The sequence below is a fragment of the Rhinichthys klamathensis genome, unplaced genomic scaffold (genome assembly GCF_029890125.1).
Source record: "Rhinichthys klamathensis goyatoka isolate OS25496 unplaced genomic scaffold, OSU_Roscu_1.1 h1tg000150l_1, whole genome shotgun sequence".
Classification (NCBI taxonomy): domain Eukaryota; kingdom Metazoa; phylum Chordata; class Actinopteri; order Cypriniformes; family Leuciscidae; genus Rhinichthys; species Rhinichthys klamathensis.
Window position 1 is genome coordinate 752,572 of NW_026606685.1, and position 72,089 is coordinate 824,660.

At 42.4% G+C, this 72,089-nt stretch overlaps 5 protein-coding genes across 5 annotated transcripts; all 5 read right to left on the reverse strand.

Annotated features, from left to right (window-relative positions):
• Window positions 1-1,760: 1,760 nt before the first annotated feature.
• On the reverse strand, window positions 1,761-2,768 carry LOC130090718 (G-protein coupled receptor 35-like). The gene is made up of 2 exons (XM_056258231.1): window positions 2,759-2,768; window positions 1,761-2,599 (listed from the first exon to the last, which is right to left on the reverse strand). The coding sequence occupies exons 1-2, from the start codon at window positions 2,766-2,768 to the stop codon at window positions 1,761-1,763; spliced, it is 849 nt and encodes a 282-aa protein (XP_056114206.1).
• A 17,428-nt stretch (window positions 2,769-20,196) lies between these two features.
• LOC130090719 (chemokine XC receptor 1-like) lies at window positions 20,197-21,036 on the reverse strand. Its single transcript, XM_056258232.1, has one exon. The coding sequence runs from the start codon at window positions 21,034-21,036 to the stop codon at window positions 20,197-20,199; it is 840 nt and encodes a 279-aa protein (XP_056114207.1).
• A 1,722-nt stretch (window positions 21,037-22,758) lies between these two features.
• LOC130090721 (G-protein coupled receptor 35-like) lies at window positions 22,759-23,607 on the reverse strand. Its single transcript, XM_056258233.1, has one exon. The coding sequence runs from the start codon at window positions 23,605-23,607 to the stop codon at window positions 22,759-22,761; it is 849 nt and encodes a 282-aa protein (XP_056114208.1).
• A 12,759-nt stretch (window positions 23,608-36,366) lies between these two features.
• LOC130090722 (G-protein coupled receptor 35-like) lies at window positions 36,367-37,197 on the reverse strand. The gene has a single exon (XM_056258234.1). The coding sequence runs from the start codon at window positions 37,195-37,197 to the stop codon at window positions 36,367-36,369; it is 831 nt and encodes a 276-aa protein (XP_056114209.1).
• A 24,045-nt stretch (window positions 37,198-61,242) lies between these two features.
• On the reverse strand, window positions 61,243-62,345 carry LOC130090723 (uracil nucleotide/cysteinyl leukotriene receptor-like). Its single transcript, XM_056258235.1, has 3 exons — window positions 61,717-62,345; window positions 61,402-61,450; window positions 61,243-61,296 (listed from the first exon to the last, which is right to left on the reverse strand). Exons 1-3 carry the CDS (start codon window positions 62,343-62,345, stop codon window positions 61,243-61,245), a joined length of 732 nt encoding a protein of 243 aa, XP_056114210.1.
• Window positions 62,346-72,089: the final 9,744 nt, after the last annotated feature.

The following is a 72,089-nucleotide window of genomic DNA, read 5'->3' on the forward strand; positions in this document are numbered from 1 at the left end:
TAGGGGAACCAGTCTCTCAAGACTGGCCTCTGGATTTGTTTGAACAGTCACTACGGCGCCCTGAAGCGGCGAACCGGCAGGGAACAACCGAACTGACCATTCTACGACCCTCCTCAGAGAGTTGTAGAGACCCTCTACGACCCTCCTCATCCTCGTATGGGGATGCTGACACCTCGGTGCCCTGAACGGCGAACCGGCAGGGAACAACCGAACTGGCAGGGCTGCGACCCTCCTCAGAGAGTCGCACCCCAGAGGGCGCAGAGGAAAAACGATTTCTCAAAACCGTCCCTGCCCCGGAGGAGCCCTCAGAAGCCTGATAGCCTCATTTTTTGCGACAGGACTTCTTGTCTAAGCTTTATTAGAGATGATGACAGTCCTCAGATCTTGCCTACCTCTAACTAGCTTAGTTCCTACGACCCTCCTCGGAGGATCGTTGAAAAAAGCAGGCACTTCGGCGCCCTGAAACGGCGAACCGGCAGGGAAACCGAACTGACTGCTCTTCTTTTTTCTTATTTGAAGGCTCGTTTGGGGACACTGACACCTTGGTGCCCTGAAACGGCGAACCGGCAGGGAAGACCGAACTGGCAGTGCTGCGACCCTCCTCAGAGAGTCGCACCCCAAAGGGCGCTGAGGAGAAACGATTTCTCAAAACCGTCCCTACCCCTGAGGGGACCACCCTTAGAAGCCTGATCGCCTCGGCGTCAGGGCTTCTTCTTTGTCCAAGCTATTTAGAGATAAAACAGTCCTCAGATCTTGCATGTCTCTAACTGGCTAGACTGCGACCGCCACCCAGGCACCCCTCAATTGCGGAGGAGCCCGAATGGCGACGCTCTGTTTTGCACTTTGTGCTGAGAGGAGCTTAATAGGCCAAGACTGCTCCCCAGCAGTCTCAGGAACATTAGATTGGTGAGGAAGAAACCTCTGGAACGCCACTGAATTGTTTATTTCTTAGTTTTCTTGAAAGTGGAGCGTCCAGAAGAACAGACATAATTATATCTTTATTTTCCTATATCTTTATGTCTTTATATAAAACTTATATATATATACATATATAACACTCTGCTGCCACCAGCAGGAAACCACCGAACTGGCAACAGAGGGACCCGCGCGGGGAACGCGAACCGAACCGTCCTCCTCGAAGAACGCCCGGCGGGAGCGGAGCGTCCTCACGGACAGCTTCTCGCAATGCTCACAGTCAGCTCCCTCGAGAACTGACTGTTGGCATGCTCCACTCCCAAACAGCAACAAAAAACTGATGTAGGTCCCCACCCGTGATGTAACGAGGACAGGGAACAACACAACGTCTATAATCTTGCTTGCTCGCCATAATGATAGATAGTGATATAAAATGGGCTTGACAAACAACAATAAATGACAAGGACAGAATAACAGAGAGCGCTTGCTGAAGACAACAGAAGCTGTCGCGGTCTGTTTTCAGGGGTGCTTTATAGTTTCCTGGTCTATGACGTCACCTATGATGTATCGGGCTTCCATTGGACTGATTTTACATGTGCTTCATGACGCAATCACGCAGAGCGTTCCCACCGCGTCTCAAACGCAGCTCGAGTTCCCTTGAAAGGGAACCATGTATAACAGCTAGAAAAGGCATATGCATACACGTAAAAAAAAAAAACTCAATGATTTTATGCAGTAGTCAGTCATTTTAAAGACACCAGAATAAGTAAAACAGTGAATGGCTGACTAAAATGTTCTGGAATCATAAACTGTGTAAATTCAGCTGGAACAAAAACAATGATTTTTTACTTTACATTGTTCACGTTACAATGGATCTCTTTAACAGGTTTCGTGGAAAACAGTGTCAGTTTTCCAACATGATTCAAAAAAAGAACCGGCTGAATAAAACCTCCCAGAATATAACAAAAGACAGAAGTAGCCCAAAGAGCCGGAAAATGCTGTTGTGTAAAAATTGCAGTGAATCCTGACATTATAAATGGAACATATATAACAGCCAAGCTAACAGTAGATATTAAAATGAGCTGAAATGCTTTTCTCTTTATGCTGTTTTTCTCCTCTTTCGTTCTCCCTCTCTCTCCTGGTCCTGACTGCTTCAGAGCTCTGAGAACAGCCACAAGACAAAACAACTGGATGGAGAGGAAGAGGAGGAACTGCAGTGAGAAGAACCATGTATATAACCTTGTGATAAGTGACTTCAAAATGAGCCAGCAGAATAAACATGAGCCACAAGTTATTATCCAGACAGTAGTAGAGCAGATCACTCTGTATCTGAGAGGTTTGTACTTCAGAAAGGTCACAGGATGAACCACTGCCAGGTAACGCTCAACACAGATCAGACACTGAAACAGAGGACGACCAGTGATGAAGAGTCCTTGCAAAATTAGTGACAGTGTCTTGAAACATGAAAACTGAATTGACAGCAGAATAAACAAACTTTTCAGACAAACACCAATCTCACAAAGTGAGAAATTGAGTTTGAGGAACACTGATGCAACTCCACTTGCTTCTGTGATGATGAGCCATAAAACATAGGAGTGTGTAGGAAGACCAAACAGAAAACTGATGCTGGACACACATATTCTGGTGATTAATTCATAGGAATCAGTTGTGGAGTTTGTAGATGCTTCAGGTGTGGTGAAGTTAACCTCACAAAATGATTAATTAGCGTATATTCTATTTGAAGAGAGAAACGTAAATGTATAGAAGCAATTAAGACTTCATTAAAAACAGTCAGAACATATACATATACTGTATATAAAAAATATACACAGAAGACAATCACATTCCTTCATTAAATTACTTTAAAATGATATATGATTCTATTCATCACTTTCTCACAATGTACTACTTAAAGCTGCAGTCCGTATCTTGTCCTCTTTGTCGCCATCTCTCTGTTCGAAATCTGTAACTGCAGGGATTCGCGGAATTATTATCTTTACGTGGGTTGTAAATCAGCATGAAACAGCGCGGATGAACACAGTGCTTTGAGGCGAGTGCTGCTGTCAGTCACCGCACTGTGTGGATATACTGTTGTCACCGGGTCGGGGGAGGAGTGGACGCCAGATGACCGGCCGTCCCAGCCCCCGACTCACGTACCACCGCGAGGAGCCAACACCACAGAGGACACAGAGGCAAAGTAATGTAGAAAAACACAGAATCTTTATTGGATAAATTAAGTAAAAACAACCTCAAGCCAACTGGAGGAAGGTGAGGTTTCAGCCGTATAACTGGTCCTTCTCAGGACTCGGGCAGGCAAGGGACAGGTAAGAATTATCAGCGGAACTGTTCCTCTCGGATTCACAGCAGAACTGTCTCTCTTGTTACAGGATTCGGATGACGAAGAGGAGTACGGAATCAGCCACAGAACTGGCCCTCTTCTCGGGGCTCAGACAGGCAGAGAACAGGTAAGAATTATCAGCGGAACTGTTTCTCTCGGAATTCACAGCAGAACTGTCTCTCTCTTCCCAGGATTCGGATGGACGGGGAAGAGTACGGAATCAGCCACAGAACTGGCTCTCTTCTCGGGGCTCAGACAGGCAGAGAACAGGTAAGAATTATCAGCGGAACTGTTTCTCTCGAATTCACAGCAGGCCTGTCTCTCTCTTCACAGGATTCGGATGACGAAGAGGAATACGGAATCAGCAACAGAGCTGGCTCCCTTCTCGGGGCTCAGACAGGTAGAGGACAGGTAAGAATTATCAGCAGAACTGTTTCGCTCGGATTCACAGCAGAACTGTCTCTCTCTTCACAGGATTCGGATGGACGGAGAGGAGTACGGAATCAGCAACAGAGCTGGCTCTCTTCTCAGGGCACAGGCAGGCAGAGAACCGGTAAGAGTTATCAGCGGAACTGTTTCTCTCGGATTCACAGCAGAACTGTTCCTCTCTTCACAGGATTCGGATGGACGGAGAGGAGTACGGAATCAGCAACAGAGCTGGCTCGCTTCCCAGGGCACCGGCGGACAGCGGACACAGGTGGGCGTGCAATAGTATAACGACTTTACTCACAGGATCCAGATGGATGGAAAGGAATAAGGATTCGACAGCAAGGCTGGCTCTCTTCACAAGGCCCGGGCAGACAGAGGGAAGATGAAGGTTCAACAGCAAAGTTGGCTCTATGCACAGGGCTCAGGCGGAGAGAGAGAGGATGAAGTTTCTACAGCGAAGCTGGCTCTATTCACAGGGCTCAGGCAAACAGAGAGAAGATGAGGTTTCCACAGCAAAGCTAGTTCCATTCACAGGGCTCAGACAGAGAGAAGATGAGGTTTCCACAGCAAAGCTAGTTCCATTCACAGGGCTCAGACAGAGAGAAGATGAGGTTTCCACAGCAAAGCTAGTTCCATTCACAGGGCTCAGAGAGAGAGAAGATGAGGATTCAACAGCGAAGCTGGTTCTACTCACAAGGCTCCGGCAGACAGAGAGAGAAGATGAGGATTCCACAGCAAAGCTAGCTCCATTCACAGGGCTCAGACAGAGAGAAGATGAGGTTTCCACAGCAAAGCTAGTTCCATTCACAGGGCTCAGACAGAGAGAAGATGAGGATTCAACAGCGAAGCTGGTTCTATGCACAGGGCTCAGGCGGAGAGAGAGAGAGAGGATGAAGTTTCTACAGCGAAGCTAGTTCCATTCACAGGGCTCAGAGAGAGAGAAGATGAGGATTCCACAGCAAAGCTAGCTCCATTCACAGGGCTCAGACAGAGAGAAGATGAGGTTTCCACAGCAAAGCTAGTTCCATTCACAGGGCTCAGACAGAGAGAAGATGAGGATTCAACAGCGAAGCTGGTTCTATGCACAGGGCTCAGGCGGAGAGAGAGAGAGAGGATGAAGTTTCTACAGCGAAGCTAGTTCCATTCACAGGGCTCAGAGAGAGAGAAGATGAAGATTCAACAGCGAAGCTGGTTCTACTCACAAGGCTCCGGCAGACAGAGAGAGAAGATGAGGATTCCACAGCAAAGCTAGCTCCATTCACAGGGCTCAGACAGAGAGAAGATGAGGTTTCCACAGCAAAGCTAGTTCCATTCACAGGGCTCAGACAGAGAGAAGATGAGGATTCAACAGCGAAGCTGGTTCTATGCACAGGGCTCAGGCGGAGAGAGAGAGGATGAAGTTTCTACAGCGAAGCTGGCTCTATTCACAGGGCTCAGGCAAACAGAGAGAAGATGAGGTTTCCACAGCAAAGCTAGTTCCATTCACAGGGCTCAGACAGAGAGAAGATGAGGTTTCCACAGCAAAGCTAGTTCCATTCACAGGGCTCAGACAGAGAGAAGATGAGGATTCAACAGCGAAGCTGGTTCTACTCACAAGGCTCCGGCAGACAGAGAGAGAAGATGAGGATTCCACAGCAAAGCTAGCTCCATTCACAGGGCTCAGACAGAGAGAAGATGAGGTTTCCACAGCAAAGCTAGTTCCATTCACAGGGCTCAGACAGAGAGAAGATGAGGATTCAACAGCGAAGCTGGTTCTATGCACAGGGCTCAGGCGGAGAGAGAGAGAGAGGATGAAGTTTCTACAGCGAAGCTAGTTCCATTCACAGGGCTCAGAGAGAGAGAAGATGAGGATTCCACAGCAAAGCTAGCTCCATTCACAGGGCTCAGACAGAGAGAAGATGAGGTTTCCACAGCAAAGCTAGTTCCATTCACAGGGCTCAGACAGAGAGAAGATGAGGATTCAACAGCGAAGCTGGTTCTATGCACAGGGCTCAGGCGGAGAGAGAGAGAGAGGATGAAGTTTCTACAGCGAAGCTAGTTCCATTCACAGGGCTCAGAGAGAGAGAAGATGAGGATTCAACAGCGAAGCTGGTTCTACTCACAAGGCTCCGGCAGACAGAGAGAGAAGATGAGGATTCCACAGCAAAGCTAGCTCCATTCACAGGGCTCAGACAGAGAGAAGATGAGGTTTCCACAGCAAAGCTAGTTCCATTCACAGGGCTCAGACAGAGAGAAGATGAGGATTCAACAGCGAAGCTGGTTCTATGCACAGGGCTCAGGCGGAGAGAGAGAGGATGAAGTTTCTACAGCGAAGCTGGCTCTATTCACAGGGCTCAGGCAAACAGAGAGAAGATGAGGTTTCCACAGCAAAGCTAGTTCCATTCACAGGGCTCAGACAGAGAGAAGATGAGGTTTCCACAGCAAAGCTAGTTCCATTCACAGGGCTCAGACAGAGAGAAGATGAGGATTCAACAGCGAAGCTGGTTCTACTCACAAGGCTCCGGCAGACAGAGAGAGAAGATGAGGATTCCACAGCAAAGCTAGCTCCATTCACAGGGCTCAGACAGAGAGAAGATGAGGTTTCCACAGCAAAGCTAGTTCCATTCACAGGGCTCAGACAGAGAAGATGGGGATTCAACAGCGAAGCTGGTTCTACTCACAAGGCTCCGGCAGACAGAGAGAGAAGATGAGGATTCCACAGCAAAGCTAGCTCCATTCACAGGGCTCAGACAGAGAGAAGATGAGGATTCCACAGCAAAGCTGGCTCTATTCACAGGGCTCAGACAGAGAGGAGATGAGGATTCCACAGCAAACTAACACTTCACAATGCCCCGTAACGATTAAAGAGGAGAAAAGGAGAATTTCACCACTAGATGACTTCTTCCAATGGTCTCCATCCAATGAGTCGCGGACGATGTCTCCACAGCCAGGACCGCTTCCCCAATGTCACTGCATTACACCTCCACTCGTGCTCAACTGCAACTCGCACAAATCTGCACACGTGTTTACATTAATGAACAACACTGCAAAGTCTCGTCACTCACAAACTAGGGCGGAGACAGGGGGTCTGGTCCACTGCACCTCTCACAATCTCTTGGACTTCTTCCAATGGAGCGTGGGACATTCAACTTCCTCCAAAAAGACAAAATTACACTTCATGCAGCCTCATCACATCCTCCAAACAGATTTCTCATATCACAGTCCAAACATCAACAGCACTTATCCTCTCATCACGTCCTCCACCAGATTTCTCATTTCTCAATCCAAACATCAACAGCACTTATCTCTTATCCACCACAGTTCTCCTCCCCGCATCTCCACATCTCCAGATTCACCCGAATATCTCCCGCCGCTATTCCTCTCTCCTTTCCTCCTTGTTGAAGATGAAATGTCCTTTTATCCTTCCCAACTGACAACGCGTCCCAATCGCGATCGCAATCATCCTCTCCCGCACCTGTTTTGTATCAACTAATCATCCTCCGTCTCTGCTCGGAGTTTTCCGGAACTGGAGTCTTCCGGGTCCCACACCGGAAATCCCTCCCCTCGGAAACCCGGCCGTGATTAAAAGGTTCCGCCTGCCTTTGTCACCCCGGTGACATCCCCCCCTGCCATTCGGGACTAGTCCCTAGGACCGGGAAACTTCGGCCCACTCGCCGTATCGCTGGGGTGGCCTCCCCTGGTTGTCCCTCTGGGAACGTCGAGGTGGGGATAAGGTGACTGCTCTTGCCGCCTCGATTTCGGGGCCCCTTGGGACCACGGCCCATCCCACTGATGGAGCTACTGGGGTCATAGACCGTTCAGGGGCCTCTTCCATCGGGGCCAAATAATTTGGGCAAGGACGAAGCAAATTCCGGTGGAGTACCCGCTCAGGGCCTAGCCTTCCTTCAGGGCGAACGGTATACACAGGTAGATCAGGCTTTTGTTGGCGTTCCACCACATACGGTACAGTCTCCCAACGGTCGCTGAGTTTGCCCTTCCCTGGGCGTCGATTGTCTCGCACCAATACTCGCTCTCCGGGCAGTAGGGGGGCTTCTCGAGCTGTCCGATCATACAACCGTTTATTTTTGGCTGCTGCTGCGCTCAGATGGTCCGTAACCCGACGGTAGGCGTAATGGAGCTGCCGATGATGACGACCCACCCAATCCGTCGTACTCTGAACTCCCTCCGTAGGCTTAGTCCCCAGCAACAGATCAACCGGTAACCGCATGTGTCTCCCAAACATCAAGAATGCCGGGGCATAACCTGTGGTGCTGTGTACACTGTTATTATAGGCTTGTACTAGGGCAGGGAGGCATTCCTCCCACTGACTCTGTTGGTCGGCTTCCAAGGTCCCGAGTAACCCCAACAGGGTCTGGTTGAACCTCTCGCACCCCCCGTTACCTTGGGGGTGATACGAGGTAGTGCGAGTCTTCCGGCACCCATAAAGGCGGCTCAGTTCTTGTATGACCCTAGCTTCAAAGTTCGGGCCCTGATCCGAGTGAAGAGTCTCGGGGCACCCGAAGGGCTGGATAATAGCTCGCCAGAGTACACCGGCAGTGGTAACAGCTGTTTGGTCTGGAGTAGGAATAGCCCATGCGTATTTTGTAAATAGATCAGTTACTACCAAGATGTTCTGGTACCGATCCGTGGGCCGACCCAGTGTTAAAAAGTCCATCCCCACGATGTGCAGAGGTGCTCTAGGGCACATGGGGACCAAGGGAGCTCTTGCCTCTTTCCTGGTCTTAAAAAGTACACACCGGGGGCAGCTTTGAACGAACACCCTGACCGTCGCCTCCATCCCTGTCCAGTGAAAATACCTCCTTAACAGGGATAATGTCCTTTCTTGTCCTTGGTGTCCTGTGTGCGTGTGGTAGGCTTCCAGCAGGGCCAAACGCTGTTCTTCTGGCACCACCACCTGGTATACCGCCTCCTGGGTTACTGGCTCTTGAATAAAACGACAGATCACCCCCTCTCTCAAACTGAGTCTCTTCCACTGCCCAGTGAGTTTCCTTACTGCCACGGTTTGAGTCTGCCTCTCTTCTACCCCAGGCCTAGAACCTTGTTGCAGGTAAGCATGCACCCTTGCCAGGTCAACATCCCTCTGCTGTAACTCTTTCCACCGGCCTGGGTCCCATCCCCAGCCAGTGGGTACTCCCTCCAACCGGGTTCCGGGGGCTTTCCACCACTCCCACTAACAGTCTTTCCCCCGGTTCAAAAGTAGGGGATACGGTTCGCCCACTCTCGTTAGGCACAGGGAGTAGGGACAGCGCATCCGCATTAGTATGCTCTCTACCTGGTCGATATTAAAGCTGGTAATCGTAATTGGCCAGCTGGGCCACCCAACGCTGCTCCACCGCTCCCAATCTGGCTGTCTGCAGATGAACCAGGGGGTTGTTATCGGTCACCACCATCACCTTCGCTCCCCATAAGTAGTCTTTAAATTTTTCCGTCATCGCCCACTTCATTGCCAGAAGTTCTATCTTGAAAGAGCTATAGTTGGAGGCATTCCGCTCGGCTGGATGGAGACTCCGGCTGGCATATGCAATAACTCTCTCCTCTCCCTGCTGTCGTTGTGCGAGTGCAGCTCCCAATCCTGCATTACTTGCGTCGGTGTATAGGATAAACGGCTGAGTAAAATCAGCATACGCCAGGATCGGGGCCTGAAGGAGTTCCCGCTTGAGTTTTTGGAAAGCCGATTCACACGCCGAGTCCCAGTCCACAGAGGGAGATCCCCGGGGTCGGGAGCGTCCGGTACCTTCGAGGAGTCGATTCAGGGGCTTGGCAATCCCCGAAAACCCCTTGATGAAACGTCGATAGTAGCCTACAAAGCCCAAGAAGGACCTTACTTGCCGGACAGTTTTTGGCACCTCCCAGCCCTGGACGGCAGACACTTTCTCCGGGTCAGGGGACACCCCTGCAGCGCTGACCCGATGGCCCAGAAACTGCACCTCACTCCTAAATAGCTGGCATTTATCCGGCCGCAACTTCAATCCATATTTTTCCATAGCCTGGAACACACGTTCCAGGTGGAGCAGATGGGAGGCGAAGTCTGGCGAGAATACTATGACGTCATCGAGGTAGACCAAGGTTGAATCAACTAACTGCCCCCCCAAGCATCGCTGCATTAGCCTCTGGAAAGTCGCAGGGGCATTGCACAGCCCAAACGGCATCCGCTCCCACTCAAAGAGCCCAAATGGAGTGGTGAAGGCAGTCTTCTCCCTATCCCTCTCGTCCACCTGCACCTGCCAGTACCCACTGGCCAGATCTAACGTGGAGTACCAAGCGGCCTGAGTCAGACTAGTGAGGGAATCCTCAATGCGTGGTAAGGGGAATGCGTCCTTCTTCGTCACGTCGTTCAACTTCCGATAATCAACACAAAATCTCCAGGCACCGGTCTTTTTCCGCACTAGCACAATTGGGGCCGCCCAAGGGCTACTACTCTCCCGTATGATTCCTCCATCCAGCATCCCCTTCAGCAGGGTGCGAACCTCTGAATAAAGCGTCGGGGGCACCGGCCGATACCGCTCTCTGCTTGGTGCCGCGTCGCCTGTAGGAATCTGATGTTTGACAATCCCCGTACACCCATAGTCTTCATCGTGGGTAGAGAACACATGTTGCCATTTCGCCAGAAAGTCTCGGAGTTGGAGTTGTTGTTCCTCTTCCAGGCCCTCTCCTTTTAAGGAATCTCCTGCCACATGATCCGGTATTCCACCTCTCTGGGGGTCATTCCTCGGCTCTACCGATCTAACAGCCACTTCCACTACCACAGAGCTCACTTGACGGAAGCAAACGTCTCTCTCTTCCCTCACCTGGTGGGAACGCACCGCGGTGACTCGGACCAGTCGTTGATGGCGGCGAAGGACGACAGGATACGGGTTAACGTTCCGTACCCGCACCGAGATCCGGCCCCGATGGACCACAGCCAGCCCTCGGGCCACTCCGATGGATTGGCAATCCCAATGTGGTTCGAGGAGGACCCAGTCATCCGCGCCATAAGACCTTGGAGGCAGCCGGGCCCATATCACTGCCTCGCTTCGTGCTGGAACTGTCAGGCCAAACCGGCAAATTACTCGCCCAATGCTTTCGCGATCCTCCTCGCGGTTAGCCGCCTGAATCCTACGGCAGTCAGCCAGAATACGCTCCCATTCCTGTCGCTCTGGGACCGAAGGGGCCTGGGCCGGCCGGTTTCGGAACAGCTTTTCCCAGCATTCCGAAATGACATTCATGCCAATCAATGCTCGATGTGAACCCAAGCAGCGGTCTCTAACGACAACAACTCCTTTTTGTCGTACGGGGACCCCTTGAACATGGAAGTCCACCATCACATAGCCGGTATAGGGAATATCCAGCCCATTTGCTCCTCTCAACACAAGTTGTGAGGACTCCGCCTCCTGAAGTCGTCGGTTTCTAAAGAGTTCCCTGGACAGGCTCTCGGAGAATAACGTGACTTGGGAACCGGTATCGACTAAACCTTCAATCTCCACCCCATTAACCTGAATCTTCACGGTTGGACAACGTGCAACCCAGTCGTCTCGGAGGATAGGCATAGAAAGGGGGTCATTTAAGGGGGTCCCGGCCACTTGACCCGCAGTGGCCGGCACAACTAAAAACCCCCTTGGGAACTGCGTCGGGAGCCACACTGACGGCTATAATGTCCTGATTCCCCGCAGCTGTTACAAATGGGCCTGCCCTGACCATCCCACTGGAACCTCGGATTAGCCGGTCGTCCAGGGCGCCGTCCGGGCTCTCGGCTCCCCTCGGAATAGGATCGATCCCGGCCACTGAGCTGTCCCCGGCGCAGTTCTTCTAGGAGGGTCCTAGATAGTTCAGCCATCTGTCCTTTGACGTCCTCCAACAGTTCTGCGCGCAACTTCTGTTTCCAATCTACGGTTGGAGTAGAGGCACCACCAACACCCATACACATCGGTGGGTCAGTTGCCTCACCCTGATCCATCTCCAACGCCAAGGCCTCCTGTCGGAGATCTTCAAAATTTAACGCTGGGTCTCGGCGGAGCTGGAGCTTTATACTCTGTCGAATAGGCCCGCCTCGGAGCCCCAAAACAAACTGATCTCGCAGTAAGGAATCTCCATCACCCAGACCATGATCGGGTCGCCCTTTCAATCGAACAAACTGCTCACGTAGCTTCAACGCATAAGCCCGTAAGGCTTGCCTAGGACCTTGTCGAAAGTTGAAGAACTGAGCCCGAAGGGCGGCCACGGGGATATTATCCCCATACAGTTCCGCCAAAAAGTCAAAGATGGCCTTGGCGGTGGCTCGTGCAGTGCTGGGTGCAGCAAGAACTTCCCTCTTTGCTTCTCCCTCCAGGGAGCCCAGAACAAACTGTGTCTTCTGTGCATCACTCAGCCCCTGGAGGCCAGCCAGGTATTCAGTTTGCGTCCTCCAGTCCTGGAGATGTAGTTCTGATCCCGGTCCTCCATAACGCTGGGCCCAAGGGGCTCCCATAAACACGGGCATGACCTGTGGTCTTGCAGCCACCATCTCTTCGTCGGCCATAGTGAACCTGTGGCCGCTTCAACTCGCGGTGGCAACAACCCTGCCGACTACGCCACTTTATGTCACCGGGTCGGGGGAGGAGTGGACGCCAGATGACCGGCCGTCCCAGCCCCCGACTCACGTACCACCGCGAGGAGCCAACACCACAGAGGACACAGAGGCAAAGTAATGTAGAAAAACACAGAATCTTTATTGAATAAATTAAGTAAAAACAACCTCAAGCCAACTGGAGGAAGGTGAGGTTTCAGCCGTATAACTGGTCCTTCTCAGGACTCGGGCAGGCAAGGAACAGGTAAGAATTATCAGCGGAACTGTTCCTCTCGGATTCACAGCAGAACTGTCTCTCTTGTTACAGGATTCGGATGACGAAGAGGAGTACGGAATCAGCCACAGAACTGGCCCTCTTCTCGGGGCTCAGACAGGCAGAGAACAGGTAAGAATTATCAGCGGAACTGTTCCTCTCGGATTCACAGCAGAACTGTCTCTCTTGTTACAGGATTCGGATGACGAAGAGGAGTACGGAATCAGCCACAGAACTGGCCCTCTTCTCGGGGCTCAGACAGGTAGAGGACAGGTAAGAATTATCAGCAGAACTGTTTCTCTCGGATTCACAGCGGAACTGTCTCTCTCTTCCCAGGATTCGGATGGACGGAGAGGAGTACGGAATCAGCCACAGAACTGGCTCTCTTCTCGGGGCTCAGACAGGTAGAGGACAGGTAAGAATTATCAGCAGAACTGTTTCTCTGGGATTCACAGCAGAACTGTCTCTCTCTTCACAGGATTCGGGTGGACGGAGAGGAATACGGAATCAGCACAGAGCTGGCTCCCTTCTCGGGGCTCAGACAGGTAGAGGACAGGTAAGAATTATCAGCAGAACTGTTTTGCTCGGATTCACAGCAGAACTGTCTCTCTCTTCACAGGATTCGGATGGACGGAGAGGAGTACGGAATCAGCAACAGAGCTGGCTCTCTTCTCAGGGCACAGGCAGGCAGAGAACCGGTAAGAGTTATCAGCGGAACTGTTTCTCTCGGATTCACAGCAGAACTGTTTCTCTTTTCACAGGATTCGGATGGACGGAGAGGAGTACGGAATCAGCAACAGAGCTGGCTCGCTTCCCAGGGCACCGGCGGACAGCGGACACAGGTGGGCGTGCAATAGTATAACGACTTTACTCACAGGATCCAGATGGATGGAAAGGAATAAGGATTCGACAGCAAGGCTGGCTCTCTTCACAAGGCCCGGGCAGACAGAGGGAAGATGAAGGTTCAACAGCAAAGTTGGCTCTATGCACAGGGCTCAGGCGGAGAGAGAGAGGATGAAGTTTCTACAGCGAAGCTGGCTCTATTCACAGGGCTCAGGCAAACAGAGAGAAGATGAGGTTTCCACAGCAAAGCTAGTTCCATTCACAGGGCTCAGACAGAGAGAAGATGAGGATTCAACAGCGAAGCTGGTTCTACTCAAAAGGCTCCGGCAGACAGAGAGAGAAGATGGGGATTCCACAGCAAAGCTAGCTCCATTCACAGGGCTCAGACAGAGAGAAGATGAGGTTTCCACAGTAAAGCTAGTTCCATTCACAGGGCTCAGACAGAGAGAAGATGAGGTTTCCACAGCAAAGCTAGTTCCATTCACAGGGCTCAGACAGAGAGAAGATGAGGATTCAACAGCGAAGCTGGTTCTACTCACAAGGCTCCGGCAGACAGAGAGAGAAGAGGAAGATTCCACAGCAAAGCTAGCTCCATTCACAGGGCTCAGACAGAGAGAAGATGAGGTTTCCACAGCAAAGCTAGTTCCATTCACAGGGCTCAGACAGAGAGAAGATGAGGATTCAACAGCGAAGCTGGTTCTATGCACAGGGCTCAGGCGGAGAGAGGGAGGATAAAGTTTCTACAGCGAAGCTGGCTCTATTCACAGGGCTCAGGCAAACAGAGAGAAGATGAGGTTTCCACAGCAAAGCTAGTTCCATTCACAGGGCTCAGACAGAGAGAAGATGAGGTTTCCACAGCAAAGCTAGTTCCATTCACAAGGCTCAGACAGAGAGAAGATGAGGACTCAACAGCGAAGCTGGTTCTACTCACAAGGCTCCGGCAGACAGAGAGAGAAGATGAGGATTCCACAGCAAAGCTAGCTCCATTCACAGGGCTCAGACAGAGAGAAGATGAGGTTTCCACAGCAAAGCTAGTTCCATTCACAGGGCTCAGACAGAGAAGATGAGGATTCAACAGCGAAGCTGGTTCTACTCACAAGGCTCCGGCAAACAGAGAGAGAAGATGAGGATTCCACAGCAAAGCTAGCTCCATTCACAGGGCTCAGACAGAGAGAAGATGAGGATTCCACAGCAAAGCTGGCTCTATTCACAGGGCTCAGACAGAGAGGAGATGAGGATTCCACAGCAAACTAACACTTCACAATGCCCCGTAACGATTAAAGAGGAGAAAAGGAGAATTTCACCACTAGATGACTTCTTCCAATGGTCTCCATCCATTGAGTCGCGGACGATGTCTCCACAGCCAGGACCACTTCCCCAATGTCACTGCATTACACCTCCACTCGTGCTCAACTGCAACTCGCACAAATCTGCACACGTGTTTACATTAATGAACAACACTGCAAAGTCTCGTCACTCACAAACTAGGGCGGAGACAGGGGGTCTGGTCCACTGCACCTCTCACAATCTCTTGGACTTCTTCCAATGGAGCCTCATCACATCCTCCAAACAGATTTCTCATATCACAGTCCAAACATCAACAGCACTTATCCTCTCATCACGTCCTCCACCAGATTTCTCATTTCTCAATCCAAACATCAACAGCACTTATCTCTTATCCACCACAGTTCTCCTCCCCGCATCTCCACATCTCCAGATTCACCCGAATATCTCCCGCCGCTATTCCTCTCTCCTTCCTTTCCTTTGTTTAAGATGAAATGTCCTTTTATCCTTCCCAACTGACAACGCGTCCCAATCGCGATCGCAATCATCCTCTCCCGCACCTGTTTTGTATCAACTAATCATCCTCCGTCTCTGCTCGGAGTTTTCCGGAACTGGAGTCTTCCGGGTCCCACACCGGAAATCCCTCCCCTCGGAAACCCGGCCGTGATTAAAAGGTTCCGCCTGCCTTTGTCACCCCGGTGACACTCGCATCAAGTTCAAGGCTTTGACGCTTGCTTACAGATTGACCACAGGTTCAGCTCCCTCCTACTTCCACTCACTACTACAAGTCTACATCCCTACCAGAAGCCTACGATCGGTCAATGAGCGACGGCTAGTAGTACCATCACAGCGGGGCACAAAATCACTCTCCAGATCATTCTCATTCACGGTTCCATGCTGGTGGAATGATCTCCCCACCCTCATCCGGAATGCAGAATCCCTGACAGCATTCAAAAGGAGCACTTAACATAAAAAAAAAAAAAAAAAAAAAATCCTTTCCTCTAAATCCTCGCTTGCCTGGCTTATGCTACTCCGAGCTATGTCTGAACTTTGTATTTTGAGCACTTCTTGCGTTGTTTTTGCCTCTTCACGATGACTCGCTTGGTTTAGTCCTCAGTTGTAAGTCGCTTTGGATAAAAGCGTCTGCTAAATGACTAAATGTAAATGTAAATGTAAGAGAGAAATATTAATTGTATTTTATTTTTATATGATGAATTCCCGAAACTATTTTCCTATGAAGTAAAATACTTTCGGTTTCATTTTGTATTAAATACTTATACGAGTGAGTCATGCAATGTTATTGTGGTTAGGAACTATCAATTAAGGTGTTTCGTTAAGTGGGACGCTTATCAGTGTTGCGCGCTATGCCTTTAGAGCAAGGGGGTAATCCATCAGCCGGAAACTGAAGCTTCCCTTGGGGGCCGCCATTGGAGCAGACCATCACCTGCTGTTAGCATTGACTCCCATTCATTTTGGCGTCACATTGACAGCGAATAACTTTACATCTGAGGCGTCCAAATACTCCATTTGCCCATTATTTATTTCTAAAGAAACACGACAATGTAAAAAAGGCTCCATTACTTTGTATCTTACGTTATGGCCCCGTCTAAGCCGTTTTTGTAAAAATAGGCTAACGATTGTGCCATAACCACGCAACTCTCTGTCGCACAGTAGAGAAATTACCGTATAGACAGGAGGAGAAGCTTGCGCGCAATTGGGGGGACGTGGAGGCATAAAGTCAAGGGAGAAGCCCATAGAGAGTCATAAAGTTGCTCCTGCTGCGAGCTCATGGACAGCTCCTACTCACGCTCTCTGTCTCTGCAAGATTCCGAAGGGAATGATTCAGATTCCTCTTTGCACAGCTACTAGAAGACTTACAATGGTCAGACAGGTTGCTCATGTCACATCTACGTCATCAAGCTCAGTTTGAGCCTGCGCAGTACGCTCAGCCATCAGGAAGGGAGTGCTTCTAATTGGCTTCACTTTTCTCCGTTGAAGTTTATGGGGTCGCTGTGACCATTTCTTTTACTGTCTATGCTTTAGAGAGTGCATGAGTTATGTCAGCTTCAGATAGCAGATGGATGCTGGCGAGGCAAGACACACTTGTTTTCTTCTCACTCTTCCCACTTAATATTGGTATGTTTAAAAGTGTTCATTCGGTTTAAGTTAATTTAAATATTAAGCACAATGTGTTACTGAATTGATTATACACTATGTTGTGTATTGTGAGTTTTATGTGACTTTTATCTGACGCACGTTAACTAACTAGTGATTCAATTTAACCAGTATAATGTGATCTAATTTATGGAATTTGGGTCTATAATGTACATTTGGATTGTGCTTTTGAACAAATGTATTCTATCTTCATTTCTCATATTCGGTAATACATTCTATTGTTCAACTTCCAACTATTACGCTGGCCTTGCGGTTCTATTAAGTATAATGTGAAGGTGCCTGATGTTTTGAGGGGATATTTGTTTGTCGATCTGTACAAACATTATACTTAAATGTTATTACTGATATGTTTGAAGAATACACATCCAGCCATTTTATTACTTACTTTATTTTTCCTTTAACAACAGTAATGGATTATTTTATTTAATGTGTAGGCTACTACATAATGTTAAACATGTATTCAATGGAGTTACATCAGCCTGAGATCGCAAATGGACGCTGGTGAGGCAAGTAGCACTTGTTTTCTTCTCACTCTTCCCACTTAATTTTGTGTATAACGTGGAAAGAGGTTGGCGCAAGAGTAATATTCTGATCAAGTTGTCCCATATGTTTCCAGGGTCAATAAATACAGTCGTTTTTGAAGCCATCCTGCTGTCTGCTGTGTGGAATTCCTTATGTACAGAACTCTAGACGACAACATCAATTAGTCAAAAGTCTTGTGGACACATATTTAGTATGTGTTTTGTGGCCTTATTTCAGAAACTTTAATTTTTAGTTTTTTCAATAACCATGCATACAAATTATTCTCTCAAAAATACAAACATATACATACATGTTGCTCACATATTATGGTAGCCTTGTTTGTGCTAAATAGAGTGTAATTACACCTTTGCCATTAATATGTTTATAAGCAACTGAAAAAAACACTTATGTCAGGGCATGTCAAAACATCTCAAGGACCCCAAAAACACCTTAGACCCCAGAGGGTTAAGGAAAATGACTCTGATCTTATACGCACAATCAAATCAAAGATCCTGGGGTATAGAGGAAAAATACCATGATTGTTTAAATTGTTTACAATTTGATTCTTTAAGAGTAAATTGTGGTTGAGCAAACCTGATTGTCCTCCACAAGAAAGTCTCCCTATACCACCCCTGCAAAGACCTATAGCTTCTTCAAAGCAGCACAAAGAAATGAGGGGCCACCAGATCCAATCTCACATCAAGAACAAGCTGTCAACCAGGAGCCTTACCAGTCTTACCTGTTCTCAAGCAACACTGGCAGTGAACATGACCCCTTAGTCAGGTAGAATACTACATGTATTTGCACAGGCCAGGAGATACCTTTACATTCCTGCAACCATCAGTTTCCCTTCTGGAAGGGTTTTAAGCACAGGGGGTAGTCTCTAGTTGTCATTCTGAAGTGAAGCCACAAAATGTTGATAGGCTATAGTGTTTCTTGCTAAAAAGGTCTAGTCTGGTATAATACATTTGAATGTTGTCAGTGTTTAATGGCAATTTTAGTATTTTTTTTTATTAAAATATTACTTTTTTATTGGATTTGTTTAAATTTGACTGAAGCAAATAGTATTATCTCTTATTTTAATGATATCTTGTTTGGTAACCTAATGTTCAGGGTTTGTAAATAAAAAGTTGAAAAGAATCATCTTTATGGTAAGCAAAAAAAATTGTGATACTCATTTTATCCAGAATCGTGCAGCTCTTCTCAAAGGCTAAATTCAGATAGCACACATACGTCTCCAAGATGTCTGTTAAAAAGCAGTTCATCTGGAAAGCATCTGCTGTGTACAAACATCTGATAAACATCTTTAAAAAGTCAGTTTTACATACATTCTAAATCCAAAACATCTTTAAAATCTAGATGTCTATGTAACATCTGACAGGAAATGTCTTAGAGAAGTATTGCATATGAGCAAACACTCTAAAAATACATCTTACAGATGAAAACATGCTCATCAAATTGACGTCTCTGATACGTGTGCTTTAAGTGTCCTTGTCAGTTTGGGAATTTTTTTTGTACAGCCTCACACAAACACTTTTGGTCAATCAATCAATGCAGAGAAACTTTTTATTTATTTATTATTGGTGCTACATGACTAGAGAAAACAGATAAAAGGGTTCCATTTTTGCCAAAACTTAAGAAAGTGCCGCCACTCTGTCGATCCAACTGTCCATGGGACGGAATGCAAAAATGCTGAAGTTCAATCTTTAGTTTTAACAAGCCCTGGAGCTGTCAAAAGTCCACAGGGTGACACAAAATAACACATTGTTCTTCATATTTTGTTGACAAATAAACAGCGATATCTGGGTGCAGGTAACAGAGTACACATTGTTCATTTACATAGCCTACAATATACAGACATTGTAATAGCTGGTTGACAATCCTTAAGACTATCTGCTCAGCATTTCTGCAACCATTAAGCCATTCAAAAAGAACAAAACTGCACAAACTTCTCTAGACAACAATCATTCATTACAAAATGTTCCCTGACATGAAAATAAAGTGCCCCTAAAAAAGCCTCAGTCTAAACCATAAACTAGCCCTAAACTATAACCAAACCAAAAGCACTTTCAACAAAAACGGCAAAACAGTGAACAAAACTAACCAACACTCAAAAACTGCTACATGTCAAAACAAGATTAAACAAACAAAAGCATGAAAGATGGGCAAAACTATTACAACAATTTTCTATTATCAATTACGCTATTATGAGAACTTTTTTATTATTATTAGTTTTAAGTTTAGTTATTAATTTACAAAACATCGACATTTCTTATAATTATTGCAATTCAACCAGTTCAATTTCAAAGTTAAATTTGTTTAAAAACTTAACAGGATCCAAAATTCACAAACGGCACATACACTGATGTAAAACACAGCTCAAACCTTGAACAGCATTCTTTTCAATATCAACCAACAATCCAACTGTGGCTGTCAATGACACCGTATAATAATACAGATACAATAAAACACATTCCACTCCATTTCAACATGACATTTAAATAATCGTCATTTGTAAAAAGCAAGAAGATTAATTGTAGCATCCTACCAATCGATCCTTTGCTTTGAGTGGCTTCATATTGAATCCAGAGCAAAGGTACAAATCCTATCCCAGTCTGAGCGCATTCGTAAAACCAAATACGATGTCCGTTAAAGTTACCAAGTGAACAATTCCATCTCAAAATGTTTAAAATTTTTGTATGTCTATTTTTTCCTCATCAAATACTCAAACAAATATTTTGCAATCCCCGCACCCCCAAAACCTCTATGATTTAGACCACTTCTATTATTGATTGTTATCAGGATGTGAAGAGAGTTTTAACCAGTGTAACAAAAAGTGTTTATAAAAAAATTGCCTACCCTACCTTTAATGCTAAATACTAAAGCACAATGTTTTTATGATGAACAGAGGCAGAACAGCTTTCCAGTTCGTTGCAAATAAAGAAAAGGCTGCAAAAAACCAGTCAACACATAACAAACAAAAGCAGGAAACCAATAGTCATTAATTTCCTGTTTAGTTAGAATGATATATAATCCTGTGATAGTAAATGGGACATTTTGGATAATCATATTCACTGTTGTTAATAGAATAAGAAAAAATGCTCTTTTCTTCATGTTTTTTTTTTCCTCTCTCTCTCTCCCTCTCTCTCCTGGTCCTGACTGCTTCAGAGCTCTGAGAACAGCCACAAGACAAAACAACTGGATGGAAAAGTAGAGGAGGAACACTGTTGAGAAAAACCATACATATGCCTCTCTGTTGACTGAGGCTGAAAAGATGCAGAATAAACAAGAACCAAGAGTGATTATCCAGACCGCAGTGCAGCAGATCACTCTATATCTGAGAGGTTTGTACTTCAGAAAGGTTACAGGATGAACCACTGCCAGGTAACGCTCAACACACATCAGACACTGAAACAGAGGACGGCCAGTGATGGAGAGTCCTTGCACAAAATCTGTTAGTATTTTGAAAAGTGAAGAAAAGTGTGACAGTAGACCAAACACCGCATTAATACTGTTACCAATCTCACAAACAGAGAGATTGAGGTTGAAGAACTCTGATGCGACTCCACTTCCCGTTCCTGTGACAATGAGCCATATAATATAGGAGTGTGTAGGAAGACCAAAAAGGAAGCAGATGCTGTATGCACACATTTCCAGACTCTCCAATAGTCTAATATCAGTTGTGGAGTTTGTGGATGCTGCAGGTGTGGTGAAGTTCCCTGTAGAGATATTCATCCTCTCATCTCAGGAAGTCACACATTATTTTTTAAATGATATTGCAACTGTGGCATACAGGAAGAGAGAAGGATAAAAGTATTTCAGAGTACTCGAGAGTTAACTGAAATGTAAAGGTTTCCAAAAAGTGTGTAATTCAACTCAATTCTAAAGAAACATTCCAAAATTTTAACATTTGGGTAATGCAAGTCACCACTGTGGGTCATTCAGCACTACAATACATATATGACTACCATAAGCGTAACAAAATCCAATATTACATCACTTGAACATGATCATGAAAAATACAGTTCCCTTTCGTATGGGAACTCCTCCGACGAGACGTCTCCGTTCCCTACTCAGGGAACGAGGGTTACCATACGTAACCGAGACGTTTTTCTTTTATAGCCTGTTTACATGATCCGATCAGTTCTATAAGTCATATAATGGCTCACACTTCTATTTTAAAATCTATCTAATAAGACAAGTCTCAGCCCTGTATTATTTAATATCTAAACCATATTATGTGTTCATAATCCTTATACAATATATTATAATTCCAGCAAAATGTTGACTATTATTGAATTGAAAACAACAAAATGAATCAAAAGTTAATCACCTGCAGAGTGAATGTCCAGTCTCTCTGGATGTGTATACATCTCTGTGCTGTGTTTTATAGACTGACTTCACAGACTGACTGACACAAGAACATATGTGCATAACTTCATCTGCTATGCATCACATGAAACACCAGATATGCAAATAGTAAAAGTAAAGTAAATAATAATAATAATAATAATAATAATAATAATAATAATAATGAAAAAGACAATTAAAAGTTTTATGAAAATTTAATTTTAATGCTTACTACACTTTATTTACATTCATGCAGTAAATGACAATTTTGACAACCATACAATGTGAGATAATGCCCTGAATAAAGGCAGGGACCAGTATGAAAAGTATCTAATCAATACACTCTTAAAAATAAGAAAAGTAATGGAAAGGTTCCATGGGTGATAAAGGTTCTTCATGGAACCATAGATACCAATAAAGAACATTCAACATCCATTGAAACTTTCCATTACACAAAAGGTTCTTTATAGTGTAAAAATGATTATTTCGATTTTTTAAATGTTCTTCACACTAAAAATGTGTTATTGTAAGAACTGTTTACTAAAAGTATTTGGGAAACCAAAAATGGCATCGCTGTGAAAACCCCCTTTGGAAACCTTTATTTCTCTTTGGAGAAAAACTTTTCTCTACAACCATGTTTTATGTTTTGGCATTTTATTAGACATGACTGGCTTATGTTGAATCAAGATTGAAGTCGTTTACCAAGTAATATTCAAATAACATTTATAAACTGACAATTTAGGCCTTTAAAATATTATTTATGTAAAAAAATCATCTCAAACAATATTCAAAAATCTAAAACTGGCCTCAGGTGCAACACATTTAACTCCTGCGATGCAAATTTTTAGAGTGATAAATGTGTGTGTGATGGGATTTCAAGTTTAAAAAAACAATCGCTTCTGTTAAATAGAAAAAAAAGGCAACACTGCTTTATCAGTGAAGAAGTGTATTGGAACAACAAATAACAACTATATAAAACAGATCTCTCTAAATGACATATGCTCACATTAACATGTTTTATTGTCATGGAAAAACAATTTCCTAATGTCCTAATTTTCCTGCCAAAGATATAAAAAATAAAATAAAAAGGTTTAGTAATTTAACTTATTATTGAACAATTGATGGAGAGCAAAGGCAGGAGAGTTTTCCAGTCCGGCGCAGGTAAAGAACAGGCTGAACAAAACCAGCCAGTATATAAAAAATAAAACCAAAAGAAAAAAGTTCCTTAATAAAGTGTTGCATCAGAATGAAACAGAATCCTGAGATAATAAATGGCATATAGATAATAATCATGCTCACAGTAGTAATTAAAATAAGATCAAATGCTCTTCTCTTCATGTGGTTTTCCTCCTCTCTCTCTCTCCCTCTCTCTCCTGGTCCTGACTGCTTCAGAGCTCTGAGAACAGCCACAAGACAAAACAACTGGACGGAGAAGAAGAGGAGGAACTGCAGTAAGAAGAACCATGGTAGCATATGACTGTTTTGTGAGATTTCAATAAAAAAACTATAGAAACAGGATCCAAGAGTGATTATCCAGGCCACAGTGCAGCAGATCACTCTATATCTGAGAGGTTTGTACTTCAGAAAGGTTACAGGATGAACCACTGCCAGGTAACGCTCAACACACATCAGACACTGAAACACAGGACGACCGGTGATGCCTAGCCCTAATAACAAATATGTTAATGTCTTAAGATGTGAAAACCAATCAAGTATACAGAACAAACAATTTAGACTGCTACCAAGCTCACAAACAGAGAGATTGAGGTTGAAAAACTCTGATGCAACTCCACTTCCTGTGATGATGAGCCATATAACATAGGAGTGTGTAGGAAGACCAAACAGCAAATTGATGCTGTACAGAAAAATGTCCAGTCTGTTCACTAACCAAAAGGACTGAGTTGTGGAGTTTGTAGATGCCTCAGATGTGGTGAAGTTCCCTGTAGAATTATTCATCGCCTCTGTCTTTGTCTTCTCAGTTCAGTAACACAAGAAATAAGTATTAAAAAAAATCTGGCAACTGTGATCAACAGGAAGAGAGAAGTAGAACTGTAATTCAGACTGTATGAAAAAAGTTTGAAGGTTTTCAAACAGAGTGTAATTCCATTTCATTATAAATAATAGGAACAATTCAATATTAAATGTCTAACAGTCACACGTCGTTTTAATGCAAGTCACTTTCATACACCTAATTCTGCACTACACAACACCTAAATAACCGAATTGCAATCCAATATTAAATGACTTAATAACATGCAATTATTATTTTAATTAAAAAAAGGTAGTGTTTTACTCTAGGTTTCTAATACGATTAAAGTCCCCTTAAATATTTCCCCTTAAAAAAATTAACAAGTAGATCTCAACAATCACCTGAAGGGGTGGATGCTCAGTCTCTCTGGATCTGTAAATCTGTGCTGTTTTGTAGACTAACTTCAAAATAACAGCTGTCATGTGCATGAACCAGATATGAAAATATTACCAGATATGGAAATATTTTAAGTAAACATGAACTAGAAGAAGATGGATAGCCTTATGAGTAAACATAGGGGGGGAAAAATACATCTTAGTTCTAAGTAGAAAGTTGCATGTTGAATGCTTACAAGACCTCAATTATATTAATGCAAAAAACAGCACATGTGTGGGACCATCTTTAAAAGTGCACTGTGTAACTTTCGACTCTCTAGCGGTTATGAAACAAAACGTACTCGGTTACTAACGTAACCTCGGTTCTCTCTAGAGAGGGAACGAGTACTGCGTAATAGCTTACGCTAGGGGAAAAACTCTTTTCCACGAGATATTGAAGCCAAAAATTATCCTTAATTTTTTTATTAATGTAAAACGCTTTGCAGCAGCAAGCAGACATAGGCGAAACAGCTCGCGCGCCTATTGGTTGCTCTGCAGCAAATGCAGCAGCCTATCGAGAGAGACTCTGCGTGACGTAATGACCAATGGGGGCAATTCGCGCCCATATCTTCACGTCCCGCCAGAAGGGGCGTGGTCTCACCCTATAAATATGCTCGTTAGGCTGGTACAAGCTGGTTTTTATCGCTGAAGCGAACCAGAGCGTATTCCAAGCACGGCAAGATACGTAGTACTCGTTCCCTCTCTAGAGAGAACCGAGGTTACGTTAGTAACCGAGTACGTTCTCTTACGAGAGTATCTCTCGTACTGCGTAATAGCTTACGCTAGGGGAACACAATGCAACACGCCGTGCGTACAGGGATCCAACACCAAAGTCCCGGGGGCCGAAGCCCAGGGCTCATGTAGTGCATAATCACCAAAAACTCACATAGAGTGGAGGAAGAGAGGCTGGAAGCGTCATTCCCTATAAAAAAGCACCCAGCGGGGCTATCATATGACAATAAAACGCGCAGCCAGGGTGAAAGCTTTCAGCCTGATCTGGGTGGCCATACGTGTGTCAACACTCATGGGGCTGCAGTAAACTCAGCATCTGGGCCGCACAGCGGGGCAGATAGCACTGAATTTTAGACCGCCAAAAGCTTAGCTTGTAAGGCGGGTACCTCCAGGTTATAGTATTTTATAAATGTAGACGGCGAGGCCCAGCCCGCGGCCGTACAGATATCTTGCAGGGAAACCCCGCTCGACCACGCCCACGAAGAGGCCACGCCTCTCGTGGAGTGCGCTCTGACACCCAAGGGGCACTGTAGGCCCTTCGCAGAGTAAGCGAGCGCAATGGCATCCACTATCCATCTGGATAGGCTCTGTTTTGAGGCGGCGAGTCCCTTGGAACGCCCGCCAAACAAAACAAAAAGCTGCTCCGTCTGTCTGAAAACAGACGAGTGTGACACATAAGCTCTCAATGCCCTGACGGGGCAAAGGAGACTCGCATCTTCCTCCTCACTGAGAACCGGAAGGGCCGACAGGGAAATTACCTGGGCCCTGAACGGTGTATTGAGGGATTTCGGGACATACCCGTGCTTTGGTTTGAGAATGACCTTCGAGTCATTAGGCCCAAACTCCATACACGACGCGCTTACTGAAAGCGCCTGTAAGTCCCCTATGCGCTTCACTGAAGCGAGAGCCATGAGAAACACTGTTTTGAACGACAGGTGTTTCATGTCCACCAGCTGGATTGGCTCGAACGGGGCGCCTTTCATGGCCTCCAGGACCGTGGAAAGGTCCCACGTCGGGACTGAAGGGGGCCTGGGAGGGTTTAGCCTCCGAGCTCCCCTAAGGAAACGCACGACTAAGTCGTTTTTCCCCAGCGACTGGCCAGACACCGGTTTTGCAAACGTAGCTATGGCCGCCACATATACTTTGAGCGTGGATGGGGTCCTGCCCTTATCCAGTAGCTCTTGAAGGAAGGAAAGCACTTCCGAAACCCCACATTCCACAGGTGAAAAGCTCTGGGCTTGACACCATGCAGATAAAACAGACCATTTCGAGGAGTAGAGCCGCCTGGTAGACGGAGCTCTAGCCTGCGCGATCGTGTTTAACACTCCTTCTGGGAGGCTAGGGGGTACCCGTTGATGGCCCATGCGTGCAGGGACCACAACTCCGGGCGAGGGTGCCAAATCGAGCCCTCCGCCTGAGAGAGGAGGTCTCTCCTCAATGGTACAGGCCATGGGGCAGTGCTGGTCAGCTGCATCAGGGCAGGGAACCACGTCTGGTTTGTCCAGAGCGGAGCTACGAGCAGCACTGGGCATCCGTTCTCCCTGATTCGTTCCAACACCTGAGGCAGGAGCGAGACAGGAGGAAAAGCATATAGGGGGCAGCGGGGCCAAACATGAGCCAGCGCGTCCTTGCTTTTCGAGAAAAACTCCGGGCAATGAGCGTTTTCGTGGGACGCGAATAGGTCCACCTGTGCTCTGCCGAACGTTTTCCACAGCAGCTGGACCATCTGCGGGTGCAGCGTCCATTCCCCTGCTGGAACATTGTTCCTGGACAGTCTGTCTGGTCCCACATTCAGGTGACCAGGCACGTGCGCTGCTCTCAGTGAGAGCAAGTTGTGCTGAGCCCAGACCAGGAGGCGTTCCGTCAGCCTGTGAAGGTTTCGTGACCTGACGCCGCCCTGGCGATTTATGTATGCCACCACTGACATGTTGTCCGACCGGACCAAGACGTGGTGGCCTGTTACCTGGGGACAAAAACGCCATAGCGCTTTGTCGACTGCTATCATCTCCAAGCAGTTTATGTGAAGGAGCTTTTCCCGTTCTGACCACAGGCCAGCTAGCGGTCTGCCCTCGAGCAGCGCTCCCCACCCCGAGGTGGAGGCGTCCGTAGACACCACCTTCACACTGGAAGCGGTCCCCAGACTCACACCTGACTGATACCAGTCGGTTATTTTCCAAGGTTCCAGAGCTGAAACACACTGAAGGTCGACCCTGAGGCGAAACAGACCCGCTGTCCATGCCCTGGGTGGAACCCGCGCTTTCAGCCACATCTGCAGTGGGCGCATGCGGAGCAAGCCCAACTGGAGTACAGAGGCTGCTGAGGCCATCAGCCCCAGCATTTTCTGAAACCTTTTGAGCGGAACTATCGCGCCGTGGCGGAAGGATTTCGCGCCGCGCTGAATATTTAGCCCGCGCTCTGGTGACAGGCGTGCTGTCATGGACAGCGAGTCCAACACGGTTCCCAGAAAGGAAATTTTCTGACTGGGAGACAGTGAGCTCTTCGCCCAATTGACTGTGAGGCCCAGCTCCTCGAGGTGCTCGAGTAATGCGGCCCTGTGTTCCATGAGCTCCGATCGTGATCGAGCTAGAATCAGCCAATCGTCCAAGTAGTTCAGGACTCGCATGCCCTGAAGTCTCAGGGGTGCGAGCGCCGCGTCCATGCACTTCGTAAATGTACGAGGTGCTAGGGACAGGCCGAACGGCAGGACTGTGTATTGATATGCCTGGCCCTCGAAGGCGAATCTCAAGAATCGCCTGTGATGGGACGCTATTTGTATTTGGAAATAGGCGTCTTTCAGATCTATCGACAGAAACCAGTCCCCGTGGCGCACTTGCGCGAGGATTTTCCTGGTCGTAAGCATTCTGAACTGGCGTTTCACAAGCACTCTGTTCAGCTGTCGTAGATCTAAAATGGGTCTGAGACCCCCATCCTTTTTCGGTACCAGAAAATATCTGCTGTATAGGCCCCCTTCGCTCTGAGCCTGAGATAAAGGTTCTATAGCCCCTTTGCTCAGTAGTTTCGCTATCTCGGCACGAAGTAGATGAGACACTTCGTTTTTCACCGTAGTTTCGACACGCGCCGTATAACGGCGCGGGCGTCGAGCGAATTGTAGCGGTTAGCCTCTCTTTATAGTGTTCAGCACCCATTCTGATACCCCGGGAAGCTTTGACCACGCATCTGCGTGAATAGCTAGAGGCAGAATGAAATCCGGGCTCCGGCCGCGACAAAACGGCAGCTCGAGAGCCCGGGCATACTGGGAACACAACACCGTATTTACAGCGTTCGAGGCGGGTGGCGCGCTGATCACAGCGGGCGGCCTGGCCGCGCTCAGCTTTTTTATGGCAGATTGTGCAGAAAAAGCGAGCGGGGGAGATCCCGTAGGAATCGGCGTGTCTGTGAGAAAATGTGGGCGCGGGGCTGCGGGCACATTTATTACACTGAAAACATTGTCGGTCATGGCCGACTGAATGTGTGTTGGTTTCGTTTTTACAGAAACCAAGGGACACGCAGCATGTAGTGTGAGCGGGCATGGTGACATGGGCGCGTTTACTACATTGTTTGCACAATCGACCTGAGTCGATTTTATTTGTGCTAGCCCTGCACCGTGGCGGGCTGTGTCTGGGTGTGGGAATGGGCACTGGGTGGGCATTCTTACAACACTCATAACACCATCGGCCGTGGCCGGATTGTTTGTGCGAGCCCTGCATTTTTGCGGGCTGTGTTTGTGTGTAGAAATGAGCCCTGGGTTGTAGGCATTTTCAATACACTCATAACCAGAAAATACACCATTTATGTGATTTATCTGGGTCGCCGTGGGAACAGCATTTGTGTGCAGGCAAGCGGGCATGGTACTGGCTTGCTTACTGCAAAATACACTGGAACAGTCACATTTTCTGGAACTGAACGAGCGAAAATTTCAGTGGAAGTCTGGCCACGGCGAGACTGAAACACCGTCGATTTCCAAGGAGGCTAGGAAGACTTGTGTTGGTTTCGTTTTACAGAAACCGTGGTAGTGTTTGTGGGCACTGGGTTGTGGGCACATTCACTACATTTAATGCACAATTGACATGCGTCGATTTCATTTGTGCGAGCCCTGTACCGTGGCGGGCTGTGTTTGTGTGTAGAAATGAACACTGGGCTGTGAGCATTTTATTACACTTATAACACCATCGGCTGTGGCCGGAAAACCAGAAATACAATGATTACATGATTTTTCTGGGTCGCCATGGAAACGGCCTTTATGTGCAGGCAAGCGGGCCGTGGTACCAGCTTGTTTACTGCAAAATACACTGGAACAGTCGCATTTTCTGGAACTGAACGAGCGAAAAGTTTCGGTGGAAGTCTGGCCGCGGCGAGACTAAATTTTTATCTGCTGCGAGAGCCGGGATCGAACACGGGTCTCTCGCGTGAAAGCTTCAGGTTCCGCCACTGGGCCACAGGGAGAACTACACTGGCGCAAGCAGATAAGAGAGCATCATCACAGTTTTGTGTGTGTCGGCGTTTGTATGCAGGTGTGCAACAGGCTCATTGCTGCAATAATGACATTTTCAGCCGCTCAAACTAGGAGCTGAGAAATGTTTGAGAAATGGAGATTAGTCCGGCCTCGGCGGGGACTAAAACACACTCTTTTCTCATTTGCCGGTGACGCACGCCCATGGGGGGCGGGGTAGATTTCGTATAACGTAAAGAAAGCTAGCCGCGGTTTTTAGGGCTCGCGGTCTTGATGCTGGCCCGTTTCCTTGACGACTCGCGGACAGAAGGCGGAGGTCCACAGAGCTCGCCTGTTGCGCGGCGGTTGCGCGGGCGCCTCCCAATCGAGGCCGATGCTTCCCACGGCCTGAGAGAGCAGACGAGAGTAGACTATGTCTAAAATAAAAAAACTTTCATAATAGGCTTACCAAAGGGAATCAGGGTAAGACAAAAACACATTTTGATACAATTATGTTAAAGGGTTAGTTCACCTAAAAATAAAAACCCTCATGTCGTTCCAAACACGTGAGACTTTCGTTCATCTTCGGAACACAAAGAAAGATCTTCTTGATGAAATCAGAGAGCTTTCTGTCCCTCCATTGACAGCTACGCAACAACCATTTTCAATCCCAAGAAAGGTAGTAATCTATGTGACTCCAGTGGTTTAACCTCAATTTTATGAAGTGACGCGAGTGCATTGTTTGCGAAAAAAAAAAAAAAACCCACAATTTATCACTTTATTTACAAAATATGCATGCGTTCACGCATAAACTGCTCTTGAGTCAACACAACACGCATGCATCGTGGTGCTCTCATGAACGATTTATATTTTGTAAAAAAAGAAAAGAAAAGGAAAAAAAAGGTAAATTATGTGTTTTTTTTCACAAACAAAATACTGCTATGCAAATGTGCCCTCACACATGATACAGTTAATCGGAATGCATGCATAATAAGATATTCAAGGATTTTATACATTATTAAATCAGTGGAATATTGTTAATATTGACATGTTTTGGTGTGAAAATCCGGATATAACTAAAAGAAAAGAGTTCCTTAATAAACTGCAGAATCAAAATGAAAGTGAATCCTATGAGTGGCACATATATAATAGTAATGCTCACAGTAGTTATTCGAATGAGTTGAAACACTCTTCTCTTTATGTGGTTTTCCTCCTTTCTCTGCTCTGGCAACCTGGTCTGACTGGATTTTTTTTTTTTTAGCAAAACTCCAAACATGTACCTAAATGCCAGAATCAACACTAGTGGCTGTAAATCACTAACAATGTCCTTTTCAAACAAATTCTCAATTGAACAAACTTTTCTTCTTATTGCTTGCACAATAAACCTCTAAAACACTATTATATAGTTCATTTGTTTGTTTGAAACACATCAACAACACCATATAAGGTTTTTCTGATGCAGTAAATTGCTCAGTCTCTACATGTTTAATTCAGGATATATACAAGTTATACAACTGATAATTTGTTATTCAATGGCAAAACAGTTAGGATTTCAATTATTGACTCTATAGTGCAGGCTGGATAAATCAATCTGGTAACAGCATGGTAAATGTTGTTTTTTACTGTGCTTCTACTACAAATACAACTTTGGAAATAATTGTACTACTTTGAACCTGATATGAATATGATTAATTGATTGAATGTCAATAGCAGGTCATGTGACAGCTTGTGTTTAATCACCCCAGTTTAGTAAGGTGTTTTGAAATAGAAAGCAATGAAATGCAAAGCCTCCATGGAGATGACAGATATAATGCAGTGACTGAATATGAGAGAGATAATCTGATTAATATCGTCAAACAGAAAAGACATTATAACAAACATAAGGACAGCGTATTTACGACTACTTACCAACATATGGCACACGTGAACTGATGGCAAATACCGCGATGTGATCGGAATGAGACTTCTTTAGTGCGATTTCCTACTGATAAAATTTGCGTCCGTTGTTGACGCCACAGGTTTCCCATTGAAAGCAATGGAGTTTCCAATTCGTCCATATGACGCAGAGGGGCGTCTTCATTGTGACACCGGGGGCGCTTGACCATGCTTCAGTGTTTGACGCCTTGGGAGTGAGAATGGTTTGGTATTTTAGTATTAGAGAGATTCCCCATTAACTCGATATTGTTTGACATAATTATTTAAAAGTTTTAGCATAGCTGACCCATTTGTCATTTTAGATTTCAGAAAGGTGCTCGCAAGTGCCCACTTTGCTGCCGATATGCGCCCTGGATGCACACTTTTGCCAAGTCCGAAATGAAGCAAGCTCTGCAGCAGACTTCTACCTAACATTCAAAGCAGAATTAAGTCACGAAACTGTGGACTTGGAGGAAGATTGTGAGAGCTTAGGGTTCCATTTGGGACAGGGCCCTAGAAGCAACGTAATATTGTGTAAAAAACAAGTTGCCACAATCACATTTTTGAAAGCTTATAAAATAGTATCTACATAAATAAATAAATAAACGATTTAATAATCATCTTTTGTGATAAAATGTTACTAAAAGGTCAAGTTGATTCGCTTGTGTACTAATGAATAAGGCCCTACACACTCTTAAAAATAAAGGTTCCACATATCTATACTATTAGATATAATACTAGGCTTTTATGGGCTCCCCAAAGGAAAAATTCCATTAATTTTTCAAAGACTCTTTATGGAACCATAGATGCCAATAATGAACATTTAAATATTTATCTACCTGTAAATTTATATATCTCTAACCTTAATACTAATGGCCCTATCATAAACCTGGCGCAATGCAGCGCCAGGCACTACGCAAGTGTTTTTTGCTAGTTTCAGCCCAACGCAGTTATCATTTTTCACGTCCTGCGCCAGGTTGTTTAAATAGAAAATGCATTTGTTCCCATCTGTGCGCCCATGGGCGTGCTGGTCTGAAAACGAGGTGTGTTCAAGCGCATTGTTAGCGCATTGCTATTTTGAGGCAACTGAAATAGACAACTGAAATTTTCATTGATCAACTGAAACCTGGTCTAAAGTAATAATAATAATAATAATAATAATTTGTTACATTTATATAGCGCTTTTTCTGGGACCTCAAAGCGCTTCACATATGGAAGGGGGAATCTCCTCAACCACCACCAATGTGCAGCATCCACCTGGATGATGCGACGGCAGCCATATTGCGCCAGACCGCCCACCAAACACCAGCTTACTGGTGGAGAGGAGACAGAGTGATGAAGCCAATTAGTATATAGAAGTCACTGGCTCAATTTTCTTTTCTATTTTTAAGAGCATGTTAGTAATTTGCACCTATAGGCGGGGCCAACACCTGTGTACACTCTGCTTATTACACACACAGGGGTAGCAGCACACAAACATGCCAATTTTTAAAAATAAAAGGATTACAATGTGAAAGATTATAATTGTATACACGAGCAGATCCGTTTGCGCTCTGGAGACGCGCTCAATCTTTCTACTATCAAATTCCGCAATGTAAATAGCAATCCGCCATGGCATGAGCGCAACTCGCTTTCAAAGGGAATGGGAGATGAAACTTGGCACAACCCTTTTAGACCATGCGCCACCCATTTTTCCCGTCGTTAAACTAGCAAAAGTGGATTGGACTTGCCCTAAGTTGCACTTGTGTCGTGTGCTTTGGACCATGCGCTTAGATCATTAAAATTTGGCCCTAAGGCTTTATTTTTTTTTATTTTTTTTTATTTAACCTTTCTTTAACCAGGAAAGTCCCATTGAGGTTAAAAACCTCTTTTTCAAGGGAGTCCTGGCCAAGAGGCAGCAAAAACACAATCAATTACATTTATAAAGGTTTATACAACACAAATAATTAAAAACATTTACAATTTAAACAGGTCATTTCAGGTTCTCTCAATCTGGACTTAAAAGCATTTAAGGAAATAAGTTCAGATAATTTCAAGTCTTTTTGCAAAAAATTCCATGCAGAAGGAGCGGAGTAAACAAAAGCCCTTTTTCCCAGTTCTGTACGGGCAAATGGAACAGAGAGCAGCAAGTGATCATTTGATCGCAATGAATAAGAACCAGCACTTCTCCATGTGATTAAACTACTAATGTAGGATGGCAACAGACCAAGCATGGCCTTATAGATAAAAATATGCCAATGCCCTGATCTCCTGTTGGACAGCGATGGCCATCCCACTCTGGAATATAATTCACAATGATGGGTCAAATTTTTACAATTCGTAATAAATCTCAGAGACGCATGATAAACAGTGTCAATCTTATGCAGACATTGTACTGAAGCAGTCCTATATACCAGGTCACTATAATCTATGACAGATAAAAATGTTGCAGAGATTAGCTGCTTTTTTGCTTTAAAAGAAAAACAAAATTTATTTCGAAAGAAAAAAGACAGCTTAAGTTTGAGTTTCTTCACAAGGTTATCTATATGAGGTTTAAAAGTGAGAGCATCATCAAGCCAAATGCCAAGGTATTTATAAGAATGAACCATCTCTATGACACTTCCAGTCAAAGTGAACACAGAAGGAGGAACTTGAGAAACCTTCTTAGTATTACTAAACAGCATCAGTTTGGTCTTATCAGCATTGAGAACCAGTTTAAGCTGCATAAGCGTGTGTTGAACCACATCAAAAGCTTTCTGCAAAGACGCAACCGCTTTAGTAGGGGACGATCCAAAACAATAAATAATCGTGTCATCAGCATAGAAATGCATATTAGCATCCAACACATTGTGGCCCAGTTCATTAATATACATAATAAACAAGAGAGGACCCAATATTGAGCCTTGTGGAACATAGACCATCACATTTAATACACTGAGTCCTGTCACTCAGATAATTCATGAACCAGGAAACTGCACAATCAGACAATCCCAGACAAAGTAGCCTATGCTTTAAAACAGCATGGTCCACTGTGTCAAAAGCTTTCGACAGATCAAGAAAAAGTGATGCACAGAATTGCTTTCTATCAAGGGCGACAAGTATGTCATTAATTACTTTTGTAACAGCAGTGATGGTACTGTGCTTTTTCCTGAAGCCTGATTGTAGTTTAGAAAGAAGTTCATTTGAGTATAAAAACTCTTTTATTTGGTCTGAAACAAGGGATTCTAAAATTTTTGACAAAACACATAGATTAGATATAGGCCGATAATTAGTTAAAACTGCTGGATCACCTCCTTTAAACAAAGGAATAACATAAGCTGACTTCCAAACTGATGGTATGTCATTGTTTTGAATTGACAAATTAAAAAGAATTGTAAGGGGCTCAGCAACAAAATCAGCCGCCTTTTTCAAAAAATAAGGCTCTATTAAATCTGGTCCAGGAGGTTTTCTGTGATCTAACGCTTTAAGAGCTCCATGCACCTGCTGCACAGTAAAAGAAACAAAATTAAAAGGCTCTCCAGAAAACACTGGGGTGTATGTGCATGGAGTGACAGCGATTACTCCTGTTGACTCGGACAGAGAACCAACTGATACAAAATGCTCATTAAAGCAATTTAAAACATCAACTCTGTCGTAGACTGGGAGAGAGTTTTTTAAGACAAATTTTGGGAGGGCTTCATTATTTTTATTCACAGACAGAGACTTGATAACTTTCCAAAATTTCTGTGGATTATTGAGATTTTCACTTGTGACTGATAAATAATATTCTGATTTAGCCTTTTTAATAAGAGAGGTACATTTATTTCTTAGTTGTCTGAAAATGGACCAGTCAGTGGCAGAATCACCATTTCTAGCTTTAGCCCAAGCCACATTTCGCTGATGGATAATGTCTGACAACTCCGGAGAAAACCAAGGGTTTTCCCGTCCCTTCACTCTGTGCTTTGTCCAAGGAGCATGTTTATTTACAATTTTCTCAAAATTTTCCTTAAAAAGTGTCCAGGCAAGTTCAACATCAGGCAACAGGCCTAGCTGTCCCCAGTTAATCAAAGATAAATCATGATGATAGGCTTGTTCATTAAAATTTTTCAAATTCCTCTTTCTAATAATTTGTGATTTACATTTGGGTATTTTACCGCCTCTCAAAGTAGCAATAACACAATGATCACTCAGATCATTACAAAAGACACCCATAGATAAAAATTTATGAGGGACATTTGTTAGAATCAAGTCAATTAAAGTAGATTTGTCAGGATTTTTGAGATTAGGCCTTGTAGGTACATTTACCAACTGGCTAAGACTGATAGAATCACAGAAAGATTTAAAATCATCAGAAACAACATTTAGCCAGTCCCAATTTAAGTCCCCGGCCAATAAAAGTTCACTATAGTTTAATCTGGACAAAAGAAGCTTTAAAGATGATAAAGCCTCCCTGGAGGCCGATGGAGGTCTATAACACCCCACAACAGTTATTGAAAGGGACTTAAATATTTCAACATTCAAGGCCAAAAACTCCATTTGCCCACAGAGAGACTCAGACAAAACAACTGATGCACCAAATTTTGACTTAACATAGATAGCTACACCACCACCTTTCTTCGGCCTGTCACTGCGAAAAACATTATACCCATGTACTTTTATATCTTCATTAGTAATTGATTTCTTCAACCATGTTTCCGAAATTATCGCTATGTCTGCATCTGTAGATTCAATCCAAATTCTAACCATGTCCATTTTGGGTAGTAAACTGCGAACATTTAGATGAACAAATTTAAGTCCAGGCATTGATTTAAAATCAGCATTTATTTAAGGCTCACATCAGTCTTCTTAAACAGCCTTCATAAATCAAAAACTGGCCTGCAGGTGCTACACATTTAACACCTATGCAACTTTATATATCTAACATTTTTCAAATGAAAGATGGGCTGGTATTTCAGGTCAAATTAAATAATCTGTGACGATCCTTGAATTGGTAAACACTTATATAAACTTTATTGAATAAACACAAATATAGAGTTATTCTGAAGGTAGAATGAGACTATACAATCCTTGACTATAATTAAATTATTGTGGTGGAGAATCTCTCTAAATAAACCATTAAATGACACAGGTTCACATTAGCATGTGTCTGAAAATTAATTTGAAATTATACAGTAATTTCCAGTAATTTAAGTAAACAAAAAACAACAACCACAGTAATTGTGCCAAATAATGCTATTCAAAAAAGAAAATTTGCAGTAAATTAACTTAGTACAAATATATTAACCAAATGTTTTATGGAAAAGGCAGGAGAGTTTTCCAGTGCGGTGCAGATAAAGAACAGGCTGAACAAAACCTGCCAGAATAAAACATAACAAACCAAAAGAAAAAAGGCCCACAATAAACAGTTGTGTCAGAACAAAAGAGAATCCTGCGAAAATCAATGGAATATATGTAGTGGACATGGTCACAGTAGTTATTAGAATGACATGAAACGCTCTTCTCTTCATGGGGTTTTCCTCCTCTCTCTCTCTCCCTCTCTCTCCTGGTCCTGACTGCTTCAGAGCTCTGAGAACAGCCACAAGACAAAACAACTGGACAGAGAGGAAGAGCAGGAACTGAATAAAGTAGAAGTATATGTAAATATAAAAATTAACTTGGCTTGTTGTAAACATGCAGACCAAACAGGAGCCAAGAATAATTATCCAGGCCGCAGTGCAGCAGATCACTCTATATCTGAGAGGTTTGTACTTCAGAAAGGTTACAGGATGAACCACTGCCAGGTAACGCTCAACACACATCAGACACTGAAACAGAGGACGACCAGTGATGAATAGTCCTATTAAAAAACATGCTAATATTGTGGGACGTGAAAGCCCAGTAAAAAAAGAAATTACAACCAACAAAGAGTACAGACAGATACCAATTTCACAAACAGAGAGTTTGAGGAGGAAAAACTCTGATGCAACTCCATTTCCTGTTCCTGTGATGATGAGCCATATAACATAGGAGTGTGTAGGAAAACCAAACAAGACATTGATTAAGTACACACAAACGTCCAGCCTAGATATTGCTGATGCTTCAGTTGTGAAGTTCACTGTAGAATTATTCATCATCTTCTTGTTTATCTCTCAGTCCAAAAGCTCACAAAAATGTTAAAGACCCCCTGTGGTGGAAATCAAGTTTTAAATGTTATTTATATGTATATGTGCTGTTTTGAATATGTTTTAAGACAAACCATGTGCAAATTCATAAGTCAACACCATTGTTTAGTAACCAACGCCAACACATTCTGCATATTTACATGAAACTGTCAGTCTATGTTATGTTATTATGTTAAAAAAAATATACTTGGGCTACAAGCCAATCGTTTACAACACAGATGTCGCTAATAACTGCTATCTCGAATGACAGCATTAGCTTAGCTCATCGGCTCGTTAACATAAAAAAACTTGGTTAGCTTAGCTATTAATAGTTTACCTCAGTAACATGTTAAGATTATTATCCATATGTATAACTAAACAAATTAAGTTTGCAAACGTTATCCAAAATCCTGTTAACATTCAGAGTGCGAGCAGATGAACATTACCAATAACCTGATATTAAGTATCCAGTGGTAGCCTACCTTCAGAAAGTTTAATCTTTTCCCTTAAGTAAAATCTCCTAAATTTTGGAGGAAAAACTTCAATTGGACAAGCCTATCAGTGACCTCTCTCTTTCTTTCTCTCTCTCTCTCTCTCTCTGTGCGTCAATTATGTCATGTTTGTTTGTTTTTTTGATCAATTGATTAGATGACAAAACACAATGTAAATATTAAGAATTTCCATTCAAATTTACTTAGGCTATTAGGGCTATGTATTTCATCACAATCATTACATAGAAACGACAAGTAACACACTGAATTAAAAGACATTTAAAGTAGAAAGACTGAAATAGTATTTTCTTGTAAAACATACTAATGCATTCTTTGTTTTATTTACAACTTTTTAAAAAATGACATTGCCTGCTTGGGATAAAATACAGGAAAAAAATTACATAAAACACAAATAAATGAATAATAATTCAAATCAATATTTCAAACACATTTTTTGCATTTATTTGGTAAGTATATTCATGCAAAATTTACCTGGATTTATATATTTAGCTGATTTAGGAAGATATGCTAATATAACAAATATTTGCATACTGTCCTGGAAAATTATTTTGTTTTGCTTTAATATTGATGATCAGTTGGATAGTAAAATGGTACTGTCCAACTGAAATGTACTGCAAAAAAAAAAAAAAAAAAAAAAAAAAAAAAAAAAAATCAAGTTAAAGAGAACTTTATCACCTGAAGAGTGAATGTCCAACCACTTACACTTAGGGGCTTCCTTTGTGGAATCAGAATTTGACATCAGCTCTTACACCAATTCAAAATAATCCAGATTTTCCTCCTGGTACTGGTGACTCTGGGTTTAACCTCTGGAATTCTTTGGATATTGTGAGGCTAAAAGATATATTAGATGTATTTTTCTATATGTAGCTGCTGTTGTGCGTTTCTAGATCCTTTCTGCATTTCCTCAATGTTATAAAATTTTAGAGCACTAAAAGGCTAGAGTAGGCGCCCTCATGGAGAATGGGGCGGGGGCGCCGTGAGCGCTGATCGAGCAGGTACGAGTAGTGAGTTGTCGTCGAAAAAGATGCATGAAACAAAATGCTGGGGGGCTAAAAATAGAAAAAGAAAGAGGGAAAAGGAGATGGCATGTCAATTGATGTGACAGCAGCTAAATAAGTCAATGGTGAAAGCCAACAGGTAGGATTTAAAGTGTGACATCCAGGCATCTATCTGGCCATCGGGACTACCGGGAGATTCCCGGTGGGCCGACGTGCTTTTTCGGCCGATACATCTCATACTTTTTTCTTTTTTTTTTTTGGTCTTAACGGCCCATAAAACTCGTACATCAGCGGCCCTTTTTTTTTTTTTTTGCTTAGTTGGCGGCGCTTGGTTAGTGCCGGTGTAATGCATTGGTCAAAAAAAAAAAGTTTTTTTTTCTGACACACCTGAAACATGTCATCATGTGGTAATCTCTTTCAAGTCTATATAAATTAGTACAAAACTAATTATTGCCAGGATACAGGGACGGAGACAGAGGTAGTGAATCCAAACAATGTTTTATTTAAATGATATAAGTGCAAAGGTAAGTAAGCAGTTCAGAAGTGGATTCGGTGCAGATTACTGAATGCGGGGAAGATCACAGGTGAGCAGATCCTCTTCAGGTTAGTTTCTGTCACACAATCTCAGTTCGGTAATACTTGTCTTTTCTCTTTTCAGATGCGATCACTATTAAGTGAGACTCAGGAGGAATTCAGGATACTCAAAGGAATACTGGATCTCAGGACACTTGGATTCAGGCAAGGATTCTGGAGACATCAGAACAAGGATACAGAGGTTAGTATTTCACAGGTAAGTATACGTTACTTTGCGGGTACTGGATGCATCAGAGACTTGAGAGTGACAAGGGTAATGGTCTGTTCTTGTTGGAGACTTGACAAAGACTGATTGTGAGATGAGTGTATTTATAGAGCTGACTGATGATTGTTAACAGGTGCAGGTGATTAGTATTCCGGTGAGAGTGAACGCTGAGTGGTGGATTGAGCTGAGCTTGATTGATTCCTGACAATTATGAAAGTTTCCTTTATTTTTCAGTGCATTTGTTTTAGGCTATATAGCTATTACTATCATGGGATTAATATTATAACTATTATTATGTAGTAGTGTAGTGTAGACAGATACTGTAACTAAAAGAGGTTTGAATTTTTCTTTAATTTGCTCCCTGAATATGGGTTGGAGCTTTTAATTTTGAACTCTCAAAGTGCACCAGACTGATGAATTTAACATTAAAGAACACAACATTTTCTTACGGGGGGCATGCCGCCGAACCCCCCTCTGAGGGACAGAGGTCCACCTACCACAGGTTTACCTAAAATCCTGTGAGAAACACTGGTATTTCTGTTCTAATTGAGCTTACAGTATATATATATTTTTTAGGGGGGTTCATCACTGTGGAGTCTATAGTTCAATTGTATTAATAAATTACAATTTTGTACTTATTTTATCTGTTAGCTCTCACTCGTTCCTACTCACTCATTACATGGCACACTTATCTATATGTTTTTTGTTTTTATTTTATTTATTTTTTTGCAAAAAATTGTTGCTGCATACCCCTCTGACACTGGGTAGTTGCACCCCTGGTCTTTTGAACAGTTAAATTGAATCTGCCAAGATATCATTTGTTCAGGTACTTGCAGCTAAGAGACTTTATTGGCAAAATACCACTTTGTATACTGATAATTCTAGGACTGAAATTGAGAAAATACTACTAGAAGACACGAAAAAAAAACAAAAAAAAAAACAACTCATATTTATGTTACATTGAGTTTGACTCTCCCAGGAGACACAGAAGATCTTAGACAGATGTGGGAAAATGATTTTGTAATCCACATTTGAGATTAATATCTCCAGAGAGGATTAGGATTTAGTCTGGGATCATGTTAAAAGAATATCAGTGAGTGTTACGGCCTTGGCCTGTTTATGGTCGCTCTCCTGCCCATCCTCCTCTCTTTCAGGCCCAATTGCTGGCACCTGGAAGCTGATGTTTAAATAGGAACTCCTCAGCTGCATTGCTTCTCTTACTGCTCTGGTCTGGGGGATAAAGGCTTGAACGCTGCTCTGTTGGCCTGTCAGGGTCCACGCCTCGCCCGGGACGCCAGGACTTCACACAGATGCACATTTTAGTTTATTTAAGTTTATGTATTTTATTTTTACACTCAACACTTGCACCCACACACACACAACATATCTATACACGCCCTACACTACTGATACTGACACTCACACTCCATTGTTGGTTCTGTTGTTTAAATTTGTGTTAGGTACACAATAAACTTATGATTTGCACTGTTTGCTCGTGGCATGGTCTCCTATCTTTAGTTATGGCCCTGAGTCTGTCATAACAGTGTTACAGAGCACGTGCTATTCAATTCAAAATAATACTTTGGCTACATATCACACCTTATATAAGATATAAAATGGACCCAAAACTTTCCCCCAACTGCTCAAAATGCAAAATATCAGTTGGTAATTATATTCACTGTATCTGGACTTGTCACAGAATTTCAGTTGATTTGGAAGAAAATTGCAGACCACATTGGCAATATTATTGGAATGATAATTGATGTTGATCCTTGTTCATTTATTCTAGGTCTGCCTATCGTGGGTGCGAAGTCGCGGGGGTACGCGGAGAGTTCTTTGTACTCGAGAGCTATCTCGCGCCTGGTTTGGCATCTTCAATAAGGCTGGTGCTGCACTGCACACTGGCAGTGTTACAGGCATACCAGACTGACCTGTTGAAGGATTTGAGTGTGGGCAGTACGATTGATGAGGAAGCGTTCTCTGAGCTTCGTCGAGCCACAGATCTGTCTCTCCGTGCGACTAAGCAAATGGCCCGTGCCATCGGCCGTTCAATATCGGCTTTGGTCAGCACGGAGAGGCACCTGTGGTTTAATCTGACAGGAATTAAAGAGAAAGGAGAAGGAAGAGAAAGATTGTGTGTTTCTGTTAGATCCCCGTGTTTCACCATCTGGCCTGTTTGGCGACTTCGTTAATACTGTCGTCACTAAGTTCAGAGAGGTTAAGAAGCACGAGGAAGCATTCGTTCAGTTCCTTCCTCGCTGCACTCAAGGGGAGGGGCCATCGGCCACCCAACCTCTCCCCGGTCCTTCAAAAGCCAGGGAGGTGAAAAAGCAGAGCGTGGCGAGCTGCGCTCCCCCTCGTAAGGACAGGCTCATCGCGCCCAGCAACCTCCCAAGCCAGACCTCAGGACTATTATTAATAGAAAGAGGAAATCCTGATGGTCTGGTGCCCAGTCTGGTGGGGGTAGCCCTTCGCGGGACGGGGCGCATACAAAATCTGACCGCCCCTCCACATTACCCATACGAAACCTCTCCATCCCCGCTGCCTCTGGTGCTTCGGGGGGCAGCGGTTTCCAGCGAAATGTTAGAACCGTTGTTTCCTGCTGTCATCCAGGACACCGAACATCTAACATCCCCTCAAAAGGAAGTGTTAAAATTGATACCACTCTCAGAGAGTCTGGCAGCGTGGAAACTTCTGTGGATGTAGGTTTAGTCTTGCAATTTACACTATATACAAAATATACGATATATTTGATCATAATATGCATAAATAAAAACGCTTGATAAAGAATTATATAGGCTATATATATATATATATATATATATATATATATATATATATATATATATATATATAATTATTCTTTTAAATTACTTACTAAAGTAATACTGGATTTAGAGGGCAGCAGACCCAAAACAGCAACTATGGCAAATATACCAGGGCACTACATATAAGGCTCTTGAAGACCCGTAAAAGCAAGTAACTTCAAAATACATTTAAATGTCTCAAAAACAGTAGAAAATAATCAGATGGCTTCCAGACTCACTGGATGGTATCACTGTCAAATTCAAAGGCACAGGAATAATTATTTCATAATGTCTCCGAAAGCAGTGATAGAGCTGTTGGTGGGAGTTAGCTGTTCTGAGCTGTTTCTGACCTGCTCTTTGCTTTTGTTGATCTGTGCTGAGCTGCTGTTGGTGGTACAGACCCATATAAAGCTGTTATCACTGCATTTGTCCTCTTCTGAGATCTTGTCGCTGCTAACCTGTGCTGAGCTCCTGCCACTGCCCTCTGAATGGACTGTGCTTGCCTTGGAGGCCCTCTTTACCTGCACACTAGACAATGCCATGTTTTGGTTTCAATATTTTTATTTTTAAATAAATACACATAATGAAATGAAATATACACTACCATTCAGAAGTTGAGATCGGTACAATTTTTTAAATGTTTTTAAAAGTCTCTTCTGCTCAAATCTGCATTGATTTGATAAAAAAAAAAAAAAAGTAATATTGTAAAATATTGTTTTCTATGTGAATATATAGTAAAATGTGTGATCAACACTGAATTTTCAGCATCATTACTCCAGTCTTCAGTGTCACATGATCCGTCAGAAATCACTCTAATATGATGATCTGATGATCAACAAACATTTATGTAATAAACATTTATTTTATTTTTCAGGATTTTTTGATCAATAGAAAGTTCAAAAGAACAGTTTCTATTTGAAATAGAATCTTTTATTACATTATAAATGTCTTTACTGTCACTTTTGATCAATTTAATTCAACCATACTGAATAAAAGTATTAATTTCTTTTCCAACATTTTTTAAAAATACATTCTTACTGACCACAAGCTTTTAAATGGTAGTGTATAATGTTACAAAAGTTTATATTTCAGATCTGAAGGATCATGTGATGAAAACTGGAGAAACGATGGTGAAAATTCAGCTTTGATCACAGAAATAAATTATATTTTATTGTATTATTATTTTAAATTGTAATAATATTTCATAAAATTACTGTTTTTACTGTATTTTGCATCAAATCAATGCAGGCTTGGTGAGCAGAAGAGACTCTTGAACTTTTGAACAGTAGTGTACATCCAACAGAATGATTCTAGCTTTTTTTTTACCAATGTAGTTTTTATCCTAAAAACAACTGGATGATTAATGTGGATTATGTGACACTGTGATAATAATGTTTGTTCCAAAAGACTTGATTAAATGGATGAAACTTGTTTATTCGATATTAAACATATAGATCGTGACAAAACAGGCTGTCAGTCTGTGTGTTGGTGGGGATTTTTCAACTATTTCAGCACATGTGATTTTTACATAGTTACGTCCAGTAGGTGGCGGAAAAGCACTGTTATGAGTGAGTAAGTCAGTTCTATTCAACGACCATTTCAGTGAAAAAGGCTGCTTTATTCAGAAACAAACAATGCCATGGAAATCAATGTCAATTATTGCTATTTCAAGAGTGAATCCCGCATAAATGCGTATGTAATTCCCAAAACTTTGTGTTTAACGTTACGTGCCCATTGGTCCTGGCTGGCAGCATGAAAAACAAGTTTTATACAAATTCTGAATGGAAATTAGAAAGCATAGAAAGCACACAACGATCGCTCCCTTTACTAAAAAGCTGTTATCCATCTCCGCTGAGATCTCTAGCACTCCCGTAGAACCAGGACTATTAATAATGAAAAAAATAGTAACTTAAGCCTAAATGTTTCCAATTTACGCAAGGAATACAAAAGCCCCGATATGGTGTGGGTAAATATAAAGTAGAAAGATATATAGAGAGAGAGACAATTACCCCTCAAAAAAGTCGGTAAGAAGCTTTCTCTTCCCGACCTAGAGTGGAGGTTTATTTTTCTCCATTTTTTAAAAGTTAAAATTAGCTTCAACTGAGCGGCGCCAATCAAACAGTCCTGTCAGTCAACGATGTCATGCGCACAGCACTCTTTAGATGTGGGGAGGGGCGTTTACATTTTAAAGAGACATGGCAACTAGCCAACTTTAAAAAAATTATTGTAAATAATCAATTTACGAAATTTACCATATCCATTGCATGCATTTAATCAGATTTGTTATTATTATTTTTTACTAAAATAAAAATATCTGAGGGACCCCCCCTAATTCTATTTTTTACTTCTTATGGGGGGTCCCTAATACCTTACGGGGGTCCGCAGGGACGTGCACAGACATTTTGAGGGGCAGGGGCTCAAGTGAAAAAAAGGGCACTTCTCATAATTACGTGTTTTTTTTTTTTACTTTTTTTAAACAAAAAAGTATATATATTAACTCAACTCTGACTTTTAAAAAAAAATAATTAAAAAAGGTAAATTAATTTTATCTTCCTCAAACTCACACAATTGTTTCACGCATGACTGTATCATCATCATCAAATAAAACCTTCAAAATTCACAATTAGATGGGAGTTTGTTTTAAGCCTGAAACACACCAAGCCGACGGTCGGCCGTCGGGCAGTTTTTGTGCGTCGGCCGACTGAGTTTCCTCGGTGTGTTCCGCACGGTTCCGTGCCGTCGGCTGAAATTGGTCCTCGTCGGCTTTGTTTCGGCCGATTCGACATGTTGAATCGCCGTCGGGCCGTCGGTGAAAGAGGGAACTCTGATTGGCTGTTCAGCTTAGTGAAAGAGTCATGCACGAGAATAATAGCAAAACAGCGTGCAAATAAAGCCTAGTTCACACTACATGATTTTAAAACGTCGGGCTGAACTGTACGGTTCACACTACATGACTTGCTCTCTGTGAAATCAGGAGTGTTCAAGTTGTTGAGCTGTTCACACCACACGACACAACGTGATTGATCCGCAACAGGAGGTAACGCACTACACGAGTTGACAACAACTCTGTCACCCAACGATTCTATCTTGTCTACAAACCACGTTTTGTCACAAAAAATCACGCGATAAAACGAGCCGGAAATGACGCGAAACAGCACGCGCGCTAATACCCAGCGAAGAAGACGAAGACCCATGTCTTGCTCTGATTGGCTGTAGCTCATGACATCACTGAGGTTGAGTCGGGCGACAGCTCTGGATATCTAGCATGCTAGATATTTTTCTGGGCTCGGCGACGCGTCTGCGAGGCGTCAGCGAGCGTCTTTGATGCGTTGTTGGCTCTTTCATACTAACAGATTGGCGAGCGTCCATCGTCCGCTAATCCCCCGCGATTTGCACGCGATAACACCCTGACCTGTCGGCGAGCTCAACGATTTGCAAATCGGGCTTAAATCGGGCTTATAATCCTGTAGTGTGAACTAGGCTTAAAGAGCATATTGCAGGTTAAAAAAAAAATCTAAATTAATATATAACCTTGTATGAAAATACCATATGAAAAGGTAATGCAGGATTTAAAATGTTTTAAAACGACATAAGGGCACAAATTTAGTAGATAAAGTGAGCGTTTCTTTGACTGCTCGTAAAAACCGGTTTTTTTTCAACATCGCGTCATTTTACGTCACCAGAGGGAGGGAGCCTCAGCAGCGCAGATAGGTTTGTATTCAGTACAGGCGGGTAAATTTGCTTTTTTATACTCAGAATGACAATTTGGAATGTAAAGAACAACATATTATACAGTTATTTGTTTTATTAGGAAAATGCCATATACATAAAAAGAATTGGGCTTTTTTTCACGTTTTATAAATGACTTCACATTATATGTACATCTTTTGGAACAAACAAAAACAAAAAAACAATGAAAACATGTAATGCTTTGAAAGCACTGGATTTTATTCAAAACTTTTTTTGTATTTTTTATTTCCTGGCAGCTAATGTTAATGTGATATTGTGAATATGTACCTCTTGTTCTTGTGGCATCGAATTTAAAAAAAAAGTCAGTAAGAGCGGTCGTGAATCAGTGTTTTCGGTAGTTTTTGTATTTTAATTTATCATCGTCATCATGGTAAATTATTGTGTTTGTGGAGGTTGCAAAAACTCCGGCCTGTCAGGACATCGAGTCCACAGGTTTCCTAACAAGGGGACGGTGCTGTATATCTTTCGTGCCTGTGTGCGGTTTGTGCAGCTAGAGACAGGATTTCTCTTCCGCATCGGCTTCGAAAAACGCGATCGTGTGTACACCAGATCTGAGGAACAAAAACGTGTATATCAGGAATAAAAATATCTATCTGTCTCTCGATGAGAAACCGCTAAGTTATATCACGTAACGTGTCTGGACGGATATAATGAGCATGACATACGCGCCTGATCAAAGCTTATAGTTTATTCTGTTATTGGTAAATTCCAATACTCCTATGACCAATAATAGCTTTGCTATTAACTGATATACGATGGTAATAATCGATATACACCTCACATTTTACCAAACAGAATGAACAATGCACTATTAACTCTATTACACTATTAATTAAAACTCACAGTGAACAGCATTAAATATAAAAACACATATGCCTTACCTTTTTGTTGCAGTGCAGTTTTTATTGCAGTGGTATAATGTTTTGCCGACAGCACACTACAGTCCTCATTTTTTTATTGCTGCTTCCATTCTCCTGATTGCTATTATTTAATTTCTTCGTTAAAAAAACATCCAGGGAAGATTGAATAGGCCTGTTCTTTTAATGTTTACTCAGTATCTGACAGCAAGGCTAATCAAAAATACGCGCGATTAAGTGATGCAATAAACTGCGGCTGCGCACACTCACTCCACACAAGATTTTTTAATAATAATACTTTTGCAATAATTTGTGTCTCCTCTGACCGTTGTTCTGTCTAACATTAATCCTGGCCTGTCCCTGCTCTCTCGGCAGCATAGCAGGCTCATAATTGTAAGGCTGTCGTCCGTGGTCTGTCACGAGTAAGTCCGAAATGTCATTGCGATCCATTGTTTTCCTGTTGTTTGAATGGTTTGAATCGACCGCTCTCCCGCCCGTTACGTCACGCCCGTCACGCCCATTTTCAGATGCGGAAGTAAAATTCTCTCACAAAAACGACTCCAGAAGCCAATAACGTATTTATAAGTATATTTTAACGAAAATCTAATTACTACATTGTTTTTCTATACATTGACTCGTTGGGTCCTCTAACCTGCAATATGCCCTTTAAGTCAAAACTCTACAGATAGAAGGCTGTTCTTATGTTACATCATCTTACCTGGGTGTTCCTTGGCGAATATTTAAATATTAACACGAGCGGAGTGGAATAAAGAAAGTGTTTAGCAGGATTGATATTTAAAACGGTAAGCACGCACTGCTTTTTTTATGGTTTGTGTATCTGCAGCCGACAGCGTCGGTTTCCCCTTTTTGAATGACGAATATAGAGAATATATCTGCAGAAATAGACAGTTGTCTCATTTACACGCAGGCGCAGAACGCGCATTCTAGCTGACAGTCGGCTGTAGTTCTCTCGGTGTGTTCAAGTGCAGCTTTTTACCCCGACGAGAGGCAACGAGAGGCGACAACACAGTTGGCTTTCATCGGTGCTAGTTCGTCGGCGTCGGCTTGGTGTGTTCCAGGCTTTAAACCTACTATCCTCCATCTTAATTTGCATCTGTAGCAGGGGTGTCACTAGGATTTTCATTTTAGGGGGGCTAAGCCCCCAATGAGGGTATATATATATATATATATATATTTTTTTTTAAATAAAAAAAAGGTAACACTAGTTTAGGATCTAATGCTCACTATTAATCAGTTTCATTACCATGGAAAGTCAGGGTTTTATAATCACTGTGGTCCCAAATGTGAAGTACGGAAGAGGGTTCGGTGTTTCCCCGAGAAACTTTTGATTTCTCTGATCTACATATGTGCATTTTAAGATGTTTTAAAGGCCAAAAAAATTGGATAACAGCTTTAAAACCATGTCATTTTTCTCTCCTCATCATCATCACACTCTTTTTCTCTTTGTTTTTATCTTGCCCTGTCTCTTCCCCTCCTAAAGCTGAGCTTTGGCTGATATAGGCTTTTCATTTTTTGTCTGTCATTGAAGAAAGTAAACATAGGGTCAACTGATAGGTTGATTTTGCCTATGAATCCTTTTCTCAGACGCGTTTATTTACTGAAAGCTACTAAAGGTAATTAAGTTAATTAAATGCATTCACACTATGTAGGCTACACATTTATTATTGATCTTATGCCTAATACAGGGCCGTAGACAGGGCTTTATAATCAAAGAGGTCCTAAATTTGAGGTTGGTAGGGGGTTCAAATTTTTTATTTGTCTGATATGTGCATTTCAAGACGTTTGAAGACCCTAAAAAGGGATAAGAAATAGCTTTAAAACCATGTCAGTGGGCAGTAGATTATTTGTCAATACCTGCTCTCTTCTCATCTCCATCACGCTTTCTTTTTTTCTCAGTCTCTTCATCACTTTCTCTTCCCCTCCTAAAGCTGAGCTTTTTTTTAATTTACCAAAGGCTACAATTTGTATTATATTCTCAATATGTACACATTCATTATTAATCTTGTCACCGGTGACAAGGGAAGCGGAACCAATGTCAGCGGGAAGTGTGTTCCCCCCAGAACAATAATAGTGAAACACCGTGCTGGTTTGCTTGGGGTGCTTCTCAATATCCCTCCTCGTCTCCTCGCTCCTCCGTCCTCCATCCTATGACCCGGAAACCGATCGAGCTCAGCCATCTTGAAGGACATCTCAATTCTCTAATTGCACCGCGAGGAGGCGAGGATCGAGGAGTGAGGAGGCTTCCAGAGGAGCTATGAGCGAGGATACACAGGTGTACCCTTTGCGGAAGAGTTTTATCGACTAAACATGACGCACGTATCAATTCTCCTCCCCCATCACATCTGTCACAATCTTTTGAATTTATACTTTACTTTTGTAGTTTACATAAACCACACAACTCACATATTTCAACAAGGTATCTTGCTTTATTATTATTTATAATTAATTTCTTAAATAAACAAACTTTAACAACATAAGGGCAGATCCTTTGAGCGCTGCTGATGACGCACTGAAGTGACGCTCGAGTGATCAAGTATTCCAATGTATAAAAAAGCTTTCATTCAATTCCTCCGTCCTCATATTTTTTCCTTGCAGCCTTCCCTCGCGTCCTACAGGGGGTGGAGCTGAGACGCGAGGAAAGGAAGCGAGGAAAGGAAACGAGGATGCACAAATGAGAAATGAGAAGCACCCTTGTTGTCAGTTGCAATGACAGCAGCAGCTGATTAGCTAAGCGGTACCAGGTGCGGGTGTTTGGTGTGGGGATCTGTGATTGGGAAACACGGCCCAGAGAAGCAGTTAAAAGGAAAAGGAAAAGGCATTCGAGTGTGGTACTTCCCCGGGAGAGATCGATTCCTTTGGCAGTGGCTTGGGTTTGCTGGGATCTTTGGAGCGGCTGTGAGGACCTGACTGGAAAGGGGTGCAACGGTGATTAAGGGAGTGCAAGCTGGAACGTGAAGTGAGTGAATTGTGGAGATTGAGTCAAGATTGGAGAATGTCATCACTCGAGGGAGAAAGATAAGTAATGAAACACCGGATCTGTGTGAATGCATGTCTTGCACTGAATTGGATAAGAAATTGTGAAGTGTATTGACCACAAATATAATTACCACTAAGAGTGTGAACTGATTCATCTTGAAAACCTGATATCTTCTGAGTGTGAGTGTTGAAGACGCTGTTCCATGCGGTGCAAAATCCTCTGCATCTCATCAGCTTCTGAGTGTTGAATCAGCGCAACAGTGGAGGGATTGAACATTGGGTGAGTGCTGGCCTTATTGCACTAAGATTTGAGAGTGGATTGCGGTGCCTGAATTGAATTGTCACACAGTATTGGACTTGACGTGAAGTTGCAGTGTGTGGATGTACATGTTTATTTAACCGCCAGTGTTCTCCAGTTCACATTCTCGCCAGTGTTTGCGGAACGAAGCCCTCAGGTTGGATGTGTATGTTCCACTTCGGCCACCAGGTCCTATGATATGGGAGAGGAGTGTGATTGTCCTGTCTATCTAAATAGAACTCTGCCACCGCCTTCGTGTTGCCTGTTCGGAGTAGAGACACACCCCAGCCTTCATGTTGCCGTGGGAACAACCCAGTCCAGCCGTAAGCCTAAATTCCCCATTCTACGAAAGGATCATGTTCGTTCTTGTGTCAAAGGCTTTGTCTATTTAAATAGAAGATTCTTCTGCCTCGGCCTTCTTGTGTGCTGCCTGTCCCGAGGATAGACACATCCCAGCAGCAGCGCTGCTTGCTCCGAACCAGCCGTAAGTCCATACTTCACTGAAATAGATTTGAACCTGCACACTTGTCTCTGTCTTGGATTATACAGGGTACCCTTGTCTCTGGCTGGAGCCGTCAAGGGCAGAAAGGCACCCGGAGGACCTCACACCTGCTGCTCAGTGACGCCACGGGGGAGAGCACCCTGCACGGAGGAGACTTGCCTACCCGACTACCTACTTGATCGGCAGCGAGTCCCCCTTCTGGACTCCATCGCCCCCTGTGCCGATCATCTGCCGAATAGCTGACGCTTGGAAGAAACTTACCTGCTACCCACCTGTCCTGTGGAGAGAGTCCCCTCCTGGCCCGTGGTCCCGGCCCTGGTCTGCCCGGACCGTTGTCCGCCTGTATTACGCCGAAAAGAGCCTCCTTACCACGTTACTTACCTGCACGCCAGACGGGCGTTCGGCTCCCTCCTCCTCGGTGGCTGCCAGTAACCCGGCCCCCCGCAGTGAACCCCTCGGCCTCCTCCTCCCTGGAAAGAGAGACGAAGCCCGTATTAAGACTTTTAATTCTTGCTTTTATTCAAATAAAGATTGTTACTTTTAGAAAGTCTTCTTGTCTGTCTGGTCTCTGGTACGCTCCTCGAGGTGGTCCTGGGTTTTGAGGGGTGGGCGCAGTCTGGCTTGGCCCCCCCCGACCTGTGACAATCTTGTGCCTAACATGATGAAAACGGCTTTGTTAATGTGTCTTGTCCCCTCACAATGACAGTAAACTAATTATTACATGAGTCACGTTACATAGGCCTATTTTCAGTTCAAAATGGCGAAATTAGACAACTATATTAGTTTGCCTGATTATTTTTAGTCATTCGTTTAACATTTATGACCTAAAAAAAAGTCAAATATGAAATGTTAAGTTTAGCTACTTATCTCGCACTTGACCGTCCACGTCGAGTTGCACTGTTAAAATGGTTAAAATTTGCGCGCAGCAGCGTCTGTGAACATAAAGCCCGCCTACTTTGATTTGATTGGTCATCTCAAATATTCTGACATTGACGAGCAGTGACAGACCAATGAGGCTCAGATGAACACACACCCTGTCCTCTGTTTCTGACGTGCTCTCTGCTCTGCGCCGCTGCGGAATGAAGATGAAGAACGCGCTGAATCCAAGGGGGTAATCCATCGACCGGAAGTTGAAGCTGGCCGGGTGCTGCCATGTTGTAGCAGAACTTCACTTGACTTGCGTTAGCATTTCCATTGACTCCTATTCATTTTGGCGTCACTTTGACAGCGAATAACTTTACATCTGAGGCGTTTAAAGACTCCATTTGGCCATTATTTATTTCTAAAGAAACACGACAATGTATAAAGGGCTCCATTACCTTCTATGTTACATTATGGCCCCGTAGAAACAGATCTTGTAAAAATAGGCTAACGATTGCGTCATAACCACTCGACTCTCTGTCGCGCTGTACAGAAATTACCGTACAGACAGGAGGAGAAGCTCTCAGGCAATCGGGGGAACGTCCCGTCAAGGGAGAAGCCCATAGATAATGAGTCCATAAAAGCAACGGAATTCTTACTCCTGCTCACTCACGCCAAATAACTCTTTGCTCAAGTTCCCCGTCTCTGCAAGATTAACGTTGGCAATTTTCACGCACAGCTACTAGAAGATTAACGTCTGTCAGACAGGTTGCTCACGTCATTGAGCTTAGTTTGAGTCGGTTTGAGTCTGCGCGTCAGGAACGGAAGTGCTCAAAAATCGCTAAAAATGGGCTTCAACTGAGTTCCAATGAGATGGCTCTGTCCACTTCTTATACTGTCTATGGCTGAATCTGATAATAACAAGACTGAAGCGAACACGAATTTGTGTAGCCTACATTAATCACAAATTTTTAGGGGGGCTAGGCAGAAGTTGGGCCTAGCGACGACCAACAATAATATATATTATTTAAAAAAAAAATTAAAAAGCACCTCAGAAAAAAGGGCACTTTCTCTCCAGGAATAAAAAGGGCAGGTGCTCAAGCCCCCTTTGATGTCTATGTGTGCACGTGCCTGGGGTCCCGGATCCCCCCAGCCCCCCCTCAATTCGAGCACTGACAAGAGCTACAAACTCTCCTGATCAAAGAGGCCATAGAACATGTTCCTCTTCCAGAGAGAGAGTCGGGCTATTACAGTAGATACTTCCTGGTTCCCAAGAAGGATGGGGGGGTACGTCCAATCTTAGATATTTGAGGCTTAAACCGTACAGTCAAAGCGCTCAAGTTCAAGATGTTAACTGTCGAGACGGTCGTGTCGCAAATTCAACATCACGATTGGTTCGTCACGATCGAAGAGCGCATATTTTCACATAGAAATATTGCCACAACACAGGAAGTTACACAAAATGCATGGATGCAGCACTGGCTCCATTACGATTCCAGGGCATTCGCATTTTGAATTACATCGACGATTGGTTAATACTAGCACAACACAGATCAGACACTGAAACAGAGGACAACCAGTTATGGCAAATCCTATTAAAAAATATGTTATGTTTGTTAGACTTGAAAGCCAAGGAATATAATTAAGTGCAGAAAACAATGAGTTCAGACAGTTAACAATCTCACAAACAGAGAGATTGAGGTTGAAGAATCTTGATGCGACTCCACTTCCTGTTCCTGTGATGATGAGCCATATAACATATGAGTGTGTAGGAAGACCAAACAGAAAATTGATGCTGTGTACAACATGCCTCACACTGGCCAGTAGCCCACTGGACTGGAGGATGGAGTTTGTAGAAACAGCAGATGTGAAGTTCACTCCGCGCAGAAGACCACCAAACAAATGTTTAATTTCTAGATCAAGATCTATAGGGACAAAAAGAAAGGGTGTTATGTAAAATTAACCATTTGGTTCAGGGCCAGCCAGTTGAGGAGAATATGTGTTGTTTATTATATGGGGATGTAGGGCCATGATCTGGGAGACAGTTTTGAAAATTAGACCTAATGGACTTTTTTTGTGATCTTCCATTGAAAATTTGTCTCAACCAAACAGTAACCAAAAGCAGTTTAAAGATGCTTTTTTACATAAAAAAAAAAAAAAGAAAACTTCAGGCCTTATGCCTCCATCTCCATGATGTCATTTCTAAATTTGTTTCACAAATTAGTATTGTTATTTCTGATCAAAAGCAACTTAATAGGCTTAAATTTCACCTTTTCGGTCCAGAACAGCCCAAAAATTTGAAGTTTTCCTTCCTTCATTTAATTATAATTTTACGTCAAATCCTCAAAATGTGTTTCGGCCAACGTCTCTAGGCTATATTTTCGGGCGCTAGAGAGCCCGAACAAGATGGCAGCATAGCGTGATGGCTCCCTAAAACCTCGCACATGAAACAACCCCAGACCTTTGCAAACCTGGGGGCTGTTCCATAAATGAAGCTTAGAAAAGCGGGGATTAAACTCCAAAACCGGACTTGAATGAGCCTAACAAATAAGTTGGGGCTAAAGTGGTTCCATAAAAGGTAATTGAAGTTCACGCAATCTCACTAATTTGATCCAGGTTTATCTAGTCTAGATAATTGCGTGTGCACGCGTTTCTGAAGAAGCCCTAGATGTCGATCGTGGATCAAATCGATTTACCATCAAACAGCATATATTTTGTGCTGTTTTATGCGTTTGTGACATGTTTTTTTCCCCCCTCAGTGCAAAAATTACATTTTACAGATATATTCTCCATCTGTAAATGTTAGAAAGTCGTGCAAATGTATCCATTTTGCTGCTAATCTTCATATTGAACGAGCGCTGCTGCGCGCATGCGCGCCAAATAGGAGCGCAATAATTCTGACTAAAATATACATTTTGCTTGGAAAATTAATATTCGATATTTTATAACACTAGAAATATCTTCTAATTATAATAATTTCTCTTTAGGATGTTGGATAAGTTGCAGTGAACTTCTAGCTCATTACACTCATATATTTTATACTTCTAATAAAAAAAAGAAATTGAACAGAAGTAGCCTAATTCAGGGAAGATTTTTTTTTAAGAAACTAAATATATAAAGATACAAAATATAGTTTTGGGTATAGGACCTATGCAACTTTATAAAGATGATATATACTTATTTAGAATGCTGAGAATTACAGCTTTTTATGCAATAATTTTTTTGAGAAAGCAAGAATCCCCAGTTTTAAATGAGTGGTTAGATTTAGTTTCTAAAGTACATTATGGAGAGGATAACATTAAATTAAGAACAAATGTATACATTTTGAAAAGATATGTGCAACTCTAAAATCAAAGAATATTGCATAAAATAAAGGAATATATATTGGCCTACATTAACTACATTTTTATGTAACCTTCCCTTTTATTTCTAGTTATTTGTTATTTTATTTATTTACTTATTTAATATTGAATATTTGATATTTAAATAATATTACTTGAATAACTATTAGGAATTATGTGTCATTCATTATAAGAGTTTGATATATGTGAATGTTATATTTTTATTAATATTTATTTGTTGTTTTATTTATATGTATGTGTTGGTATTATCACAAAAGAAAAAAAGTAGAAGGAAAAATAATGAATATTTATTGGGGGAAAATATGATGTCTTTAAAGGAACTGTCCATTTGTATAATTGTGTTAAATGTGTTTGAATTGAAAGACATAATAAAGTACATAATATATATATATATAAGAGACAGTGTAGAGAAAGAATTCTCTGATAACCGAGGCACTCCTTAATTAAAATGTCTTTATTACAAAAATGACATGTCCTAAACGGACAACTTTAAAACGCCTTATATTATTATTTCCTTTATTTATCCAGGAGAATCACACTGAGATATCACTATCTCTTCTTCCAGAGAGACCTGGTCAAGACGGCAGCACATTAAGTTTCACACAGAATCACAGTATAACAATTCCACATTTAACATATTTCTGAACAAAGCAGATAAAATCGAATCAAAAAAGACAATTACAAGTCTCCTTCAAAGCAGTATGCAAGAGACGTTTAAAAGTGGTCAGAGTTGGAAGTGCATCTAAATTAAGTACATTTTGCAACTCATTCCAAGCCCAAGGAGCATAAAAGGAAAAAGCACCTTTACCAGATTCTGACAATACCCTTGGGACTTTTAGCCGAATATAAGAGCCAGACCTGGTAACTATTTGTATAATAAATTAAAAGACTTGATATATAAGAAGGTATAATTTACCTAAAAGAGCTTTTACAATAAATAAATACATATGTAGCTTTCTCCTTTGATGCAAAGATGACCAAGCTAAAGTATCATACAAAATACAATGATGCGTCCGTGACTCTGCACCAGCAACAAAGCGTAAAGCAGCATGATACACAGTGTCTAATTTCCTAAGTAGTGAAGTAGCTGCGTGCATGTATAAAAGATCACCGTAATCAATAACAGATAAGAATGTACTCTCTACTATTTTCTTTCGGGCCTCATATGGAAAACAATTCTTTAAGCAATAGAAGAAACCTAATCTTGGCCTAAGCTTCTTCAACAACCTATCGATATGTATGTCAAATGCTAATCTTTCATCCAACCATACGCCTAGGTACTTGTAGGAACTAACTCTTTCTAAAAGTGTACCATTTAAAGTTTTAATTGACATTTCAGTTACCTTAGAACGACCTCGACTAAAAATTATGTATTTTGTCTTTTTTGAGTTTAAGACTAATTTTAACTGCGACAATGAGCGCTGCAGTACTTGAAAAGCATTCTGCAATTGCTGCAAAGCTTGATTTAAAGAAGATGCTGTTGTGTAAATAATTGTATCGTCTGCATATAAGTGTAATTTAGCTGAATCTATTCCATGACCTAAATCATTGCTAAAAATAGAAAATAAAAGAGGGGCTAAAACAGAACCTTGAGGAACCCCGATATTTACTTGAAGGAAAGGTGAATTATAATTTTCCACTGACACGCACTGAGTGCGTTCTGTGAGGTAGTTTTCAAACCAATTTAGAGCCGCTTCACTAAGGCCTATAAGCTTGAGTCTCTGTAACAGTAATTTGTGATCTACAGAATCGAAAGCCTTTGATAGATCAACGAATAGCGCAGCACATGACTTTTTTTTCTCTAAAGAGGTTATAATATCATTTGAGATTAACATAGCTGCTGTAATGGTAGAATGTCCTGTTCTAAAGCCTGACTGATAATTGTGAAGCATGTTATTAACCGACAGAAATAGTTTTAATTGGTCATTTATCAGCAGAGAAGGACAGAGTACAGAGCTTTGTTACTTGAGTAAAAGTACAGACACCCCTTGCTAAATTTTACTCAAGTACAAATAAAAGTACTACAGTCAGATGTCTACTTAAGTAAAAGTACTAAAGTACTTGTTTTTAAAAGTACTTGAGTATCAAGAGTACAAGAGTAGATTTTCTAAATATTGCATTACTAGTCTACTGCCACAGTGCTTACATTTATGCACAGAAACGTCCTACATGGAGTTATGAAAAATGGTAATGTTAATACCTTGGAGAATGTAAAAGAAATTGAAAGTAAAATCAAGTCATTTTCATCTTTTTACCATGTTGCTTTATTTAATTAAATTTTTGGTGGGTCCCATCTTTAAATGCAGGGACAACACACACACACACACACACACACACACGCACACACACACATCACATCACATGTAAGGGTGGCGCTGCCAATAAAGCACCTAAAAGCTGTCACAAAGAACCGGCAAAAGGAATGATTATGAATATGTAAAATATAGCAAGGAGATATTTTAATTGTTTATTAATAAACACTTGTTAATAAACAAGAGTTTTCTTTGTTAGTGTTGGCTAAGATGAAGTTGACGATGCCGACTCGCGATCTTCAGTAGTGAACGCGCCAGAGAGAAATGCACATTTCATACGGATGACATAAGCAGAGAGCAGTCTGTCGTCTGTTTTCTTTCGTTTTGAATTGTTCTGTTTATAAGACATGTCTGTGAGGCGAGTATAATCTTACTCTGAGTTTCGGTTCATTATGAGACGCGCTCCAGTTCACGCGCCGGCGCGTCCGTTTCTTATCTATTGTCTGCTATATTTACTTCTTATTTATTAAACCCAGGCAATTGGTTGATGAAACATTGATTAAAATTAAGATACAATTAATGCAAAACGAAATTCAGGTTACAGAAAGGTTTTGTGTTTTCTGTTTGATGTCTCTGTGAAAGTTTTAAAGCATCTTTTATGCCGCTTTCAGAGTGCTTGCGTCCGTAACGGAGAACACATCCATAACATTGTTTTTTCCTCATGCGAACACGAAAAATAAAATAAAACAAAATGAATATTTTATGTACTGTGGAGACTGAGCGCCAACCCTTCTTCATTCGCTGGGTAGTAGCCTACTTTGGTTTGCGCAGTGTAATTCACATAATCAGTAAAAATATATTTTGCCTCCGTAAGTTTTTTTTTTTTTTTTTTTTAAGCAATCAGAAATCCCTCGTGGCTACGCCACTGCCACATTTGAACCTGACTGTGTTAAACACACCGCATACTCAAGAACATCACAGCAAATGCTTAGCTTACATTAATGTGTAATATAAAATCTGACCATGGAGTTGACTTTGGCGGAAAGCTGAAGGTGATTGCTGATAGGCTGTCCCAATCAGTGGCGCCTGCACAATCCAATCACGTTTGAGAGGGAAACAACAAATTGAGGGTTTCCGAGATTTTTCCTTTTTTTTTTCTTTTTCTTTTTTTTTTACTCGGGTACTCACGGTTATAAATAGAAATGTAGTGGAGTAAAGAGTACAATATTTGCCTCTCAAATGTACTTGAGTAAAGTCATGAGTACTCCCCAAAAATGATACTCGAGTAAAGTACAGATCCCTCAAAATTGTACTTAAGTACTGTACTCAAGTTAATGTACTCCGTAACTGTCCGGCTCTGTTTATCAGTGATTCAAAAACTTTCGCTATAACTGGCAATCTAGAAATAGGACGGTAATTATTTGGATCCGAGGGATCTCCGCCCTTTAGTAATGGAGTAACCATTGCTGATTTCCACATTTTTGGTATGACATTTGAGACGATGCTTAAGTTAATTATAGAGGCTATAGGCTCTGCTACAAGATCAGCTGCCAATTTTAGAAAATAGGGCTCAATTTTATCAATTCCAGCCCTTTTTTTTTGTATCTAGTTTCGTTAGGGCGTTATGAACCTGTGCAGTGGTTATGGGAACGAAATTAAAAGATTCTGATGGACAATACTGAGTAGGTTCATGTGTCTATATTGTCTATATTGCAGCCTTATTTAAGTTGATTTTCTGTAAACTGTGTATTTATAAAGTCCAATGATGGTATTAGAGACTGTCAGTGGTAATATAATTGTGTTCTTGTCGGTCAGTGTTGAGGATCTGTGTAACAACTGAGGCTTAGCCTGACAGTTAGCCTGCCCTGGACCAGGCTAGTTTCCCAGCATAAGTTGCCAGGGTAACTGAGTTTGAACTTTTTTAAGTTTGATTTATGAAACTGAATCTACCAACAATAAGCCTGACTAACCGAAATAAGCCTGGCTTATACTCTAATCTTGGTTTATGGAACAGCCCCCTGGTCAACTACATAATATAAATAATGCCTAAGCCCCCAGAAGCAAAGGAGTGTGACATCTTATCGAACGCTCGAAAAACAAGCTCACGAAGCGTGAAGCCATCATCTCCGGTCGAGAGTGTCGAAGCTAACGTTAATAGCATGGCTAATGTGGCCGACGTGCTAACTGAGCTTAAATCACTCCGCTCCGAGTTCAGCTCGAAGCTGGACGGTATAAACAACCAACTGGGTGAGCTGACGAACTCTATCTAGGTGATGGAGAACAATTTTGGTGAAATTAAACGAGATGTAACAGCCAATGAACAACGAAACGAGGAGGCTGAAGCCCGCATAGCCACTACAGAGGACGCGTTGGACAAGACTGAGAGGGCTCTGGTTAAAGCAACAAAGCGGCTCACATACCTGGAAGAAAAGACAGAGGACCTGGAAAACCGCAGTAGGAGGAAAAATATTCGGTTGTTTGGTCTTAAGGAGGGGGCTGAGGGTAAGCGTCATCTTTTGGACTTTGTAACCGATATGCTACCCCGGGTGGCTGGGCATCGAACCCGACAGAGTATTCATACTGAAAAGAGCACCGTACCCTGGCCTCAGCAGTTCCCAACCAGAACCGAGCCGTCCTCCTTCGCTTTCTCAATTATCAGGATAAAGAATTCGTCCTACGCTCCACAAGACAACGGGACATTACACATGACGGATCCAAACTCGCATTCGTCCAGGATTTTTCTGCGGAGACGATCCGACAAAGACGGGAGTTCAACGCTGTAAAAAAGATAAACTTATCTTTATTTCATTTTAATTTATTTTATTTATTTATTTTCCGTGATCACTCGCAGTCTCTGTATATGACTGTATATGTCATTTTAATTTGGATATACTGAATGTGATACTTTTCTAACATGGTAAATAGAAGAGAGAAATGGTATAAAGATGGGATGGGAGCAACAGGTGTATAGGCCCTAACCTTGATACTAATTCAAATCTGTTAAATCACATTAAGTTGTGTTTTAAATAATACTATTGGCTGGACACTTCAATTTGTTTATAAAACGGTTAGTTCCAATCCTTGATTCTGATTGGTCAATAGCTGTGCTTTATTCATGATAAAACACGTCTATGACCGCTTCACCCAACGGTTCTATTTATCACTGCGCAACACTGCAGTTCCTATGTTGTTTTTATTTGAGCTTTCATGCATATTACACATTGGAACGTTGTTGCTGTTCACGGTCAGGGACTATTTTTTTCTAGCGGAAGGAAGGCTTTTAGTGATTTTACTTCATGAAAGTTGCACTAAAACATATTTTTGTATTACGGCCCTTCAGCCGTTACTTATTTACGATACAGCACAGCCTCTCGTACCTTATTGCTTATATATACTTATATAATAATACTATACAGATATATAATTATTATTATTTTTTTATGCCTGTTCTCCTGCACAGAGATACTGCCTTTTTCTAAACAATATGGTAGCATGTGAAAATGTAAGCATTTATTGAGTTTGACCAATAAATAATAATTAGGGGTTGTATACTCCAAAAGCATTCTTTCCCTTTTCTTACTATCTCACTCCCCTCCCACCCCTCCCCCCATGCCCAGGGCACGACCGCGTCATAATCCGTCCCTGATGACTGATTGTAATCTAGTCTAAGAGCAGTTTTTATTTTTGGGTACCTTAACGAAATTACCATTTAAATGACAAAATCATCTGGGAAAATGACATGGACTTTGCTGGACCTGTGTGTCCCTTGTCACGGCTCTCCTGCATTAAAGTGTAATGTCACAACGGAAATGCATTATATATACTATACTATGCGAAAACTTCTAAATAATATGTCAAACAATATAGAGTTGATGGGGAATCTCTCTAATACTAAAATACATATGCATTAACATGTTTTGAGGTCATGAAAGAACATGAAAAGTTGTTGTTTTAAAATGTATGAATGTAACTTTGTAAATGTAAATTTTCCAGTCAAAGGTATTTGAAAAAAGTAATGTTTTATGGAGAGAAAAGACAGGAGATTTTCCCAACACAGTGCAGATAAAGAACAGGCTGAACAAAATCAACCAGTACATTACAAATAAAACTAAAACAAAAAAGTTCAGCAATATACTTATGTGTTAGAATGAAAGAAAATCCTGAGATTGTAAATGGCACAAAGAAAATAATCATGCCTACAGTAGTTATTAGAATGAGATAAAATGCTCTTCTTTTCCAACGCATTCTCATCCCAAAGCGTAATATATTGACTCTTTTGCCAAAGCGTCTATATCCAACGCATATGGCACCCTTTAGCGTCAATATAACACGCTTCGGTTTTGGGTAGGTTTAGGTCTGGGGTAGTGTTAGGGTTAGACCACTAGGAGGCGCCATATATCTGCGTCTCATATGACGCTAAAGGGTGCCATGTGCGTGGGATATAGACGCTTTGGCAAAAGAGTCAGTATATTACGCCTTGGGATGAGAACGGGCTCTCTTTTCATGTGGTTTTCCTCTCTCTCTCTCCCTCTCTCTCCTGGTCCTGACTGCTTCAGAGCTCCGAGAACAGCCATACAGCAGAACAACTGGATGGAGAGAAAGAGGAGGAACTGAATGGAGTAGAAGCATACATAAATATATAACAAGCTAATAGTATATATGCAGCACAAACAGCATCCAAGTGTGATTATCCAGGCCACAGTGCAGCAGATCACTCTATATCTGAGAGGTTTGTACTTCAGAAAGGTTACAGGATGAACCACTGCCAGGTAACGCTCAACACAGATCAGACACTGAAACAGAGGACGACCAGTGACGCCTAGTCCTATCAAAAACACTGATAGTGTTGTTAGATATGAAAACCCAGTACAATAATTAAATATACTGATAAAAGAAATCAGACAGTTACCAATCTCACAAACAGACAGATTGAGGTTAAATAATCCTGATGCAACTCTTGATCCTGTGATGATGAGCCATACAACATAGGACTGTGTAGGAAGACCAAACAGGAAATTGATGATGTGTATACAAATGTCCAGACTTCCCACAAGCCCAGTGGACTGAATTGTGGAGTTTGTAGATGTTTCAGGTGCGGTGAAGTTCAATGTAGAATTATTCATCTCTTCTGTTTTTTTTTCTTTTCAGTTCAAAAACTCAAGAAAAATGTAACTAATATTATAGCAGCTGTGATCAATAGGAAAAGAGAAAATGTAATTTAGACTGTATATGAAACAAGACAATGTTATGTGTTTAACAATACAAATAGAAGGTTTTCAAACAGTGTGCAATTCCACACAATTACAAATTCATATGTCAACATTAAATGTCTAACATTTACTGTAAGGTAATTTTAAGGCAGATCACTTTGATACACCCACATAACATTAGAAAAAAATCAATCCAATATTAAATGACTTCAGAACATGAAATGGTTACTATTTCAAATCCTTACATAGCCTATAGGTTTGCATAAAAAATGTAATCAGTTCTACTTTTAACTGTCTTTCACGTTCTTTTTAAAATATTTTAGGTATCAGTGTTATTTTAAACCATCTTACAAAAATGTATATTATTTAGCTGAAAACAAGAAAATTTATTAAAAATTCATCACCTGAAGAGTGAATGTTCAGGCTCTCTGGATAAATCTCTGTGCTGTGCTTTGTAGACTGACTTCACAGATGTCACAAGAATATGTGCATGACTCCATAGGCAACAAATCACCAAACATTAGATATGCAAATCTGCCAAAAACTAACAAAACAAGAACAAAATCTGTTTGGTTTTGATTATCATCTCTATCGTGGCCACGCTCACGAGACATTGCAGCTCTTCGTCATCATGAAATTGTATTATTTGCATTCCTTTTAAAGCCATATCAGTTTAAACTTCTGTAATATGGTTTTCTGAGTGCACACATCTTAAAAGCACGCACAGAAAGCTGGCTGTCAGACGGAGTTTCCTGTGAGTATTAAACTAATTTCTCTTTCGCATCTAATTGCGTTTCAGCCAAAAAACGGTCAAATACACAAGGCTATGTCAAAAACACACAAAGTTCAGATAAACACAATTGGTTATGCCTTTGACTGTACACAGCAGGGAAAGAAATTGCATGTGCCTCCTCATTTTCAGTGGGGGACTGGTTTATCTGCTGCTCAGAAGCTACAAAAAAATAATTAAGAGGTCATTTTACTGCATACACAGATCAAGCTTGAGTTTTGTTATCAATATTTGCATAATATTTTCAAAGTCTATGAATCACCATATATTGGGTGATACAAAAAGGCTAATATTTTAATTAAATTTAATATTTTGCTTTTGAAAAGGTTGACAACGCTACAGCGGTATTTGCCGAATACTTGCGTTGCTAATGCTAATCATTCTTAGGCCTATCTCTGCCACTTGTGTTTGTCCTCTTGAAAATAAATCTGTAAGCTTGGCACATTTGGCAGCATCCTCCTCCATGCCTTTCTTTTTTTTTCAGCCCTTCCTGGCCTCTTCCTCCCTGACGCGTACCGTTACGGTAGGGCTGGCCCAGCTATCGGTAGCCTACCTGAGAAAACATTTTGAAAAAGATGGCTATGGACCCAACCAACTCTATTTGGGAGAGGAGGGGAACACTCCCTCACATGGTACAACCCATGCAGAGGCTGCATGCTGCAGTGTCAGAATTCGGAACGTGTGTAGCCTAATGCCATTTTTGTACAAGTTAATATGAATGTTTGGGGTCTAAATAAAAACTTTGTAAATATACTTTTTTTTTTATTCTCATTACTATTTTAAGAAAACACTAATTTTACCTGGTCAAAAACAGCTCTGTTTTCAGCACGCCGTTTTAGTGCATATGCCTTTAAATGATAATGAGCTTCGCTCACCCCGCCCTTCTGTTCTGCTGGCGTTTTGACACAACGCACGTGGAGTGTTTCCTTGACAACAGTTGAGGGTATATTTTGGAGAAAGAATGGCAGCGGGAGTCTCTGAGGACACATCTGTGCAACCGTATGAGTTTTAACAGGAGTCGGACCCGGAACAAGATGACGGCCGCAAAGAAGTTCGACAATTAAGGCTCGAACAGGACGTTTCTGAATGGTTGGTTAACGTAATGTCACTTTGATCTATTTTTGTATGCACTGGCAGGGTAGAGTAGTGAGATACGAACGCTATGTGTTTAGTGATGCATACGTTAGAAAGATTGACGTTACAACTAATGTTCATGAAAAACTTTTTTTTCGCGATTTGCAAAGATTAATATAAAGGTTAATAAAACTTTACACTTACTTCTTCTGGAGGTGCAGAGGGAACATAAAAAGTTGGTACCGATTATTTTTTTCAGGAGCAGCTTCTTAGCAAAACCAGCTTTATACTGACCCTCATTTATAAAGCAGCCTGCTGAGAAATGATCGCGCAAACATGAGAGCATTGACGTTGATCGTGGGGAATATTCCCTTCGAAAACAAAACTCAGCCACTGCGTCTTCAGTTCCGACAACTCGATCTCTTATTAGAGATTCTTGCAACAGTCCAAACTCGCATGACTTCGCCTTTAGCTTTAGTTCTGTAATGTATTGGCTAATTGGCATGTCCCCTTGCACAGACGTGAAAAACGTATACCTCTCATAGGTTATGTTCTTTTTCGGGTTACAGTACTCTTCAAATTTCTCCATTTTTTTCGACAGACTATGTTTATCATCGTTTTCTTCGAACGTGAAGGTATTTTACACTTCAAGCGCTTCTTCGCTGGCTACATGAAGAAATAGTGAGGACTTTACCTTGGGTGGCTTGCTAGCGCTTCACGTTGCGTCTAGATACAGCTCAAATACTTACCGAAATCTCCTCCAGTTTTCTGACAAATTATCATGCAGTAGATCAAGTCCTGCAGGTGGCTTTAATCCTTCCATTTTCGTTACTCTTATTGTCGCTTTATTTTCTTTAGTACTTTACTTCTGACACCATGTTTCGATGTGTGGTAAGGATAAGACAGACCTGTTATAGGTTTCAGCCATTTTGCCTTTTTCTGCACTTAGCCCCGCCCCATAGCCCCAACATTACATTTATGCTTCAGGGTGGCAATAGGTGACTCATTTATTACATATCATGACAGAGCTGACTGTGCATGCTCCACTCCCAAACAAACAACACATAAAACACACAATTCAAAAAGCTGTTTGCTCGTCATTATACTCCTGTCTAGATATATATTTATGCTTGTGGACAAACAAACAGAAAAAATTGTGGACAAACAAAACAACCACAAATATTACTTAATTCAAATCAATATTATTAATATTTAACACACATAAGAAATTGAGTAAGTTTACTCAAAACAATGCAGCCCTCCCCACCCTCTGACATGACGACAACTCTACGGTTGAGTGAACGTGGGCTGTTTGAATTTGTGATGAACGGTTCGGATACAAATGCAAGTAAAAGGTGTATATTAAAGATGGTCAGATGTACACAGAAACACAGGTCGGGGACAAACACTCAGATGATGCTGTGACACAGGGACGTCGATGGGCAACCCAGAGACTCGTGGTGATGAAATCGATATGCTCAGGAACCAGGAACAATAAACAATCCAGACGGTGAAACAACGACGAAGATCCACGAAGACTGCAACACGCGAGGAGAAGAAGAGAGCCACACGGGAACAGGACACGAAAACGGGGAAGCCACAACGATCTGACAACATGAGATGGAAATTACTGAACATATAAAGGGACTGGTAATGACTTGCAGCTGGTGCAAACAATCAAACGGGAATTGGTAACCACGCCCCCACACAGACACGCATACACACACACAACATACCATAATGAGACAGTGGATTCATGAACCGTGACAGTACCCCCTCCACTAGGAACGCCTTCTGGCGTTCCCAGCCAAACCTACCTGCCGATTGTAATCATCGATAAGGGAGTGATCCAGAATGTCCCTAGCAGGTACCCAACTCCTCTCCTCCGGACCGTAACCCTCCCAGTCCACCAAGTACTGAAATCTGCGTCCCCTCCGTCTAGCGTCCAGAATACGGTGTACCGAATAAGTGGGTTCCCCATCTACGAGTCGCGGCGAGGGGGGGAACCGGGACTGGCGGATTAATAGGAGAATAAAACACGGGCTTGATCTTTGACACATGAAAGGCGGGACAAATTCTCCTGTACGCCGGAGGAAGTTTGAGTCGGACTGCCACCGGACTAATGATCTTGGTGACAGGGAACGGGCCAATAAATTTGGGAGCTAACTTATTGGAAACGGAACGGAGCGGAATGTTCTTGGTAGAAAGCCACACTTTTTGACCCACGATGTATACGGGAGGCTTTGACCGGTGGCGATCGGCCTTGGCCTTCATGCGCCTCCCCGCTTGGAGCAGAGTCTTACCGGCTCTGGTCCAAGTGCGGCGCCACCTCTGGACGAACGCGTGTGCGGAGGGGACCGCGACCTCGGATTCCAGACTCGGAAAAATTGGTGGCTGGTAACCTAAACTACACTTAAACGGAGAGAGGCCCATTGATGACACTGGTAACGAATTATGAGCGTACTCAAACATAGAAAGTTGTTGGCTCCAGGATGAAGGATTCTTGGCTACCATACATCGTAACGTTCTCTCCAAATCCTGGTTGGCTCACTCAGATTGACCATTGCTCTGGGGATGATAACCCGAAGACAGACTGACCGTAGCTCCCAATAACCTACAAAACTCTCGCCAAAATTTTGACGGTTGTGATCAACGACCGTGACCGCTGTCTCCTTGGCTGAAGGTAATTTGGGCAAGGGAATGAAATGTGCCGCCTTCGAGAACCGGTCCACTACGGTCAAAACAACCGTCATACCCTTAGAGGGTGGGAGGGCGGTAATAAAATCTAGTGCGATGTGGGACCAGGGTCTCGAAGGGACAGAGAGCGGTCGGAGCAACCCATCAGGAGATCGGTTAGACGTCTTGCTAGTGGCGCAAACCGAGCAAGCCAAAACAAAATCGTGAACATTACGAGCCACGAGCCGGGGGGGGGGGGGGGGGTGTGGGCGGCGCAGTGGGAGCTCGTAGATGTTGTAGCTGTTGGGTGAGCTCGGACACCTGTGCCACGAGTGCTTGAACCGCGCGACCTGTGTTCACGATCTCCTCTCCTTGTTGATCCATTCTTGTCACGCTGTGTGCGATGAATTCGCTCAAACTGGCCGAGCTTGCTGCATCCATGTCTGGTCAGATCGTTCTGTGATGAACGGTTCGGATACAAATGCAAGTAAAAGGTGTTAATTAAAAATGGTCAGCACAGAAACACAGGTCGGGGACAAACACTCAGATGATGCTGTGACACAGGGAAGTCGATGGGCAACCCGGAGACTTGTGGTGATGAAATCGATGAGCTCAGGAACCAGGAACAAGAAACAATCCAGATGGTGAAACAACGACGGAGATCAACGAAGACTGGAACACACAAAGAGAAGAAGAGAGCCACACGGGAACAGGACACGACACCGGGGAAGCCACAACGATCTGACAACATGAGATGACTTGCAGCTGGTGCAAACAATCAAACGGGAATTGGTAACCACGCCCACACAGACACGCATACACACACACAACATACCAGAATGAGACAGTGGATTCATAAACCGTGACAGAATTCTCTTCAGTCTCGAGAACAGTTCTCTCTTCTCAGCCTCACAGAATTGCTGCATTTCCTCTGTGAAATTCAGGTTTGTGTATGTTTTATTTTATCTATATAATCATTACTGTGCTTTAAAGGGATACTCCACTTTTTTTGATAAATAGGCTTATTTTACAACTCCCCCAGAGTTAAACTGTTGAGTTTTACCGTTTTTGAATCCATTCAGCCGATCTCCGGTTCTGGCGGTACCACTTTTAGCATAGCTTAGCATACATCATTGAAGTGGACAAGACCATTAGCATTTCTCAAAAAAAAAATTACCAAAGAGTTTTGATATTTTTCCTATTTAAAACTTGACTCTTCTGTAGTTACATCGTGCACTAAGACCGACGGAAAATGTAAAGTTGCGATTTTCTAGGCTGATATGGCTAGGAACTATACTCTCATTCATGCGTAGTAATCAAGAAACTTTACTGCCGTACCATGAGTGCAGCAGGCGTAATGATATGACGCAGCGCCTGAAAATAGTCTCCAGCTCGGTAACTTCCAACGTGACCGGGACTAAGTGCCTGCACCTGCTGCACTCATGGTACGGCAGTAAAGTTTCTTGATTACTACGCAGGAATGAGTATAGTTCCTAGCCATATCAGCCTAGAAAATCGCAACTTTACATTTTCCGTCGGTCTCAGTGCACGATGTAACTGCAGAAGAGTCAAGTTTTAAATAGGAAAAATATCGAATTTTTTTTTTGAGAAATGCTAATGGTCTTGTCCACTTCAATGATGTATGCTAAGCTATGCTAAAAGTGGTACCGCCAGAACCGGAGATTGGCTGAATGGATTCAAAAACGGTAAAACTCAACAGTTTACCTCTGGGGGAGTTGTAAAATGAGCCTATTTCCAAAAAAAGTGGAGTATCCCTTTAAATCATTTTATTTATTGCAAAAGAACATACGGAGACGCAATGTGACGCACCTAAGTTTTGACGTAGATTTGCAATAACAATGGATACAACATAATCTACTAGTCAGAACAAATTCAGATGTAACAATTTATTAATAGTCAGGTAAATGCATCATGCCAATTACATAATCAATTCAAAGATAATCAAGTCTGTGGGGAGGAGACTATTGTACAAGTCACGCTGAGACATTTCAAGTGATGCCAAACATGACTGTTAAATTGCTTGCATTGACATAGAACGTTATAATTTTTACATAATCATTCTAAGTGAACTGAATTAAGGGAAGAATAGGTAAAGGGAAGGAAAAATGTGAAGGGAGGACAGGAGGGAAAGAAGCTTTCCCACATCTTCACTCTGTGGGGTGTGGAGACACATGGTTGTATGTGTTTGTGTTGTTTGTATCTCAGGAGATCAAAGTGGTTCTTCTTGCCATAGGTTCAGGCTGCAGGATTGCCGAATGACTAAAGAAATGTTATTCAAGTTTCAAGTTCAATTTATTTATGAAGCACATCTAACACAACCTTGGTTGACCAAAGTGCTGTTAAAAATTGCCCAGGTCTAACACCAAAATTAAAATAAACATTCACAAGACATTAAAAGCAAAAAAGTACAAATGGGTTTTCAAAAGACTTTTAAACTTATACACTGTGGTCGGTGTTCTGAAGAGAGTGGCAATTTGTTCCATTGCTTGGGGCAAGCTACTGCAAAGGCTCTGTCACCTCTGCATTCTAGTCTGGATCTGGGTACTGTGGTAAATGTTGGAAATGTAGGACAAATGATGAATTCTTCTGATAAATCCCCAGACATGAAATATATTAAAGGGGTCATATAATGGTACATGCACTTTTTCAAGTTGATTGTACTGAAATGTGTGTTGGCAGTGCCTGTACACAACCACCATATAATGATAAAAATCCATCCAGTGTTTTTGTTTTAATCTCCTTATATGTTTTCCCCTGCCTCAAATCGAGCCGTTCGACCGTGTGACGTCACACGGTCGGACGCCCCTCCCGCGATTGTTGATTGACAGCCGCGTTTCAACACAGACCCGCCCTCGCTCGTGAGCGAGCTGTCAATCATAGTCCGCGTGGACCGGCGCGGTCATCGTTGATATGCTGGAGCACTGTCTATGAGCAGAATGGCGTCTAAGCGATTGTGGTGTTCTGTTCTTGGGTGCAATAAGGAACACAGCAGTCATTTTAATGTTCCTAAATCCGAACCGCTGAAGAGACACAGTGGCTGAGTTTTGTTTTCGAAGGGAATATTCCCCACGAGCAACGTCAATGCGTTCATGTTTGCGCGAATCATTTCTCAGCAGACTGCTTTATAAACGAGGGTCAGTATAAAGCTGGATTTGCTAAGAAGCTGCTCCTGAATAAAGGATCGGTACCAACCATTCGTGTTCCTGCTGAACCTCCAGAAGAACTGAAGTGAGTGTAACGTTTTATTAACCTTATATTAATATTTATATCTTTGCAAATCGCTTGCACGCTTCACGATGAATGCGTCAACGGTTTACACTCAGGGTACATTACGGCATGTTTTCTATGTACGACGTTCTCAATATAATTCATAATCCCACGTTTATAATGAACAACGCGTTATGGTTATTGTGTTACAAACGTGTACGCACAGAACAGAGGGGCGGAGTGAGCACAGCTCATGATCATTTAAAGGCATATGCACTGAAACGGCGTGCTGAAAACAGAGCTGTTTTTTTTTCTCTATCTAGATGACGTCAACTTGACAAGTTATTTGAATAAGATACGCCCTTATTAAGTGGCTACAGTTCATATATACAACTATACCACACAAGTATAGGCTGAACCTTGTGCTGTGGTTGCGTCATTTTAATGACGATTGCTTTACAAACATAAATGCTTTCAAGTGTGGATTCGCGAGCCAGTTGATACTGAAGGAAGGTTCAATTTTATTTGGATCAGCTTCCTCTTCCGAATCACAACCTGTGAGTATTATTAATAATTGTTGCTTTTATGTGTTTTGTAGCATGCTCAATAAGTATTTGTGTGTGTAAGTTACGCTCAGCTTCTAGGTCTCCAATGTCATTTTTTTTTTTTTATATGTGAAATGTATGTCATTGTTATTGGAGTTGTCATAAAGAATAGAGCAATACCTTGTAGTACTGCAGTGCTTCATCAATATGTTTATGCGTTGGGCTAACGATAACTGATTGGGTCATCTGACCAATCACCGCAGATTAGCGTCATGCAAAGGAGGAGTTTGGAAAAATGAGTCGTTGAACGAATCATGGGAGTCGGTGAGCAAATCCGGTAAAAATAAATGCATATTATAAGACAACAAAAGTGTTTTTTTGTCATTGCATGCATGTAAAACTGTTGTTGGGGACTCCCAAAACAATATTAGGAACATTTTAAATGCCATAATAGGTGCCCTTTAAAGATCAATTAAATGCATTAAATGTGACAAACGAGGATGACCCAGAAATTAGATATGCTGAAGATCATTTACATGCTTCAAATGTGAAAAACAAGGTTGATATTCTAATAGATGATCTTGTAGTTGAACATCTCCAGAGGGACCATGCAAGGAGAGTTTGCAAGGCTGAGAAGGAGGAGAGGAAGTCGCTTGCAAAGATCTTCCGCTAAGACTCAGCTTCCCCGGAATGGACTGACCATCGTGACAAGCAGTTAGAAACTGAAACTGTGAACATCTTTTGCTTCTGACAGAGAAAATGTGTGAATGTGTGAACGTGTGAAACGACGTAACTCGATGCTTCACTACCATAGTACGATGAATCATTGAAGAAATCAACTAGCTAGTCACGACTGTTTCCCGCAAAGTGTCAAAAATAATGTTGCAAAGTGGTTGTTCAACAACGTTGGTTTATGACGTCACACACGTGGTGGAGTAATAACCTCTTTTAATGAAACTGTTTGAAATAGAATTAATGCTAAATGTTTTGATATAAATTAAATGCATGGCATCTGAGGACTATTGCTGATTTTTCTCAGTTATTTCGCTTTATTTCCAGATTAAATCAGACTCGTTCTTACATAGTAGAGCACGTTCGCACATGCACAGTCTTCAAAAACGGTGCTTTAACTGACAAACTCAAAGACGTAAATTATATTTGTATGTATTCTTAATAAAAGACACAGGTTGTACTGAATGTCAGCTTGCTTATTTTGCTCAAGATACAGATTTATTTAGTCCACATGTCATGCAATCTAGAAACTATGCTTCTAACCACAGCTCGAGAGCTGTCGTTCCAACCACACAACTTTGCGATGCTGTTTGCGAATGTTTGTTAAAACGA

Coding starts and splice junctions, on each gene's coding strand:
- LOC130090719 (XM_056258232.1), bottom strand. CDS start 21,036: ATGAATATCTCTACAGGGAACTTCACCACACCTGCAGCATCCACAAAC.
- LOC130090721 (XM_056258233.1), bottom strand. CDS start 23,607: ATGAATAATTCTACAGGGAACTTCACCACATCTGAGGCATCTACAAAC.
- LOC130090722 (XM_056258234.1), bottom strand. CDS start 37,197: ATGAATAATTCTACAGTGAACTTCACAACTGAAGCATCAGCAATATCT.
- LOC130090723 (XM_056258235.1), bottom strand. CDS start 62,345: ATGAATAATTCTACATTGAACTTCACCGCACCTGAAACATCTACAAAC. Junction 61,451..61,716: donor GAAAACCACATGAAAAGAGA/GCCCGTTCTCAT, acceptor TTGGAAAAGAAG/AGCATTTTATCTCATTCTAA. Junction 61,297..61,401: donor TAGGCATGATTATTTTCTTT/GTGCCATTTACA, acceptor GATTTTGTTCAG/CCTGTTCTTTATCTGCACTG.